The sequence below is a fragment of the Vigna umbellata genome, chromosome 6, assembly GCF_029865625.1.
Source record: "Vigna umbellata cultivar VRB3 chromosome 6, Vumbellata_1.0, whole genome shotgun sequence".
Lineage (NCBI taxonomy): Eukaryota > Viridiplantae > Streptophyta > Magnoliopsida > Fabales > Fabaceae > Vigna > Vigna umbellata.
The window spans coordinates 31,354,809-31,426,897 of NC_142170.1; the positions used below are offsets into that span (position 1 = coordinate 31,354,809).

At 36.9% G+C, this 72,089-nt stretch overlaps 1 protein-coding gene and 1 pseudogene across 2 annotated transcripts; one reads left to right on the plus strand and one right to left on the minus strand.

The window, feature by feature from the left end:
- Positions 1 to 12,420: 12,420 nt before the first annotated feature.
- LOC148197232 (uncharacterized) lies at positions 12,421 to 40,783 on the minus strand (annotated as a pseudogene). Its single transcript, XR_015780489.1, has 4 exons — positions 40,303 to 40,783; positions 33,449 to 33,944; positions 31,900 to 33,287; positions 12,421 to 12,866 (listed from the first exon to the last, which is right to left on the minus strand). The product of XR_015780489.1 is annotated as an uncharacterized LOC148197232 (transcript).
- Positions 36,051 to 37,792, plus strand: LOC148197233 (uncharacterized). The gene is made up of 3 exons (XM_088092843.1): positions 36,051 to 36,201; positions 36,684 to 37,025; positions 37,108 to 37,792. Exons 1-3 carry the CDS (start codon positions 36,051 to 36,053, stop codon positions 37,440 to 37,442), a joined length of 828 nt encoding a protein of 275 aa, XP_087948969.1. The 3' UTR covers positions 37,443 to 37,792.
- Positions 40,784 to 72,089: the final 31,306 nt, after the last annotated feature.

The following is a 72,089-nucleotide window of genomic DNA, read 5'->3' on the forward strand; positions in this document are numbered from 1 at the left end:
TTGCATTTGGGTGGAGTTAGGACAGTTTAAAAACGAGATTTGCAAAAATCTGCAGGTCACCGCTGAGCGGCATTTACCGCTGAGCGGCACTCTGCCAGATTTGGTTTTTTTCTGGTTTTGCGTGTGGTACTGGTGGCGCTGAGGGGAAATTCTGGCCCTCAGCGGTGGTTTAGCTTCGAAAGGAGTTGTGTTCTGAGTTTTACTAATGATTAACGTCATGTTCCGTGGGTTTGGTTTGTGTTTTGAATGCAGGAATGGCATCCTCTTCTGGAAAGAGATTGAAAACCATGGCAACCAAGAGAAAGGAAAAGGAACCAGAGCAGCCCCATAATGGCAGGTTCCTCTCTAGGAAACATGAGAGGCACTTTAGGGTGGTTCAGGACAGGAGACTTCTGATGGAGAGAAAGGTTGGAATGATACCTAACTTTGCTCCTCAATTTGGAGAGCAAGTGTTAGGGAATGATTGGGGAAAGCTAGCCACTTATCCAGCACCTGCTAACATAGCTGTGGTCAAGAATTCTACACCAATGCAAAGAAGATTGGTGATCATCCAGCTGAGAATTATTTGGGCTATGTCAGAGGCCATGCTATCAGGTTGATCCTGATTCCATCAACAACTTTCCTGGATACTGTGTGGGCTGGTGAGCAATGTCAGTTTGCTCTTAGCATGGAAGAAGGTGCTGACTTTGAGGATGTTGAGAGAGTACTGTGTATACCTGGAGGACACTTCCAAAGGAATAGATCTGCGCAGTGGTTAACATTAGGAGGACAGATTTGACTCCTCTTGCAAAAGTATTGGATGGCATTTTCTCATGCCAACATTCAGCCATGTTCACATGTGTCAGATATTACTCTCAGCAGGGCATTATTCATCTACTGTGCTATCAGAAACTTGAATGTTAATATTGGGCAGGTGATAGCTGATGAGATTAGTGTGTGTGCTAACACCTCAAACAACAAAGCACCACTAGGACATCCGTCTTTGATTACTCACCTTTGCAAGCAAGCTGGGGTGGACACTTCTATTCCACCATTGAGAGGCCAAGAAAAGCTATTGATGAGGCTTATTATAGACAGTACTGTGGAGGTGAGGATGCAGCTCAGCCAGTTCCACCACGCTAGGTTCGTAGAGAGAGAGGGCCAGCACAGAGCCGGACATCTGCTGATGCACATGAAGCAGAACCAGCAGAAAACCATTCCAGATGAGAGACATGTATTAGTCTCTTATAGGTGCTCAGCTGCAGTCCATTCACAGAGGGCAGGTGGCCACTGCTGAGATGATAGTGGGGATGTATGATAATCCTCCAGCCCACAGGTGGACTATGGATGAATTCCATAATGTTGTAGCTTGGCCAGAGAACCAATACATGGAGGAGAAGCTGAAGCAGCTGAAGCAGCTGAAGCTTCAGCGAGAGATATGGAAGAAGATGAAGTTGAGGAGGAGGATGCATTTGATGAAGATGATGATGAAGAGGAAGAGGAAGATACAGAGGACAGCTCCGACTGATGAGGAGCTGAGATAGCATTTACTGATGAATGCTATCATATGATTATGCTTTGTGGTTTAAGTTTTCTGAACTTATTTGTTTTTGTTTTTAGATTAGGGTTTGATGTACTCTGTTGGAAACCTGGTTTGTGTGATGGTTTGCTATTAACTGTGATTGTGTGATAAGTACTGCTTGATGATGCTTATTGATTGATTGATGTTGAGATGATGTGCACATTAAATGCTTATACAGGTGATTCACAAGCTTTGTGAACAATGCATGATATCATGATTGTGTTGTGAAATTAAGCAGGATGTGTGTGTCAAATGTGAATAAGCTTATATGTGAGGTTTTGAGCTCCAGAATGTTATTGTTGAATGCTATTACTTTGAAAGCATGAATGATTTTGCCCAGGTTTCTATGATTGAATTAATTGCTTGTTTTGCATCATATGATCAAGGCCGTTTGTTTTGAAACCCTTTTTATTGGCCAAATTCATAAGTTAGCCTATCAAAAGAGAACATGTTGTGTTCTATCCTTTGAACCTTTAGCCTTGAACATACACTGAAAACCCTGATTGAAAAATCTTTACCTTGAGTTAAGTAGAGATCTTGTATGGTATTGATAAATGTTCAAGTTTGGGGTTGTTGGGAAAATATGAAAAGCGTTGAGCTAAAAGCTAAAAAGTAAGAATATGCAAAAGAAAAGGAAAGAAAAAGAAGTAAAGCTCAATGCAAAAGCAAAGGCAAAGAAAGTTGGGAATAAATAAGAAAAATTGTGTTGTGATGATTCTCTTAACTCAAGGATTTGTGATCCAGAAAAACCAATTTCTTGTTAGCCCAGCCACATTATAGCCATGAAAAGTCCTTTTGATGATGCATGCTTGTGATTGTTTTGATTGTGGTAAAATGAAAGGCAAAGTTGATTTATGTGACATTGTGATAGTGGAGTGAATGAGTGAAATACTTTACCTCTTATACACTTATGTGATGAGTGAAACACTCTATCTAGTGAGGAAATATTCCATAAGCACATGAACATCCATGCTTAATTGATTGATCATTCATGAAAAATAGCATTTGTTGGAAATTAAATGACTTTGTGAACACTAAAGCATGTGCACATCTTGATTGAATCTTGGTCATAAGTTTGAGTGAAGTTGTTACTTATCTTGAGAAAGGATTTTGAATGAGTGAACCATCATATGAATTGGTTGGAGATGGAGTTACATTTGTTTGCTTGAGGACAAGCAAAGTTTTAAGTTTGGGGTTGTGATAACAGTTGAAAAACTGTTATTTTCATGCTTAAAATTGATATTAAAAGCAACCTTTAGACTTAGAAACTAGCTTGAAATCAATGCTTTTATCTATATTTTCAGAAATAAGAGAGCTGGACAGGTTTATGCTTGATTTGAGTGTTTTTGTGCAGGTTTTGAGGTGAATTTGGTGAAAGAAGTGAAGAAGGAGAGAGATGACACTAGAAAAGACAAGAAAGAGTGCAAAAAGAGAAGACGAAGGCACCGCTCAGCGGTATTTACCGCTGAGCGGCACTCAAGGGGTCACGTTGGAACCGCTGAGGGGCAAAATGGCCGCTGAGGGGAAGAAAGAAGACGCGCAACCACGCTGAGCGGTAAATAGCGCTGAGCGGCACTTTTTGGGCTTGGGCTTTTGTAATCTTTTGTAACTCTAAATTAGTATATAAGGACTTGCACGTCCTAGGGTTTAGTATCTTTGGCAGAAACGAAGCAAACACTCTCTCTTCCACCCCTTTGAAGGAGGATCTTGGATGCTCAGGCTACCTCTTCACCTTTCTAGGGTTTATTCTTTCATTCTTTCATTATTGTTCATCTAGGTTCACCATGAATATGGTGAACTAAACCTTGTATGTTTGTTGGGGAATCAATGTAATCTCTTGAAACTCTCATATATGGAATTTATGCTTGCATCTTAATTTAAGACTTATGCTTTCTTTCATCAGTAGTTAGGGTTTTTCCTCTTTGCTTAATGCTTGCATTGTTTAACTCATTCTATTGCATGATTATTGGTTTTGTCGATACAGACACGTACGGGGAAGTCTAGATCCGGGGAATTTCTCCCAATATTATACTGACAATATTATATTGGTTGTCGTTAAGCTCCTGCACTTATGAACTAATCATTAGGAATGCTAGGAATTGTATGAACTATTTGATTAGGGAGAAGCCATCTAGAATGGTACTTTAGAGAGTGGCATTAACAATGATGATTTGAATGTTGAATTCCTAAAATGTATGAGAGTGGATGAGATGAAATTGAACCCCAACAACATATTCATTCATATAATTCATTGAAAGTGTTTATCTTTTGTCTTTGCCATTGATCAACCTCATGCATACATGTTTATTTTTCGTCTTGCATAATATAATCCAATTATTTCGTCCTTAAGTCTTAGCTAATCAACAAATCACATAACTAAACTAGGCCGTGAGTCCTTTGGGAAGAACGATACTTGGTCTTACCAAGTTTATTACTTGAACGATTCGGTCATACTTGCCGATTGTGAAACAAGTTTGTGACATCATATTTTGGTGCTTACAAATTTGTCCATCAGGTACGAATCGCTGGAACAACAAGTCCTTGAAATGTTTCCATGAGCTCGCGTGTGAGCCCCTAGTGATCCTAATTAGCCATTGCATGGCGTACCCCTTTAAAGCTAATGTAGCTAACTTTACATGAAAATGTCCATCTACACTATACAAACTAAAAATCTTATCTACTTTAGCTATCCAATTAAAATACAGTAGGCGCGACTTCTCCTTTGAAGGTAGGCAAATTCATCTTTGGTAGTGCAAGGCTTTGGTCCATAGCATTATCTTCTTGCTTCTTCTTGTGAGAACCATTATCACGACCATGAGTTTGCTTTCCTTTTGCTTTTGCCTCCGTGTCCAGCCGTTTACTAATGGAGTCAAGTTGTTGTTGCATTTGTTGAAAGGCCTTCATCAAATCAAATTTGCTAGAGGTACTTCCATGATGACTACTCCCATTAGATGAAGATTGTCTTGACCCTGCAAACATTTTGAGAAACAAGCAACAACACACTAACAAAGCAAACACGTTAGAACAACAGCTACACGCCAAACAACAGCAAAAAATAGAGGAAAACAACAATAAGGTTCACTCATGACAGCACCAAAAAGTTAGGCTCAATACTCACGGTTTTATGGTGAAAGAAAAAACAAGATCACTCCACTCACATGCACTCTTCTTTCAAAATAGTAATATATCTCTCAAGTCACAATTTTAGAGTACCAATTCAAGGCTAAAGCAAGTGGAAAAATGAACAATCCAATCCTCAGCACCAAAAAGGAGACCAAACCAAGACAACATACACTTTAGAAGCCAAAAAAATGGATGAATACAACAAGACAATTGGTGAAAATAGAACCTAGAAAACCAGAAACTTAGCACAAAACAAGGTGGCAGTAATCTAAAGATTTAGAAGAGACAAAACAAGAAATTGGAGTCAAAGCAGTGGCACAAATTAAGCAAGACAGCAGCAAACAAATTGACACAATTAAGAGGCAAAGCACATGAACATACTATGCATATTGAAGAGTAAGATCTAGTAATGATGGAGATAATTTTGGCAAATTTCAAGCCTATATATTCTGTATGTTTTGATGATAAAAGAGGCTTGAAATGAATGATCAACACACTAGAAACACCCAGCAAAGCTCGGCCAGACTCATACAATTGCAAACAGTATTGAAATTGCTTGAAAATTTTTTTTACAGCAAGCAACAGTGGAAATTGTATCTCGGCCAAGCACATTCAAAATGGAAAGTGTGTTTGATTAAAATGAAATTTGGAATTGTTGAAAGCCTCTATTGATGCAGAACATATAAGCAAAGTCCACACACTTAAATCCTATGGTGATCAAACTCAATTCAACATACAAGCATGGAGATGCAAACATTTACTCTTAGCTATGCAATTTCAGAAATGTTGTGCTAGAAAACTCCTAAAGAGGAACAAACATATGACTCAAAGCAAAGATAACAAGAAATAAAATACATATACAATCCAACCAAGACAAGAATAAAAGCTGGAACAAGCACACAAAAGGGAATAAGGACACCTACTTGTTGAAGACCTCCAATAGCATTGTTGCTGTTTGAAGAAAAGTACTTGCACAAGCCTCTAGACAGCCACGGTTTATCACCTCCAAGCCTTGATATGAAGCTTTGATTCCCTTTTTTAAGAGTGTATGGATGTTATCTCAGGGTCTAGGAATGAATTCCAGCCAGCCAAATACATCAAACAACTAGCAACAATGCAAACAATTTTAGAAATCTATCAACAGTAGAATACTGGATGAACACAGTGGAGAAACAAATTTATTGCGAATAGTACAGAGTGAATTGAAACAAAGTAAAAGCTATACATTGAAGTAGACATGAAACGAAACTTCTAAAAAAAATTGCATGCGAAACGGATAAGAATTGAAAACAAACAAGTTGGACAACCATGCAACGTGCGCTGGACGCGAGCCAGAATTCAAAAATGCTTTTCTACTCTACTCTAACATGCAATTCCTAATAAGGATCAAGCTCATGGCTCTAGATACCACATGATGGGGAAGTGCATGCCTAGAGAGAAGTATACTAATGACATTTAAAAGAATGAACGGAAAATAAAAGCGGAAAAAAGAAAGGAGGAGGAAACTTATGACTCATAGACATGCCACTTGAGAGAGGACTCCAAGATAAGTATCAAGGAAGGACCGCCACTTGATTTGCTCAAGATAAGGTTTGCGAAAATGGACTAAGAGACAGAAAACTATCTCTAAGAGGAATGCAAGATTGCAATTCAACTCGCAATTTCATCGATTTCAAAGGTGTGTACAAGGAGAACCCCTAGGTTTACTTACATAACTTTTGGAAGGAGTTTGGTGAAGAGTTTCAAGCAATGTTGGACTTGGAAGGCTCCAAGAGCTAGCCAGTAGGTGGAGCAACGCCCCTAGGTGCTTGGAGTCCCACATTGCCTAATTCTCTCATTCGAAAAGGGTTTATAAGCCACCTAGCTCTCCTAAAGTTCAAAAAATGAAAGCTAGCTATGGTTCCTTGCGCTACAAGCTAAGATGCCTACTTACTATTCTTTTCTTTTAAGACTAAGCAATGGGAAGTCCCACATTGTTTGTGCTAAAAGGAAAAGAAGGGTTTATAAGTGTTTATTCAACTAGAACTAACAAAAAGAAAACAAAGAGGCAAATACAAGCCTATGACACCTATTCTACTCTTTTTGTGCTTTTGTCATTTGAAACTCTTCATTGTTGCCCCGTTTATGATCATATCACTATATATAGGTATAAATGTTTAAGGCACCTAAGAAACCCTAAAAGAAATATTTGCCACAAAGATGTAAATCTTTGAGAAGAAAAATACAATTTATTTTATTTCCTATACAAATTATTATTCAGGAGATAGTTCTCTATCCTACCTTTGGCTCGCGTTAGCCCATCCCTACCTTTGGCTCAGGCCGACTTGTTTCAACCTTCGACTTATGTTAGTTTGTCTAGACCTTTACTCTTAATCTCCGAACATTCATTTTGGGTCAACCAGTCTCCACTGTCAAACTTAACCTGCCTTAATCTGTCTGACTATTATTCTCCATACACGCTATCTCTTCTCGATCTTTGACTTGGTGTGATGCATCTTTGTTGTTAACTTGTCTAAATATATTTTTTTCTAACTGAGCTATCTCAATTTTTGTCCACGATATTCTATCTTAACCTTTAGTTTATCAATCAACTTAATTTTTTTCTCAAACTTAAAGTATTATAATTTAAAAATCAATCAAAGTCTTTTAGTATAATCATACCTATCTTTAGCCTAAAACATTCATTTCAAATTTCTTTTAATAATATAATAATATTTATTATGATTTTAATTATTGTGATCTATAACTAAAACTCAATTCTCATAAAATATTATTATTATTATTTTCCATATGAAATTAAATTAATACTTTAAAGAAACAAAATTTTATTCTCTTTAAATTTCACCGAAAATCGTTCTCATATTTTATAATATGTAAATATTACAAGATAAATTTACACAAATTTATAATATAAAAATACCAAAAATATTGTAAATCTTATCTTAAAATATAAAGGTAATGGTTGGTTTTGGGAGGTTTATAAAGGAAAAAAGAACAGAAAACGGCGGGAGGCTTGCATTTCTAATGGGAGGTTATCTTAAAATGTAAATCTTATATTAAAATATAATGGTAACGGGAGGTTATGAGAGGTTTTATAATGGAAAAAAGAAAAATAGAAGGGCGCAAGGATGAAGAATAAAACATCGAATATCCGTGGAATTCGATGTATCCTTTATCTTTTTTCAAACTCTCTTCTCTTCTGGGGACAATTAGTACGCCGATGCCCACTATAATTCGACGTCTCCTTTGTATTTTTTATGTTGAGAAGTTGAGAAGTTATTAAGAAGTCTAGATTTTGAAAGACGTTCCTAGATTTCTATTCAAAAATTGCTTCTCCATTGTCATCATCAAGAAGAAAAGAGAAGGTTGCTCGGGTTACAAGAAACGCAAACCCATCTGGATGGATAAGTGATCTAGAGATTCGAGAAAAGTTTATATACTGGACACATTTAAAAAATGTAGTTCCTCACAAGTATCTGGACCTGCAATTGTTCAAGAGAGAAGAGTTCATTTTTCAAGAATGGATTGCATATCAAGGGCTTACTGATTTTGGGTAGATGAAAGGAGATTGCTATCCACATTTGGTTGAGGTTTTCTACACAAACTTGAGGGTTGTAAATGGGGTCATTCACTCAAGGGTAAAAGGTGTTAACATTACTATTGACGATAATGTTTGGTCAGATATTACTAGACTGAAAGCTGAAGGTTTGGATTCTCATATCCGTGATTCTGAGTCAAACAGATGGCTAACAAAGATAGCTATATATATAAATTGCTTAAGATATCCACGAAGGTACAGGGTGGATAAGTAGTACGTACATGATGGCTTAAACAAGGAGGAGAAAATGATTGCTTATGTCCTGACTTGGCTACTGTTGCCTGGAAGATTGAACGAGGACAGAATGTCAACAGAAGATGTATTTCTGTTGAATGTTATCCAGACTAGAATCCCAACCAATTAGGTTACGGTACTAAAACACCACATGATCGCTGCAGGAGATGATTATGCACACAAATTGTCATATGGATTATTTATCAACAAGGTGCTAGAACTCCAAGGAGTAGATGTATCTGAAGAAGAACGAATTGTGTGCGAAAGGTCACAAGAAATTGGTATACCAAGTCTAACATCTATTGAGATGAAAAGGACTATGAATGGATGGTTCTTCACAGATGAGAAAACTGTTGGAAGTCCACCTACTCCTGCTGCAGATCATACTGCCTTCATTCCACAAACTGATTTTGAGAAATATGTTGTTGATCAATTTAGGAAGAAGTCTGAAAGGGATGAGAGAGTTGAAGATACTCTTGTTAGATGGGAGAAGAAGGGAAACAAGAATGGCATTGGCTTTGAAACTGAAGATTCTGATGATGGGTCAACTGATGAAGATTGAATTGAATCTTCTTCATAAGAATAGGGACTACATTTCTATGTGGATTTTTTTTATATTTTGTAATCATGGCTAACTTGAATTGATTAAGGACGATGTAAAAATAAAAATTCATGTCTGATTTTAAAGAAAAAAGAATCATAAGACGCCACATTTTGCTATTAGCGGAAGAAAAAAACGTTGAAGCCCATCGAATACGACGTTCTATTAAGCACAAAATTAAGCTCCCAAGTACTTCAATTCCCTTCACGTCCCAGCCCGACAGCCTTCGAAGTTCTATGGGAGGGGAGAAAAGAAAAAGGATCTGAAAGTACGATACGTTTTGACGGAAGAAGAAAACGTCGAATTCCAACAGAATTCGATGTTCTATTAATGCTCTCGTGTTTTAAAGAAAAAACTAAAAAGAATTAAAAATGTAGAAACTTTTGGCTTCCAATGCTACGTCCAAACCCTTCAAATTTGACGTAACCTTTGCAATTTACAAGAAAAAATTAATAAAAAAAGGTGCGCTATTTGTTGATGGATTGGCAAGTGTACCAAATCGTAAAAGTAATATAAAATGGTAAGACCAAGTATCGTATCCCACAAGACTCTCGGCACTAGACAATTGTGTGATAACTCGATTAATTAAGATTTAAAGAAAATGAGATCATTGGTTTCAAATACAAAATAGAAAATTAAATATGAATATAGATTGATTAATAGCAAAGAGCACAATGATGAATGGATGTTGTTTAAAATGAGATGAATATGTTGTTGGGGTTAGATTTAACCAAGTTCTCTCTCATGTATGTAAGAATTCTTCTTTATGCATTAATGTTAACGTCACTCACTAAATCACTTAAACCCGATCCCTCGGCGAAATAAGTCTGTCCTTAATCACCAGTTCATGCAATTCCTAACATTCCTAGTAATTAAATGTGAAGATCAAGAGCTTTAAGACGACCAACTCATACCCTCATCCCTGAGAAATATTACTCTTGGGAGTAATTCAACAAGAACCTGAATTGTAAGGAACCTCCCAGCACTAATGCAATTCATACATCACACTATGAATGAGTTAAACAAAGCATGTATAAGCACAGATGAATTATCTAACAATTAATTAAAAAGCATATGTTATTGAGAATCAATTCAAATACATGAGAGTTCACAAGGTTACATCATCCCCTAATAACAAATAGAGTTTAGTTCATCATAGACATGGTGAAACTAGATGAATAATGGAAAACCATGAGATAGCAAAACCCTAAAAGTAGAGGATGGAAGCTCCGCATCTAAATCCACCTTCAGAGAGTGGAAGAGTGTGTTGTTGCGCTGCTCTAGCCAGTGATACCAAACCTAGGACGCCTGGGTCCTTTAAATAGAGCGAAGACAAGACAAAACAAAGCCCAAACCCGTGTCACTGCATTCAAGCGCCTCACTTAGGCGCCCGGGCAGTGAGCGACACTCTTCTGCGCTCAAGCCTTGAAAAGGGCGCCCAAGCTTCGAGCATTCCTCCCTTCTGGTGCTTTTCCAGGCCTTTCTGAGTTCCATCTCCTTAGCACTTCATCCTGCTTTCCATATTATCTCATTTTCCACAAAACAAGGAGAATTATTAATAAAACCATCAAATTCAACCTCAACTCTCTTATTCACACAACTTAAGAGAAAAGCATGATTCCAAGCAAGTTTCTAAGCAAGAAAAGGGTGCATTTAGTATCAAAATCACATCCCAAATAATAGTATTTTCAACTGTTATCATTGTTTTAAGAGAAAACTTCGAATGGTTTAAAAGTTCGAATGGTTTGGGACTTCGACGTTGTTTTTAAACATAACGTCAAATTTTGATTGTATTCGACGTGAAATTTATTTATTGAATGTAAAAACATAACACAGTCTCAATGTTTGTTCGCGGTTCCATTTCTGCTTGAACTTTCTTCTTGGTGGACGACTACGATAAAGAAATAAGTTTATTTTTAAGTCGTTTTTGTCTTTGTAATGTCATTTGGTAACTTTCTTTGACCGATTGTTTTTTGTTTATCTTTAGGCTGTTTTTCGTACGTGGTCAGCGAACTTCATCATCTTCTCTAGTGACACCATTTGAAGTATGTTTTTTTTTCTCTTAAAATACTCTTACGTATGATGTATGTGCTCGTGTTTATGTTGTGTTTGTCGATTTGGACGTATGATTTCTATATGTATAACGATACTATGATAGTTTTGTTTTCCTTCAACATATGATATTTTTGTTCGTTCGTGGTCAGTGAACTTCGTCATCTTCTCCAGTGACATCATTTCAAGTTTGTTTTTTTTTTCCTTCAATATCTCTTACGTATGATATATGTGTTCGTGTTTGTGTTGTGTTTGTCGATTTGGAAGTATGATATATGTATAACGATAGATATTTGTGTTCGTGTACGTATACTATGATAGTTTATTTTTTTCCTTCAATGTATGATAGGTATTTATTTTTGGTTCTCTACATAAGTTAGTTTTTTTTTTGGATTCTTTGCTTTTAGTGTAGTAGTATGGATCAAAGCTGGATTCATCAGTGTCGTATTAGTGAAGAGTACAACGTCGTATTATTGAAATGGAGTCCTCTCTTCACCTATAAAAGAAAGGCTTTCCCCTTTGTAATTTCCAACTTGAAAGATATATTGAAGTGTTGTTGAGATTGCCCTAGACCTCTACACTTCGATTACACCCTATTGTGCTTAATTCAACACCTTCTCCTTCAGTTTCCTTCCCTCTTGTAAGGCTTTTTGAGCTTGCGAGGCTTCAACATACACCAAACACTCATTGAACCATTTCACAAACACCTAGTGTGAACCTCCGCTTTCACTCATCCAATCAATCCGTTACGTCATTCTTGTTCGTGTGGTTGCTCTAGCATGGAGCTTGGAGCTGCTTCCGCCATAATTTCTTTACAATCGATCTAATAGTTATATGTTAGATTGATTTTATAACCAATTTAGTATGTCTAAGACATTACTTCGAAATATATTAGTTCAATTCTTGAATCGATTTAATATGCACTCCATAACCAATTTACTATACCTCTTTTGCATTAGTGATAATTGCCTCTAACAAAAGAATTTACTCAGGTTGTTAAATGAATATTTAATGACAAAAAAATATGTACAACAAAATAATCTCTTTATATTATGAAACTAGAACACATTTATATTACAAATTTCACTTTAGAACTTGTAGTTCTATAATATCATCCCTTGTATTATTTATTTAGTAAAAATAATTAAAAGAAAAAAAAATAACCATTTGATACCACAAACAGAAAATAAACATGGCTCTACATCTTCTAGTCTTGAGCAAGAAAAAAGAAACAAGTTATACTGAAGTTATTCATTTAGCTACTTTTGGCCTCATTTTTTTTTCTCCTCATTCTTCACATATGACCAATTTGTCCTTCCACGGTTCTTGATTTGAAACTGCTTGGCTAGGCCTAAATGAGTCATCAATAGCCAAACAATGGAAAGGAATTCTCCACCATTACTAAGTTGTTGGACATGAGTGATTGGTATGCAATTTGCTGCTGCATATGATAATAATTCCACCCATACTTGTGCTATTAGTTTCCATTTCTTCCTCTCTTCTAAACCATTTATAATAGCCTTTAATCTACACGCTTGGAATAACAAAGATTTGCTCCAATCTCCCTTCACATCAGAGGGTTCATACTCAACAGACACACTACATAGTGCATTGCATGCATCCTTCTTCATTTTATCATGTTCATCTTCTTCCTTTGTTGGGAAAAGATCTCGACCACAACAAGTGTAACTTAACCCCTAGTCAGAAAAAAGTATAAATATAATGAATGATTTAACATGACTGAAAATATTAAAACATAAATAGTGCTAAAATTTTTTGAACTATATATGTTTGTGTTTATATTAAAGTGTAATCCAAATTCTAGAAGAATATAGAAAATCCTAAGACAAAATTATTGGAATTAATGCAATACAAATTTAGAATATTGTAGAAAAGCCTAATATACAGTAAAAAATCAAGAACATTCTACATAGGTAAAAACATATAACATTCTAGATAAGTTGTGTCTAGAATTTGGTAGAATAATCTTTGGGTCTATAAATACCCATGTACTCCACCATTTGATATAAGACAACATCTATGACAACTAAAACAATTACAAAATAAATGTTTTCCAACTACTACTTTTACATTCTACTATCTGCACATTTTCTCTACCCAAAAACTATTTCTTTCACAACCTCAAAATACTAACAGTATTACCAGAACTTCGTTTGGTCATCTACTGGGTGTAGATAAATTTTTTCAACTACTTTAAAAATATATATAACTCGATTCCATACTACTTCAAAAATATTTTTTCAACCCATGGCTACTACCAATCAAACATTATCAATTCCAATACCTATTTTCACATGAGAAAATTATGATTTTTAGAGTGTCAAAATGACAACATTCTTTCGCTCTGAAAATTTATAGAAGAGGGATTTACTATTCCAAAAGACACCTCATTCTTACTACGAACAGAAAGATTCCATGACTTTATTTTCCCTTCAACAAGAAGTTGATGACACAATTTTTCCAAAAATAATAGGTGTTACAAGTGCAAAGCAAGCTTGAAACACAATACAAAAGGAGTTTCAAGGAAGTGATGAGATACACAATGTTAAACTTCATTTTCTAATATGATATAATAAGAATGAAAGAATCTGAGACCATTATAGACTACTATTCTAGAATAACAGAAATAGTTAGTCAAATGAGACCCAATCTATATTCTTGAAAAGAAATCATGAAAAAAAATTTAATTTCTATTTTAAAAAATATGACGCAATCACAACCATGATTAAACAAACAAAATATTTGGTTACATTGTCAATAACACAATTAATGGCCTTTCATAAAGCTTATGAACAAAGATTGAAAAAGTCTTGAAGAATACTAAGTTGAAAATGCCTTTCAATCAAAACTAAAATTAAGGTCTTAGAATAAAGAATATAAAGGAAATAAAAGTAGATGAGAAATTTCTAGAAATAAAAAAAATTCTAGAAGTTTCTCTATACCTTATCAAGAAATATCTTCCATGTGTTATCTGTAAAAAGACAAGTCATTTGAAAAAATATTGTTTCAACAATGGAAAACCTCAATGTCAGTACGATAATAAATTTTGTCATGTAGAGAAGTGTTGCGTACTAAAAATAAGGATCAAGCAAACTTTGCAGAAGAACATAATCATGAGCAATCACATGGTGAAAGATCAAAGCATCTTCAAAGACATTGATAAATCTATCAATGTCAAAGTTCGGCTGGGAAATGACACTATAGTGGAGTCCAGAGGTAAAGGAATTTTCATGGTGGAGACAAAGAAAGGTACAAAACTCATCAAGGATGTTTTACTAGTTCCAAATTTAAAGAAATTCTTTTAAGTGTTGGCCAAATGATGGAGAATGAATATGCTCTCCACTTTGAGAAAGATACATACAAAATTTATGATAGTAGAAGGATAAAAATTGGCCAAGTAAAAATGGAGAAGACAAATAGATACTTTCCTATAAGTTTCAAACTTGGAACTAATATTGTCATAAAGGCAGGAGTTAATGACTCATAACTTTGGCATACGAGATTTGGCCACTTCAACACACATGCCTTAATGCTTCTATATCACAAAAACATGACAAGAGATGTTCCATGCTTGAAGGAAAATAATGAATCATGCAAAGGATGTCTCCTCGACAAACAACATCGATTATCATTCTTGACGGACTAAGCAAGGAGAGCAAAAGACTTACTAGAGTTAATCCATACTGAAGTTTGTGGATCAATGAGGATGCCTTCACATAACAACAATAGGTAGTTCATCCTCTTCACTGATGACTTGATGGAAATAAAGGAGCTAAGCTAGGAAGAAAATGGAGTGAATTCTGGATTTGGAAGCATTGCTTCCGGATTGGACTTGTGCAGGTTGGCTTTCGGATTGTGAGCCACGCCTAGCCCAAACCCTGCGTAGCCCAACGCTTGCGAGATAAGATTTTCCATGTGACTTGGCTGACTTCGAATAAAGCGTGGATCATGCTTGTTTGAAGAGAGGGCGTTTCCTACACAAAATAATTTGAATTTGGGAGGGAATTTGGGTTAGAAACATGGCTCACCTTTACCTATAAAGAAAAAAAGTCGTGCCTATGTAATTCTTCACTTTTGAGCTTAGTAAAATGCTGTTGAATTCATTTTCCAGCCATATTGCTCTTGATTCAACCTTTTATTTCAATTTCCCTACCTTTCCTTTAGCTTCCTTCCTTAGTAGGAAGGCCTTGTGAGCTGTGACACTTCATCCACATACCTCTCTTCACCTTAAATTCATCAAACACATCAATTAACTTCATTATTCCCATGCAGCCATGTCCATTATTGTGCTACTCTAGTTTGAAGCTATTGCTTGCATGATTCTAGCTGGGAGTGGCTTACATCTTAAAGACAAAGTCATAAGTCTTTGGAATATTCAAGAAATTCAAGGCCCTTATCAAGAAGAAAAGTGGAAAACAATGTACTTAAAAGTGATTGTGGCAATGAGTACACATCTTGCGAGTTTGTCAAATTCTACGAAGATGAAGGCATAGATTGATCACTTACATTCATACAGAAGGAGAGGATTAAGCTTGCGTACGTCTGCATGGAAGAGGGCACGAGTTACATGTTTAGGTTCTAGAAAAAGAAAACCCCGAACCCTTCTTAGGAAGCTCTAATGGAGGCATTGATGAGGAGGTTTCGAGGAAGGAATAAAGGATCGATCTTTGAGAAATTGGCAGCCTTGAGATAGAGGGGAATCGTGGAGGAGTATGTTCAAGAGTATGAGATGTTTGTGGCTCAAGCTACTAAAGTAACTGTTGGGTTATTTTTTTGCGGTTCTATAATGAGAGACATCAAGAACCAAATTCGACCCCACAATCTGAGGCGGGGAATAACCCAAGAACAAGTGAAGGAATGACTAACAAGAACAATCAGCCATGGGGAAGGTATTAGGGGGTTCCAGAATGGGTAGGAGACTACTAGTAAAGACTTCAAGGAACGATAAACACTATAATTCCAAGTCGAGGAGTAATACAATTGGGGAAATGAAAAACAGAGGGGTGAGAAATCTACCCTACCCAGAATATGTAAATAGACGGGAGGAAGGAAGGTGCTTCCATTGTGGGGGGCATATAGCCCATGGTATAGGTGTCCAAAAAGAGAAGCATGCAGGTTATGATAATGGCGAAAGATGATGAAGGAGGGGACAACAAGGAAGAAGAAGAGATGGAGTAGAAACGTATGGAGTTGTCTATTTTCTCAACAAGGGGCCTGACCCATAAACAACACAATGAAGTTGTAGGGCTGGGTGCAAGGGAAGTATGTTGGCAAAAATCAACTATGAAGTTTTGATGATGAACAGAGTTGCACAAGTCAAGACAAATTGAAGATTTATGTATTTTTAAAGCTTTTGTAATAATCAAAGTTGATGAAGTAGTACTCACAAATGTATTAGGACCGATTATTGTAATTTACATTTAAATGCTGTTGAGTTTCGTCCTCATTCTGTTTTAATCGATTAAACCTAGTTTTAATCGATTAAAACCGAGGCTGGCCCTGAAAACCCAAGTGCCACTGGAATAATCGATTAAAGTGTATAATAATCGATTAGCTAATCGATTAATCCTGAGAATAATCGATTAACACTGACCGTTGGGGATTTCAGATTTGAAAAACTAGCCGTTGTACTCATTTTAATCGATTAATACTTATGTTAATCGATTAAATGCGTTAGATGGCCCGTTTTCCAAGAATGGAAGGGTATTAGGCTAAGTCTATAAATTGGCTCACTTTTTCTCTCATAAACAACTCTTCCCTTGTGCTAAAGATCTCTGAATTCTTTGAGAACTCTGTGAATTTGCTGAAGCTAAGGAAACTCTTGTCTGCAAAGTCCTGAAGTGGTACTGTGGTGACAGAGGAATAGCTGGTTCATCCTTGGTGTGTCTAAGGAAGTGTCTGGAAGAGTTTCATCCTTCGTGAAGCATTCGAAGGAGGTGGTCATCCTTTGTGAAGATTCAAAGGAGGTGTAAGTTCATCTCTTGTGGTTTCAAGAGAGGTGGTAATTTCTAAACTGTTACAAATTGTTTTTCTGTGTGACTAATATTTGTAACTGTTTTGTGATAGTGAAAAAGGTTTATCTTGTTTGAGATAAGCGACTGGACGTAGGATCCTAGTGATCTGAACCAGGATAAAATCACCTGTGCAATTTTTCTCTTTCCCTTACTCTGTTATTTACATTCAATTATCTGCTTAGTAAGAAAGAATTAAGAGAAAAATATTAAAAAGGCATAATAAAAGGATATAACCAATTCACCCCCCCTCTTGGTTTGTTACCACGCTAATAATTCCGCTGCAGCAATTCTAACAATTGGCATCAGAGCTTGCTTTGATAGTCATTCAAATGGCAGGATCACATCAAACCTTTGCAGAGGGTGCATCAATCAATAGACCCCCACTATTCATAGGTGAGAACTATGCATTCTGGAAGGTAAGGATGCAAATATTTATTGAATCTATTGATTGTGAAATTTGGGATGTTATTGCATCTGGTTCTTCTGTTCCTACTAACAATATACAGGAACCAAAGCCCCGTGGTCAATGGACCATTGAAGAAAAGAAAAGATTTCAGAATGACGTTAAAGCTCGGAATATTATTGCATCAGCATTGACTGTTGATGAGTTCTACAGGGTTTCTGTCTGAAAAACTGCTCAAGAAATGTGGGACGTGCTCAGAGTAACACATGAAGGAACAGATGACGTAAAGAGGGCAAGAAAGAACTCCCTAATTCAAGAATATGAAATGTTCCGGATGAAGCAAGGAGAAACAATTTCTGACGTTCAAAAACGCTTCACCAACATTGTCAATCATCTCATTGGACTAGGTAAGTCATTTGATACTGATGAACTAAACATTAAAATCTTAAAGTCTTTAGACAGATCGTGGCAACCTAAGGTGACTGCAATCTCGGAGTCACAAAACCTCAACACCATGACTATGGCGGCACTATTTGGAAAGTTGAGGGAACATGAATTAGATCTTGGAAGACTTGATGAAGAAGAAGCAAAAGCCAAAACCAACAAGAAGAGTTTGGCATTAAAATCATAGGTTGATAGAAGCAAAGGTAAATCGGAAGATGAAGACTCAGACGAAGAGGAAAACTTAAGCCTCGTGATCAAAAGATTAAACAAATTCATGAAGTCTAAAGGTAAAGGAAGGTTTAGGTACGAGAAGAAAGATAATCAAGCATCTTCCTCAAATTATCGATGCTACAGCTGTGGAGAAAAGGGACATCTAAAGGCAGACTGCCCAAATCAGAAGAAAGGTGAAGACAAAAAGGAGAAAAGATTCTTCAAGAAAAAGAAAGCATACATTGCATGGGAAGACGATAATGAGTCCATTTCAGATTCAAGCGATTCAGATGAAGAAGCTAACATCTGTTTAATGGCAGATGATGATAATGTCAGCCAAGTATTACAAAAATCAAGAAAAGTCATGTGGTGTCTCGATAGTGGTTGCTCAAAACACATGACAGGAGACATAACAAAATTTACAAATTTTAAAGAAAAGGAACAAGGCTTTGTTACCTATGGTGACAACAACAAAGGAAGAATTCTTGGAAAAGGGGATATAGGAAGCAAAGACACCTTGATGATCAAAGACGTGCTATATGTAGAAGGACTGAGGCATAACTTAATTAGCATCAGTCAACTGTGCGACAAAGGATTCAAGGTAACTTTTGAGAAGAATTCTTGCACTATTTTTAAGAGTGATTCTTCTGAAATTGCTTTAAAAGGAGTTAGACATAATAATATTTATCTAATTGATTTAGAAAACGTATTAAATAAAAATATTTCATGTTTAGTTGTTAAAGAGGAAAACCCATGGTTGTGGCACAGGCGTGCTGCTCATATACATATGCAACAACTTAACAAACTAGTATCTAGAGAACTAGTAATTGGTTTACCGAAATTAAAGTTTGTAAAAGATAAATTATGTGATGCATGTCAAAAGGCGAAACAAGTTAAAAATTCCTTTCATTCAAAAAATATTGTTTCTACTTTAAAACCTTTAGAACTTTTACATTTGGATTTATTTGGTCCTTCAAGGATAAAAAGTTTTGGTGGAAACTATTATGCTTTAGTTATTGTTGATGATTTTTCAAGATATACTTGGACCCTGTTTCTCACTCTTAAGAGTGAAGCTTTTAAAGAATTTAAGAAGTTTGCTATTTTAATTCAAAATGAAAAGGATTTAAGAATAAAAGCTATTAGAAGTGACCATGGTGGTGAATTTCAAAATGAATTATTTGAAAATTTTTGTGAAGAACATGGTATTTCTCATAACTTTTCTTCGCCTAGAACTCCCCAACAGAATGGAGTAGTAGAAAGAAAGAATAGATCATTAGAGGAACTTGCTCGTACTATGTTAAATGAAAATAATGTTCCTAAACAATTTTGGGCTGATGCTGTAAGTACTGCTTGCTATGTTTTAAACAGAATGTTAATTCGACCTATTTTAAAACGTACTCCTTATGAACTTTTCAAAAATAGAAAACCAAATGTTTCCCATTTAAAAATCTTTGGATGCAAATGCTATGTTTTAAACAATGGAAAACAGAATTTGGGAAAATTTGATTCAAAAGCTGACGAAGGAATTTTTCTTGGATATTCTTTAACTAGCAAAGCATATAGAGTCTTTAATAGAAATCTGCTTACAATAGAAGAATCCATACATGTTACTTTTGATGAAATTGTGGACCTTGAGGCAAAACCTCTTGAGTCAGAAGAATTTGATGCAGGAACAAGTGAAAATTCATCAAAGGAGACAAACGAAGAAAAGAATAATGATGATCCTCAAGATGAAGACTTAAATAAAATATGGCAACAACCTAGAGGATTATCTTTGGACAACATAATTGGCGATATCACACAAGGGGTAAACACAAGAAGTAATACTGCAAATTATTGTATGAATGTCGCTTTTGTGTCACAGATTGAACCAAAGAACATTGAAGAAGCCCTTCAAGATGAAAAATGGTGTATCGCAATGCAAGAAGAACTCAACCAGTTTGAAAGAAATCAAGTATGGGAATTAATTCCCAGAAAAGACACTCATCAAGTAATTGGAACTAAATGGGTGTTCAGAAACAAACTGGATGAAGAAGGAAACATAACCAAGAATAAAGCTAGGCTTGTCGCAAAAGGATATAGTCAAGAAGAAGGTATAGATTATGATGAGACATACGCTCCAGTTGCCAGGTTAGAGGCAATACGCCTACTTCTTGCTTATGCATCTATGATGAAATTTAAATTATTTCAAATGGATGTTAAAAGTGCTTTTCTAAACGGTTATATCAAAGAAGATGTATTTGTTGAACAACCACCTGGTTTTGAAGATTTTAAAAACCCAAATCACATCTACAAATTAAAGAAAGCACTATATGGCTTAAAACAGGCACCTAGATCTTGGTATGAACGTCTGAGCAATTTTCTGGTAGGAAATGATTTCAACAGAGGAAAAATTGATTCAACCTTATTCATTAAAAAGAATGGAAAACATTTTCTACTTGTTCAAGTATATGTAGATGACATTATTTTTGGTTCATCTAACGCAACTCTCTGCGAGAATTTTGCTAAGTCCATGCAGGGAGAATTTGAGATGTCAATGATGGGAGAACTTACTTTCTTCCTCGGACTTCAAATCAAACAAATGGAGGAAGGAACCTTTATATCTCAAACCAAGTATTGCAGGGAAATTCTTAAAAAGTTTGCGATGGACAATGCCAAAGAAGCATCAACCCCCATGGGGATATCCTGCTACTTAGACAAAGATGAGACAGGTAAAGAGGTAATCCAGACCAAATACAGAGGTATGATTGGCTCTTTATTATATCTCACTGCTAGTAGACCTGACATCATGCAAAGTGTATGTGTGTGTGCTAGGTTTCAGTCAAGCCCTAGGGAGTCTCATCTCACTGCTGTAAAACGTATTTTTAAATATCTTAAGGGGACAACATCCTTTGGGTTATGGTATCCTTCAGGCACTGCACCTAGTCTTGTAGGATTTTCTGATGCTGATTATGGAGGCTGTAAAATAGATAGAAAAAGCACCAGTGGAACCTGTCACTTTTTCGGTAGCTCCTTAGTCTCTTGGCACTCTAAGAAACAAGCCTGTGTAGCCTTGTCAACCACTGAAGCTGAATATATTGCTGCGGGTAGTTGTTGTGCACAGATCTTATGGATGAAACAGCAATTAGAAGACTACGGTATTCATTTGGATCATATTCCGCTTAAGTGTGATAACACCAGTGCCATAAAACTCACCAAAAATCCCATCATGCATTCTAGAACCAAGCATATAGAAATTAGGCATCATTTTATTAGAGACCATGTCCAAAAAGGTGATTGTGAAATGGAGTTTATAGATTCTAAGCATCAATTAGCGGACATTTTCACCAAAGCTTTGCCCAAGGATAGGTTTTTTGAGCTTAGGAGAGATCTTGGAATATTAGAAATAGTAAAATAGGCATATTTGGAATTAATCTGGCATTTTTCGCTGTTTAACGCATTTAATCTGCTTGCAAATCGATTAAAAACGCTACCTATAGATTTACGACTGGATTAATCGATTAATCCAAGTATTAATCGATTACATAATCGATTAAAACTTCCTTTAATCGATTAAATACGCTCCAGGAAATTTTTTTTTTTTTTTGTTTTCGAAATCTAGCCGTTGCCAACGGCCATAAACGGTCATATTCTCCAAATCCAACCGTTGGGGCACGGTTTTAAGCCTATATATACACCCTTTGGTCCCCATTTTCATTACTTGAACAAACTTTAAGCCTATTTCTTCTACTTTCTCTCTTCTTTCACCCAAACCCTTGCCTTTCCTTTATTTCAATGGCTGAATCATCAAGAAGGAGGAGAAGAAGAACCAGTGCTGTGTCAGAGAATCCAGTTCCAGCACGCGATGCTACCTTAGAAGGGTGGCTCTCCGATGAAGCAGATCAATTATCTTTCTCACGATTCTGGAAGGAAAGGAAGCTAATCAAGCAAAAATTCATTGATCTATCCTGGTATATATCTTACAACTTTTCCTTCCCAAATCTAATCATTGAACAAGGGGTCCAACACCTTATGGAACTCCGTGGAAGGTATTATCCGGATCTCGTTCGCACTTTCTATTACAATTTAAAGATTCGGGATGGGGTGTTCCAAACAAGAGTAAAAGGTGTAGACATTGTCTTGGACAATGACATTTGGACTAATGTTGCAAAAGTCCCTGTCGTAGAGCATTCTCAAACTATCCCAGATGACTTTGCACAATTCAACAAGATAGCGGTCTACCAGTCCTTTCTCCGCAATCCTCGTCAGCACAATGCGCGTCTTTTCCTTGCAGGTGGACTCAAGATGGAAGAACGTCTCCTGCACTACCTCATTGTCTGGATTTTGTGCCCTAGAGGATCCAACCATGCCCAATGCTCTGAAACTGATCTCATCATCATGTACGGTATTCTTCAGAGCATTCCTCTCAATTGGCCTCATCTGATCAAGACAATTATGTACAAGGCCAAAAGGTTAGATGTAGCCCCTCTTCCATATCCTCTCCTTGTTTCCCAAATCTGTGAGTACAAAGGAGTGGATATCACCAATGAAAACCATGAGACTGTCCTCCCTGGTCATAAGGTTGGAGATAATTCCCTAAGACAAATGGGTTTTATCAAACAGGGACAATCTTACATACATCCTGAGGATGCTATTGAGGGCAATGAAGATGAAGCTGAAGATATTCCAATGCCTGATCCCACAAATGTTGCTGGCCCATCTCAAGTCCATGAGGAATACAGTCTAGAAAGTCTCTCTAGACAAATGACTGAGATGACTCGCCTTCAAACTGAGATGATGAACATCCAAAACGTTCGCCATGAAGAAATTTGTACTCATCTAAGAAATTTAGACACTAGGGTTTCAGGTTTAGAGCAACATCTTCTTAGTGATGAAAGTGATGAATTCTAGGACTTATTTGCTTGTCTTGTTTGTTTGGTTTTATGATTATAAGCATCCTTAATAAAAAGTGTTGTTTATGTCATTTTTCAATATGCATTATTTCTTTTTATTTAGGGGGAGCACGTTTTTTTTCTTCTGATCAAAAAGGGGGAGAAGAAAGTTTATAATTATTATTTTCTATTAATCTCTCTTTTTATGAGCTGTGACTATTTCAGATTATTAAAAAGCTTTAAACTCAGAGGAATTTTTTATCATCATCAAAAAGGGGGAGAATGTTAGCAAAAATCAAAGATGAAGTTTTGATGATGAACAGAGTTGCACAAGTCAAGACAAGTTAAAGATTTATGTATTTTTATAAAGCTTTTGTAATAATCAAAGTTGATGAAGTAGTACTCACAAATGTATTAGGACCGATTATTGTAATTTACATTTAAATGCTGTTGAGTTTCGTCCTCATTCTGTTTTAATCGATTAAACCTAGTTTTAATCGATTACAACCGAGGCTGGCCCTGAAAACCCAAGTGCCACTGGAATAATCGATTAAAGTGTATAATAATCGATTAGCTAATCGATTAATCCTGAGAATAATCGATTAACACTGACCGTTGGGGATTTCAGATTTGAAAAACTAGCCGTTGTACTCATTTTAATCGATTAATACTTATGTTAATCGATTAAATGCGTTAGATGGCCCGTTTTCGAAGAATGGAAGGGTATTAGGCTGAGTCTATAAATTGGCTCACTATTTCTCTCACAAACAACTCTTCCCTTGTGCTAAAGATCTCTGAATTCTTTAAGAACTCTGTGAATTTGCTGAAGCTAAGGAAACTCTTGTCTGCAAAGTCCTGAAGTGGTACTGTGGTGACAGAGGAATAGCTGGTTCATCCTTGGTGTGTCTAAGGAAGTGTCTGGAAGAGTTTCATCCTTCGTGAAGCATTCGAAGGAGGTGGTCATCCTTTGTGAAGATTCAAAGGAGGTGTAAGTTCATCTCTTGTGGTTTCAAGAGAGGTGGTAATTTCTAAACTGTTACAAATTGTTTTTCTGTGTGACTAATATTTGTAACTGTTTTGTGATAGTGGAAAAGGTTTATCTTGTTTGAGATAAGCGACTGGACGTAGGATCCTAGTGATCTGAACCAGGATAAAATCACCTGTGCAATTTTTCTCTTTCCCTTACTCTGTTATTTACATTCAATTATCTGCTTAGTAAGAAAGAATTAAGAGAAAAATATTAAAAAGGCATAATAAAAGTATATAACCAATTCACCCCCCCCTCTTGGTTTGTTACCACGCTAATAATTCCGCTGCAGCGATTCTAACAAAGCAGATTTTAGTCTTGATAGATAGTGGGGCAAGCCATAATTTCTTTTCGACAAGGCTGATGGAGGAATTTGGGGTTGAAGGTGGAAGAAACACCTCCCTATAAGGTGTGTCTAAGTGATAGGTAGAAGAAGACCACCCAGGGGTGTTGTGATGACATTTTGTTGAACTTAGAAGCAGTAGAGGTCAGGGAGAAATTATACCTATTCTAACTAGGAGGGGTAGATACCATATTAGGGGTGGCTTGGCTAAAATCGTTAGGAGAAGTGAAAATAAAGTAGGGAAATCTGACAATGAGATTTGGCCAAAAGAAGGAAGAGGTTTTGATCGGAGGGACCCTACCTTAACCCGAAAGGTGGTATCCGTAGAGGTTCTCTTAAAGGAAACAAAGATAGAAACAATGACCCTGGTATGGGGTTTGGGTCAAACTAAATTAGAAGGTGGAGGTGAGGGAATGAAGCAACTAACTCACGACCAGATTGAAGAATTAGAGCAGATCCAAGGCGAGTTTGAGGGGATTTTCAGGGAACCCCAGGGACTCCCTCTTGTCAGACTCTTAGACCATAAAATCCCCATAAAAGAGGGGATAAATCCGGTTAATGTGAGACCTTATAGATATCCACATTTGATGAAGACGGAGATAGAAAAACAGGTGGCAGGTATGTTAGAAATGGGCATCATCAGGCCCAACAACAACCCTTACTCGAGCCTTGTCATTTTTGTGAAGAAAAGGGATGTAAGATGAAGATTTTGTATTGATTACAAAGCTCTCAACAGGGCCATCATACCTCGACAAGTTTCCAATACTTGCGATTAAAGACTTACTCGATGAGTTATAGGGTTTTGCTTACTTTTCGAAGGTAGATTTGAGAGCTGGATACCATCAAATTCGTATGAGGGAGTGTGACGCATTCGGTAGACATCCAAAAAACGACCTTCAGGACTCACCAGGGTTACTACGAGCTGGATACCACAACTCCTATGTTGGCCTTACCAGATTTCACACAACCGTTTCATGTGGAGTGTGACGCATTCGGTAGAGGGGTGGGAGCATTCTTGTGACAAAATAAAAAGCCAATTTCTTATTTTAGCAAAGCTTTATCTGAAACCTCACTCTCTATGTAAATCTATGAAAAAGAATTAATGACCTTAGTCCTTACCACCCAACATTGGCAACCTTATCTATTGAGCCAAAAATTTATGGTTTATACAAATCAACAGAGCCTCAAGTACTAGTTGGAACAAAGAATTATAACTCAAAACCAACAAAATTCATTGGCCAAGCTGTTGGGATATGAGTTTGATGTAGTCTATAGAATAGGAGCTTCAATAAAGTGGCTGATGGACTGTCCAAGAAGGGGAAGAAGATGGAGGAAGTCGATAAGGAGTTTAGAGTGGTTATCAGACCCTACTGACAAGAATTTAGGGAACTGTTGAAGGAAGTAGAGGAAGATCGGTCCAAAAAAAAATCATAGAAGAAGTAAGACAGACCCCAATTCTTACCCAGCTTATACATTAGAGCACAACTATCTCCATTACAAGGGTTGCTTAGTGTTCTTTGCCCAATCGCCCTAGATTCCACATTTGTTGGCCGCGTTTGACGCCACCCCAACTGGAGGACATTCAGGGGTGTACTAGACCTATAGAAAGGTAGCCCAGTTGATGAGTTAATATTTTCTTCACTTCTAAAGAGTGCGGGAATGCCTTTAAGAAAACCTGATCATCCTGAACATTTGGAGGTTTCATAAAAGAGCAAATTCGATAAAACCTCTCCAAATGTTCATGTGGGCATTCACCTGCAAAACCATGAAACTGAGGTAGCAAATTTATCAGTCCAGTGGTGAGAAATAAATGATCACCATCCTCAGTAGGTGGAACCGGCTCCCAAAGAGAGCTCTCAGAAGTTGGAGGATGAGCCATATTGTTCTCAGCATAAAAATCAGCAGAATTATAATAAGAGTACCATGCAGAAGAAGAATCATAATTAGAGGCACTCGTAGAATAAGCACTATTCACAAAATTAAAATAGGTAGACATGGAAAAAGAAAAATACTAAACATTACGAAACAAATAAAACACAACACATTTATACATGCAACACGCACATGCAAAACAGAACATCACATCACAACACAAGACAACACACAACAAAACACATATACTCAAAATTAGAATGCAAAACATATATTTATAAAAACATAAAAGACAATACATATGTTTTGCATTGTATTTTTGTTATGTATTATCTTTTATGTTTTTGTAAATATATGTTTTGCATTCTATTTTTGAGTATATGTGTTTTGTTGTGTGTTGTCTTGTGTTGTGCTGTGATGTTCTATTTTGCATGTGCGTGTTACATGTATAAATGTGTTGTGTTTTATTTGTTTCGTAATTTTTAGTATTTTTCTTTTTCCATGTCTACCTATTTTAATTTTGTGAATAGTGCTTATTCTACGAGTGCCTCTAATTATGATTCTCCTTCTGCATGGTACTCTGATTATAATTCTGGTGATTTTTATGCTGAGAATAATATGGCTCATCCTCCAACTTCTGAGAGCTCTCTTTGGGAGTCGGTTCCACCTACTGAGCTTGGTGATCATTTATTTCTCACCACTGGACTGATAAATTTGCTGCCTCAGTTTCATGGTTTTGCAGATGAATGCCCACATGAACATTTGGAGAGGTTTTATCGAATTTGCTCTTTTATGAAACCTCCAAATGTCCAGGATGATCAGGTTTTCTTAAAGACATTCCCACACTCTTTAGAAGGAGCAGCAAAGGATTGGAAAGACTCTCTTCCTCCAGGATCCGTTACCAATTGGGGATATCTTGAGCATCACTTTCTGAGAAAATTCTCCCCTGAGCAACATGGATACATCAACGATTCTGGGTGTAATGATTTTAACATGGGATGGTATGGTACTTCACAACAATATCAATATCAGGAAGCACCATCTCAGAATGCTTTTATGTCTCCACCAATCCAACAATACGAGAGTCAGCAGTATGATGCTCCTGCCCAAATAGCTCCTCAATCTTCTACTTCTGAGCCTACATTGGAGGAGTTACTGAGGTAGATGACCGTGCAGAACATGCAGTTCATGCAAGAGACCAGAGCATCTGTTCAGAGTTTGACTGATCAGATAGGGCAAATGTCCACTCAATTTACTGAGGAACAATCTCAAATTTCAGAGGAATCACCGTTTAAGATTGTTTAGATGCTTGATAATGACAGTGCCATCACGGCCATCCCCGGCAACGGCGCCAAAATCTAAGGGGTATGATACAATGTTAGTTGTGGTGGACCAATTGAGCAAATATAGGCATTTCATACCCATCAAGCATCGTTACACAGCCAAGTCCATAGCAGAGGTCTCTATAAAGGAAATCATTAGGCTTCATGGGGTACCAACGTTGATTGTGAGTGACTGGAATCCTACCTTCTTAAGTCTCTTTTGGAAGGAACTATTTAGACTATAGGGTACCCAACTACTCATGAGCACAACCTATCCTCCTGAGACGTATGAGTAGACTGAAGTGGTCAACCAGATACTAGAGGCCTATCTATGCTATTTTAGCTGTGAACATCCCAAGACTTGGAGCTTGATTTTACCTTAGGCAGAATATTGGTACAATTCCAGTTATTAAGGGGCAGCCAAGTGTACTTCCTTTGAGACAATTTATGGGAGACCTCCACCCACTCTAACAAGGTTTGTGCTAAGGGAAAAAACGGTGAAGGAAGTGACGTAAGAGTTACAGACTAGAGATGAGGCATTGAAACAATTTAGGTACAATTTGGGAAGGGCGCGTAACCAGATTGCAAAGTATGCAAACAAAAAAAGGTGGTCAGTGACTATAAAGGAGGGAGACTGGGTTTATCTAAAGATCAGACCCCTTAAGCAAGCGTTCACGCCCACTAGGCTACATCCAAAGCTTTCAACCCGATATTTTGGACTGTTTTTGGTGATCAAACAGAGTGGACCGATGGCTTTCGGACTTCAGCTTCCTGAAACAGCTCGAATACAACCCTGTTTAATGTCTCATAGTTGAAACCGGCAATTGGAACACAACAGGTAGAAAGGGACCTACCAGAAGAGTTACAGGTAGGACAAACACTAGGTTTTCCATTGAGGGTGCTAAATAGAAGGACGAACTACCACAAGGAGGATCTAGTGCCACAAGTTTTGATTGAGTGGCAAGAAGGGGGAAAAAAGGAGCAACGTGGGAGGATGAGATGACCATGAAGGAGTAGTTCCCGGACTTCAACAATGAGGACAAAGTTGATCTTAAGGCGGTGGGTAATGATAGAGTGTTAAGGGTTTATGAGAGAAGGAAGAGAAATTAAAATTGTGGTCAGGGGGAGTGTTTAAACTGTTAGAAATTTAGTTAACAGTTGGTTAAGATGGGGGAACCTTATAAAAAGGTTGAGAGCTATTGTAAAGGATTAACTTTTGATATTCTTTGTATAGACAGGAGGTTGTTCCTATGGAGGGAGTGCTCCCTTGAGAGTTGGGTGTTGTTCTTGTACTTTCTTTGAATATAAAAGGAATATACAGTTTTGTTCCCTATTGCCTTTTCCTGTTAGTGTTGAGTACGTGATAGATAGATTCCTGTCCTAAAGAAATCTATCAAAGAAGGGATTAAAATGATTGAGAGGAATAACACCTAGGAGCTCATACACTGCCCTTACGGAAAAGACATCATTAAAGTGAAATGGATATATAAAACAAAGGTCAATCCCAATGAAACTATACAAAAGCACAAGGCAAGATTGGTTACTAAAAGCTACTCACAAAAACCAGAAATCGACTACAATGAGTGAGTCAACACTATACATTAAGGCACAAGTTCAATATCATGTCATTGTCTCCTTATATATATCGATGACCTTATCTATATAGGAAACAATATGGAGATGTGATGAAAGAATTTAAAGAAGACATGATGAAGACATTTGAGATGACCAACCTTGGCTTGATGAACTATTTCCTCAGTATAGAGGTGAAACAACAAAAAGAAGGTATATTTATCGATCAACAGAAATATATTGAAGTTTTATTAAAGAAGTTGAAGATGTATGATTGTAAACCTATCGCTACTCCATTGGTGGTAAACGAGAAGCTACAAAAAGATGATGGAGCACAAGAGACAGATGCATAACGCTACAAGAGTTTGATTGGAAGTCTCCTATATCTCACACCCATACGATAAAACATTATGTATGCTACAACTCTTCTTTCAAGATTCATGCAAAAACTAAGTCAAATTTATTATGGATTAGGAAAAAAGGAATTTTATGACATCTAGAAGGTGAAAACGAGCTTGGTATATGGTATAAAACCATTACTAACTCAATGATAATTGGCTACACAGATAGTGATTGAGCATGTTCAATGGACGACATGGAGAGTATGACAGAATATGCTTTCTCACTAGGATCAAGTATTTTATCTTAGGCATTAAAGAAGCAAGCTATCATGCCACAATCAACAACAAACACAAGGTATGTAGTAGTTTCTAAAACAACGAGTCAAGCAATATGGCTATGAAGAATGCTAAAGAAATGGGTGAACCACAAGATGGGCCAACTATTATCTATTGCTACAACAAATTCACTAGTAAAAAATAGAGTTTTTAAATCGCGTATTATCCCTCGGTTTTTGAAAACCCGAGACGTATAAAAACACGGTGGCAGAAATGTAATTTTGGAGACACTATATGCCTCGGTCCTTTTAAACCCGCTTTTTAAAAGAGTTAACTGCACTGGTTGGAAATTAAACGAAGTTGTAACACATTTATGCTGCGGTTTTATTGTAACCGATGCCTATATTTGCCTCGATGGATGGGTTTGAGGGTTAAAGTTCAAAACTTTATTCACTTTCACTATTCTTCTTCCCGCAAAACCTCTCTGCCCCTCGCCATTCACCACTGCTTTTTGCTTCGGCGCCACGCCACTGCACCACCGCCCCCGTCGTCTCAGTTCCCCATGCCAGGTGCCCCACTACCGTCGCTGGCTCAACCTCTAGGCGTCGTGGTTTCACCTGTTCTTCATCGTCGCCACTGGTCCTTGCCTCCCCGCCGTCGCTACTACCAAGTCCACCACTTCCGCCGTCGCCATTGGTCCTTACCTTCATTGTCCACCACTGCCGCCTGTTCTTCTCATCAACCACCGCCGCCTATTCTTCTCATCGACCACCGCCAACCCCTCTTCCACTCCTCCTCCATCAACACCCTCCTTTGTTTCTGATTGATGCATGTGGTGGGGTTTGGCTGGACTCTGAATCGATAAAAGTTCGAAGCTTTGGAGAGGGGAAGTATTTTTGGTGTTAGGTTTTTTTGTTTGATCTTGAACTTTTGTTTTTTGCTGCAACTCTTGGTTGGTCTTGGGTGATTTTCGGTGAGGAAGGGATTGAACACACGGTAAAGCTTGGGCTGTTTTTTGGTGTTTTTCGGTGATGAAGGGATTGAAGGGAGATTGAAGGGAGATTGAAGGGATTGAAGGGGCAGCATCTGGGTTGTTCGATGAACACACGGTAAAGCTCACTTTTTTTTTATTTTCGATGAACAATATCTGGGTTGTTCGCTGATATTGCTGCCAATCTCATTGGATATTGGGTTGAAATATTGCAAGAAATTGTTTGCCAAGTTATTGCTGCCAGGAAATTGGGTTGAGATATTGCTGCCAAGTTGAGCCAAGAGTTTCCTAGAGATGAATTGTTTGTTGTCTTCAAAGCTTGTGTAACCACTCTCTGGACGCACTTCTGCTTCCCCGTGCTCCACAAGGTGTGGCAAAAAAAAAACCACTTTACTGCCTCGGTTCAGGTTTCAACTGAGACAGTATAAGACAAGATACTAACTCGGTTTACAACCGAGGCATAAGAGGAAGACTTTTTACCTCGTCCGTATATATCTCGGTTTCTCAACCGAGGCCTATGACCAAAAACAACCGAGGCCATTTCCTTCTACTGTACTAGTGATTGACAATAGCAATAGCAAAATATCTAATCCATCATCAAAGAACAAAACACACCCATTAAATATCACTTGATTTGAGATCAAGAGACAACTAAACAATTCAACTTAAGTATTGTCCAACAGTAGGCCAAATTGCATATATTCTTACAAAGGCGTTACCAAGACCAAGATTTGAACTATTGTGTGTTATACTTGGAGTATTAAATGTAATGCAAATTTAATGTAAGACAACATTTATCACAACTAAGATAATCATAAAATACATTTTTTCCAACTACTACTTTCAGTTCAATTATCTCCATATTTTCTCTATCAATTAATTAATCATTTCAGAACCTCAAAATACTAACCCTTTATTATGAAATCTAGGAAGAGTGATATCTTAGACTTTTTTTATATTATAAGTGGTGTTAAATTAATGTGTATGAATGCATGTATAATTTGAGAGGGGATTATATATTACCCTTTTGATGAACTTAATGAATTCTCCAAGCTTGTCCCTTGCCTGATGATAGAGAAGCCAATTCGATGTGTTCATCATAGTGTTCTTTTTTTGAAGCTGCTTGTTTCTTTCTTCCTCTCTCATTTTCTTTTCTTCAGCAGCAATACTTTCCCTCTCGTTAAAGAAGTTAGTGGCCTCTTCACACGTGTCTAGGAATCTTTTCTGCCCAATTCCCCTAACAGCAGACATCATGGTAGGTTGCATGATCAAGAGGTACAACATGTAATCCGACAAAAGCTTACTAAAATGCCGCAGTTCAATATCACCATATTCATTATCATCATGATTTCCTTGCTCGGGATCATATTCTACCTCCTTATGTTCATAGAACAAGAGGTCAGTGGCAATGTGCCACAGAATTAGGCACTCATCAAAGGTGACTTTTTTGCGTTCCACATAAGGCATCAACTTGTTCAGATCATTTCGTGATAAATCACCTTCCTGGATAACCCACTCACCTCTAGAGGAACATATTCTTTGAATACTTTCAACATCATCTGCATCCCCAGATTTTCTTTTCAACTCGTTAAATATAAAAATCCAAAGTTTCTTAAGCAATGGCCTCTTCCTCTCATGCATCCATTTTTGCACAAACTCTTCGACTCCAATTTTTCTAATCACCCAATCCAACCATTTTTGCTTCTTGTCTAAGCAACGTGATATCACGTTGAATGCCGATATGGTTTCAGACCATCTACGAAACAGTACGAATCTTTTCAAAACTTCGTATTCCTGTTCTTTTAACCATTTTGGCTTGTTATCCTTGTGTTTTGTCCATTTGGGTTTCTTAAGCTTCAGGACCCAACTGAAAGTGGGGGCTAGTTTGGTTGCTACCGTGCCAACTCTAGTGCCACTATCAGAATCACTGATTTTCTCAGAGCCGCTATAGCACAATATTGCCAATGAGTAGTCAGAGAAAATGAACATGAAAATGGACACGACTTCCAAGGATACAGCACCATACAACAATATGTAGGTGACTGTAACATCAAAGGGTTCGCAACCCCTCTTTTCGTCAAAAATGAAAACAACCAAAGCTGCTACGACTGAAGCAATGGACATAAATCGAAAGGAAAGCCCTACCCAGCTCTCTATGATGGTTGTCTTGGTGTAGAAAGCTTGGTAGAAGAAGTTGAGTTCAACCTCTATCACTCTCAAAGCATCCACTGCTGTTTGTTTGAGCAAATAATTGCGACTCTCATTGCGTTCCTCGAAGCTGAAGATCTTGTCAACCACGAGCCCTTTGAATTTGTTGAAGTAGACATAAGCACCCTTCATTACTTGCAAATCCAATAGCTTTTCGTCACCATACCTCTGAGTTGAAGAATCTCCCACTTCACGAGGGAGACCTAAATCAAAGTTTGAAAGTGGTTATTTTCAAAATAAATTTTGGAAAAACGAAAAGCAACTCAGTCCAAATTTCGTGGAGTGAAAACATAATTAATCTAAATATTATAACAATGAATACTATTGTGTTGATGTTGCTGAGCTTAAGCTTTAGATGGCTTACTCTTGGGAGTGTCTGAGTCGGCACTAATGGGTGTTTCTTTTTCTTGAGATTGTTTGTAAGGGTTATTGCCATCAATTTGCTCATCATTTTCCTCTGTAGAAGGTATCTTGGAATGTTGATCATCTGACTCATCAAATTCTTCTGGTTTGTAAGGGTTATTGCCATCAATTTGCTCATCAATTTGCTCATCATTTTCCTCTGTAGAAGGTATCTTGGAATGTTGATCATCTGACCCATCAAATTCTTCTGGCAATGTTACCATTCGTGCTGGAAGTCCTGCTTGGTGTAATGGTTTCAGCCAACCCACGAGCTTTGCATAATTGGGACCTGGATCAGGCTTAGTCATAGATTGTCGGAAGTTGTCAGCACTTGCAACTTGAAGAGAACGAGTTTTTTCTGCATATTTGATGACCCCTGCCATGAAAACTAGGGCTGTAGGGATCGATAACGTGTTTTCAGGAAGTGACAACAGGAACACGTAACCCGTTAGACATACCTGTGAATATAAAAGGTCAGATATTTATATATATATATATATATATATATATATATATATATATATCCTCGAAATAAATTAATGTCTCTTTTCACATTTTCATCTCATATATATGACTGATTTCAAAACGTTTTTATTTTTATTAATTTTATAATAATTAATGTGATTATCGTGAAATCGAATTCAGAATTAATATAACTTTTTAGTTAAAATCTGTGGAAAATCAGAGACAAAATTTGTAACAATATGTACTGCAGAGAAAATTATAATTAGGCCGATTAGTATCGTTAAAAATAAAATTTAGATGAATATGTAAAATGTCAAACTCAACTTGAATTATATAAGGATAATTATATTTTTACAATATTTTTTTATAATATTTTAACATCATGTGATTGATCCAAAATTTTAGAAAGTGAAATTTAAATTCATGTTCGAGGCACATGAAATGTAAACTTTTAAAGTCTAACTATCAAAATTAGCTTGAGCGTTGGATTGTCATATGATAATACATAAAAGGTTTATATAAATACTAAATATTTAAGTGATGAATTTTAAACTTAACAATAACAAATGAACTTTAATCTTAAACATAAAAGAAAAAATAGATAAAAATAAAATATTATTTTTTGTCATATTAATAAAATATTTCAAACACGCTACTCTTTTAAGGAAAATGATATTTCAACAATATGTTTTGACAACATTTAGATACGGGACATGTGTCTAAATTTCATTGGTGCACGTGGAAAATGATTTTATAATAATAGAATGATGTGGCAATGAGGGGGTTGATTCAAAATTGAGGTTCATTTCGAAAATTTCAGATTTGCAACATTTGAGAGAGAGAAAAAGTCGAGAACATTTAAGAGAAAGTCGACCTCCTTCCAACCAGCCACAACACTCGTCGGAGTGCCGCCATGCCGTCGTTGTATTCTCTCCTCCCAGCCAGCGTGTCGCCGCACTCCGGCGAGTGTTATGGCTAGTTGGAAGGAGATCGACTTTCTTTGAAATGTTCTCGACCTTCTTTCTCTCTCAAATGTTGTAAATCTAAAATTTTCGATATGAACCTCAATTTTGAATCTGTCCCCAATTCTCTCATTGTCACGTCATTCTATTATTATAAAATCATTTTCCACGTGCACCAATAAAATTTAGACACATATCCAGTGTCTAAATGTTGTCAAAACATATTCTTGAAATATCATTTTCCCTCTTTTAATGACAAATTAAAGGAAGAGGGAGAGAGGCTACACTTTATTCTTCGAAAGCCAGACACTTCTTTTACTATGATTTTCACATCTTCCAAATTTGGACTCATCTTTCTAAATTAACAGTGAAAGCACCTGGTATTATGTTGTTTGTTTTACTTAGTGTTGATGTTCCTTTGTTTCGTTTTTAAGCATTATTGTTATTGGGACGGTTATATCATGCGTTAATCAGACTTTTTTTTTAATTATTTTTCTTCTTTTCTTTTCTTTATATTTGTTTATTATTGGGACGGTTATATCATGATAATTATGGGTGTTCCATATAAACTTAAATGGACTAGTAATCCATTTATATCATGAATCACATAGAAGAGGCTAGCTTACCCCCGGTCACAACCAGGTCTCTTCTAACTCGATTACGAGGTATTCTTTAACTTAGTACAGTTTACATCAATCCAGTATAAATGAGTTAGTAACCTACTTAAATCTTACTTAAAGTGAAAACTCATGAAGTCATAACTATCTTATGAATGATATATTTATCAAGACACATAGATATCCACAAAAAACGAGTATGGAGAAAAAGACGGAAGAAAAACAAAAAATAATTTAAGAAGTTTGACAAGCTCATCTTCACCGGATATACTGCCTCCACAAGGCGTCCATTGTGGGATCTGAAAAATATTTTGTAAAGAAGAAGGAGATGACACCGCGAGTGAGGAAGGCCAGTGAGCTAGCCACTAGACTCTACAAAAAAAAACACAGAGAGACCATCGGGTGAATCGCCGAAAAGAAAAAGAAGTTGTAAAAAGAAAAGATTGGCGGCGAACCAAAGCCACCGTATCTCCCCTGAAAACCCAAATCGTGAAACTCCATCACTTATCACCAAAGATTAATGGCCAACCCCAAATCGGGAACCATCTGCATTGCACAACCAAAAGAATCAGTCGCGAAACCAGGCGAAAGCAACTACAGCAGAACCACGGCGAAAGCCACTACAGCAAAACCACGGCGTTGCCAGTATCGCACCATCGATGCCCTAAATCGTGCCACCACTTCTTGGAATCATTCAAATCACTCTCTTCTCTCTTCTCTCTGGTTTTGCGTGATGTTTTATTTTCTTTTTATTTGTGCTGTTCTTGATATTGTTCTTTATATTGTATCCTATTCTCTTCCGTTTTGGGTTTTGGTTTTCTTCTCCTAACATGATGATGGATCTTTGAGTTCTCCTGCAACCCTCAATGCACGATCAAGCTATCCTCTTCAAGAACAATTTAACCGTAGCCTTTCTGTTCGCCAGAATTAGGGTAATGTTGGTGCCTCGCCACAAATTTGGAGATTGAAGGATAACGCAGACCACTGCCGCCGCTGCAATACCCATTCTGGCCGCCTCGGCGCTCAGCGGCGTCATCAGAAGGGTTGGTATCTTTCTCTCCAACACAAAAACTACCGCGTGCCCATCGCCGTTACCCCACTCGAAGCTACTTGATGACGCCGCTGCCACTACCGTTAAGGTTTTGATTCGGAGTAAACGCCGTAGGTGACAACGCTGCCGTCGTGCGGAGCAAATCGCGTGTTCCTCCCCTTCGATACCGATCAGAACTACCATTAGCGGTAGAAACCCCCGCCAAAACCACCGTGAACGAAACCGCCTCTTACATAGAAGGAGCAGTGCGACCTCCAACCTACAGTAAAACAGAACCAGCGCCCAAGGAGACCAAATCTAGAGGATCACCATATACAGAAAACAGATCTGGCGCAAGGAGATCTGCTTCGTCGCATGGCCCTTGTTTATCACAGATTCGCGAGCCTCACCTGAGAAGAAGATCACAAAAACGAAATTGCTTGAAGACAGCAGAGATTTTTTATGGTTGGGATTCCAGGGCTGGCCCAGGTTCTATCTTTCGATACTGATATTTTTTTTTATCAATTTTTGATTCTTTTGATTCCAGGGTTGGCCCAGGAGGAGACGTCAACAAAGCAAATTAAGCTGGGCTTTATCAGTGGACTTGTTTCAAGGGAAAAATCAGTTCCTTTCGAAAGAATTGTATTTCGTGCTACGAGGGGAAACGTGTTTCTCGAACAACCTTCAGAAGGTTGGTGTCCTGTTTTTGCGACAAGCAAGATTCATAAAGTGTTGCAGCAGTCAGCTGTGGAATGCAGTTCTCAAGTTGAGGCCATACTTCAGGTCATAGAGATAAAGGAATCACCGCCTACCTACTTCTGCACAAACAAATTCACTTCTGCTTTTCAAGAAATTGTAGATGCCTATGGAGTTTCCAAGTAGCAGGAAGCAAATCCCAGTGTGTACACAATTATCACGTTACCATTCCTTTTTGCTGTAATGTTTGGTGACTGGGGGCATGGCATATGCCTATTACTTGCGGCTTTGTATCTCGTAATCAGAGAGAAAAAATTTCAAGTCAGAAACTTGGAGACAATGAAAATGGCTTCCGGGGGACGCTATATTATTATGATGATGACACTCTTTTTAATCTTTGAATCTATAACGGGTTGATATATAATGAGTTCTTCTGTTACATTTGAATTATTTGGTCCATCAGCCTATGGATGTCGTGATTCTTCATGCGGGTCGTTATCAGTACTACTTTTCTCTTATACTAATTGGTTACATTATTTGTGTGTGCAATATTTATTTATTCCATTTTTTAGGGATGCTTCTACAACAGGTTTAATAAAAGTGCGTGACACTTATCCATTTGTTGTGGATCCTAAATGGCACGGTACAGGCAAAATAACTTCTATTTGCAGACAGGGCATAAGCAATAAAATCATGTAGTCCATTTTGACGAGATGGTCGTAACTCGTGATACTTTCCTTCCAAATACTCGATCATTTCCTTTCAAATTTTTCTTGCAAAAGCATTGATGAGGCCAGGTTCTCCAAATCAGAGTTTATGTTTTCTATCACGTCCAAACCCCTAAGAGAGTTAGCATATGGAAATGAAGCTTTCTCCCTAGTAAAAGTATCCATGTCGTATAGCAACACTGATGCATCACACCCGTTGCCTTAAAATCATGAGAGTCTGAGATTCCACTGTATAACACTGCCTCTCTGGTCTCTACACTATTCGGCTTCTTTAGCCTCAAGGATAACAAAGTTAGCTACTACCAATCAAGGTCGAACCTTTCATGCAATTTCTTATGGGTTACCTTGTCGATGTGGTTGAACCTTTCGTGACATTCCATGTGCTGCCTACCAGGCCCATCTTGATGAGGTACCTCCCAACATTCAAACCTCTTCATCGTTGTATCCTTGAGGCTAGGGGTTACTATACATGTAAGGCTACTATTAAATACAAATTTTCTTTGCATTTGTTATACTGTACAACCTACTATTCTTGGTATCATATTTCATAAAGTCAGTAGACGGTCAACTATAACTATTTCATTGAGTTTTCTGATGCTACCTACACAATCTGATGCTACTCGGCCTTGACCTCTACTCGTCCTGTCACAAGTCGGCTTCTTCTAACTCGGTCATAAGTCGATCTCTACCGGCTCGACCACAAACTAACCTCTTCTAACTTGATCACAAGCTGCTAGCCTTTAACTTAACATGATTTACAGGCCACGACTTATGAGATAAATAGGCTAGTGGTCAATTTAGACCCATATAAGGAAAGGACCCTTATCGAGAGACACAGAAGATAATGAAAAACGAGTATGAAGGAAAAGACAAAAGAAAATAAGAGAACATTGAAGAAGTCCGAAAACCCCATCTTCACAACGTCTGGCTCCGCAAGAACAATTATACTTATACTTTTTACTTAATAGATATGTAAGAAAAATGTAATAGTATAGATTCACATTGACTTAATTTCCACTCCTTCCTTGTACCTGGGAGTTGTTTATTAGTTTCTTATTACAGTACCTCAAGTCCTCTCCTATAGAATAAATTTATATAAGATTATGAAATTTGCACAATGTAGGAAATTGGGATTGTCAAACATAATTGAATATATAAATTTGGCTCCTTGAAACATTAAAATACATTAGAATAGTAAAAGAAAAATATAATTATACAAGGTGTAGAATATGTTTTCCTTTTTATTAAACCAACAATGTCAAAGTGATATTGGATTGGAATATCTTAAAGCATATTATATTTGAGTATTATTATTGGAAAATATATGTTTGTCAGATAAAACACGAGACTTTTTTTTTCGGCATAATATATATATTAAAGATATATACAAGAGACACGTTTCAATTCTTTTTACAAAAGCAATCCGATAGATTAACAATTTTTTTAATAATTTTTTATAATAAATTACATGTTTCTTTTTCATAACAGAGTGTCATTATTTTATTAGTTTGTTTTTCTGTTTAAATTTATTAAACCAATCATAAGCTACTAGATAGATGTTATAAAAAAGTAAAAAAAAAATGGTTAAAACATATTTTCCTTTAAATAAACGGTTGATGACATGGATATTACAATTAAACCGGACATTTTGATTCTATATAGCAAAAGATCGTGCCATATCTCTCAATTATCCATCCAAACACTAGTTCATCAAGAATCCCGACTATTTGTTCTTTTCAAATAGAACCCCAATATATTTTAGATTTAACAAATGTAATAAATAAGTCTTGAAGTCATATTTCAACATATATTAGTTTAGTGATAAGCATTTGTTATTCTGACACTACACATATGTTATTGAGTAGTACACCTGGACAACAATATGAAAAGATTTGTGATACAATACACATATTAATTATTAATGAATTAATGTTACACACCAATGTCACAAATGGTTAGTAGGAATTGCAGTTTTCACACATATCTTCAGAGTTAAAATTTAGATAAACTTTCTCATTCAGGTGTGAAATATCTCAACAATAGTGACTTTTACTTGTATATTGATTATTATTATTTCAAAACAAGTTTATTTGAAAAAAGAGTTATAAAATGATTCAGTGCTAAAATTAAAAGAGATGGTTGAAAAAATTATGAGTTCAGCTCCTTCTACTAACACTTTAAAATTATGAGATTAGTTTGATAAATTAAAAATAAAAATAAAAAAGACCATGGGTTCAACTCCTCAAAATATTTTCACTTACTTGGTCAATGTTGACTCAGACTTATATTCTTAAGAAATACAAATAAATTAGGTTTACCTGCACCGTGAGTCCAAGCATATGCCTGAGCCAAAGTTCATTGTCCTCGAGAGAAAAAGCAGTAATTGTGTCAGGGCCACCCAAGTGCAGCAGCAGAAAGGGTGCCCAGAATGCTCGCAAGTAGTCATCGATGGTGGAAACTGCCGTGTCTTTATCACCATATTTGCTGGAGATGAGGCCAACACAGAAGTCCGCAGTGGCATCTGCAACAAGGTACGTGAACCAAAGCAACGAAACCAACAATTTATTTCTCGAGCGTTTTCTGAAAGGAGCTATGAAGATGAGAACTACTTGCATGGTCAGACTCAAGATGACAACACCCTGAATGTTCCATTTGCCCCAAATGTTCCTGGCAAAGTTTGGGATAGGGTTTACCATTTCCCCTTACCTTCTTTCTTCTTCTCTCTCCGACCAGATCTCTTTCTTTTCCTGTCGTGTTTCATCGTTTTAAATAGAACAGCTTGCATGCATTGATGATATGACTTTTTTTTATTTTTTCTTCCCTGAAACTAATGCTCACCTTAATAATGAAGAAATTTAAATGAAAAACGAAATAGTATATGATAGAAAAACGTGACCACACAAATAATTTGAAATTCATTGGATTTACTTTCGATTGAATTGACAACTAAATAGACATCGGATCAAGTACAAATAATAAAAACTGACAATATAATATTCAAAAGCAAAATGTACTCAATCTATTTGTATCTTGTATCGATAAAATAAAATAATATTTAAGTTTATCTAACAAAACTTCCCCATTAACTTGAATTTTTCATCCTTTATTTTGGCTTTTCATGTCACTAGTACAAAATATGCTTTTAAACTCGCACAATAGACCTCTCTTTACATCAAACAGCTGCTTATTCAGACACGGTGGTAGTTTCGTAATTAACAAGACCTTATAGGCCTCGGTTTAGACTAGACCGGTGCCAAAAAGAGCTATCACTTCGGTTGTGAAGGCAACCAGTGTCTAATTATCACTGTCTGACGCAGCTTCTGACGCAGTTTAGAGAAACCCGAGGTGAAAGAGTTATACGACATCGGTTGGTAGGAAGGACCGAGGCATAAGCCTCTACTGCCTCAGACACAATAAGGACCCGAGGCATATAAGCCTCTCTTATTTCCCCAAAATTTTCCCCAAGTTGAAGGAAAACCTAGCTCCCTCCTCGCTCTCGCCTCCCCTGGCTCTCCCTCCCTCCCTCCCCTAGCTCTCCCTCCCTCCCTTGGCTCTCGCCTCCCCTCCCCTCACTCTCACCTCTCCTGGCTCTCGCCTCCCTCCCCTCGCTCTCGCCTCCCTCCCCTCGCTCTCGCCTCAAAAATCTCCTTCGAGTGCGTCGCCTCTGGACGGAAGAGCAACCGGTGGTGGTGCGTCAATGATGGCGGCGGTGCTAGGTGGTGATGAACGGAGTGTTTTCTATGTTGGTGTGTCAATGGAGTTTTTTGGTGAAAAAGGTGAGTGCAATTGGGGTTTGATGTTGATGGTGGTGGTGCAAATTAGGGTTTGATGACGGCGGAGAAGGAGGAGAAGCGGCGGAGGAGGAGAAGCGGCAGAGGAGGAGAAGCGGCTCTGTTCGATGGTCGCTGGTGTCTCTGTGGCGGAGAATGTCTCGGTCTGAGAAGGTGAGCTTTAGGTCTGTTCGCTACGTATGGGTTTCTTTGAGAGCTTAGAGCTCGTTGCATCTGTGTTGGGTTTGACCGTGAGGTAGATTGAGGGCACTGGATGGCAGTAGACTCTTGGATTGGGGGCAGATTGAGCTTAGTTGGGTCTGCAATTTTGGATGGCAGTAGACCGTGAACATTTTCTGTGCTTTCTGCTTCAGTGCTTTCTGCAACTTCCTGGAACATTTTCTGGAAAATCGAAAACCACTATACGCCTCGGTTCAGGTCCAAGCGGGACAGTAGAATCCAAGATATTGACTCGGTTCAGCAGAAACCGAGGCAAAATGCTATCATTTTTCGACTCGGTTCACAACCGAGGCAAAAAGAGGTAGATTTTTTACCTCGTCTGTATATGCCTCAGTTACGGAACCGGTGCCTATAACCGAAAATAACCGAGGTCATATCCCTTGAGTGCACTAGTGTGTGCATCATGCCGCATCAAGTTTGCTTCTTTCAATCATATTCGAGGTCTTCTTTTTCCTTCTGGTCTTCTTATCGTTTACCTTGGTTGATCTCTCTAAGGCTTTGACTGACTTTGTTATGCTCGACTTCTTAATAACCTCAACCAACTTGTTTCTAACCTTAGACGATTTCTCAACAATCTTGCTCGACTTCTTCATTGGGTTCTTCTCAACATCTTCATCTTCCTTTTCGTCAAGTTCAAGAACACTAGATGCTTTCTCTTCTTTTTCAAGAGTCACCTTCTTCAACTCCTCAAGCTCAACCCCCTGTTTATTCATAATCTCATTAGTTCCATCTACAAGCCTCTCTACCCGCTGAATTTCTTCATCCATAGCTTTCTTCCATCTTTCATCAGGCACGACTCTTCAAATTTTATATCTTCTGCACCTGTTAACAAACATCTACATTTACCTCATTAGTGGAGTTATTCGAGCTCTTGTTTGTCATATCTTGCTTCAACCACCTTTAATGCAAGATCTTCAGCTACCTTAGCTGTTAGACGACCATGCATATCCTTTGAATATAGTACCTGATCTTTCATAAAAACTAAATTACCTTTCTCAATTATCTGACCCATGCTTAAAATATTGCTCTTTAACTCGGGAACATAGTAAACATCCCTAATCTCTCCAACTCGTTCATCCTTCTACATATGTTGGATTGTTCCTTGACCTTTCACAGCCACCTTAGAGTCATCTCCGAAAGACACAAATCCGACCTCCACCTTGGTGAGTTCATTGAAGAGAGATTCATCTCCACACATGTGATTCGTTGCTCGAGTATCTAAATTCCATACTAAGTTGGTATAAATCTCGTCAGCCTTTGATTTCAAGCATGGTTCAACATCTGAATTCTCAACCTTCAACTTTGAGGTCTTTGATGTCAACAAAATCCTCATCTCTTCTTCATCTTCTTCTTCTGTAAGAAGGTTTCTCTCACTTTTCTTCTTGGCTCGACAAAATTTAGCAATGTGACCGAGCTTACCACAATTGTAGCACTTCATTGATCTACATCATAGTGGCCATGCTTGTCACACTTAAAACACTCAACTCCTGACCGATCTCCTCAGCCTTTCCCTTGTCCTCGGTCATGCCACACTAGTAAAAAAAAGGATTTTAACTCGCGCATTTGACATCGGTTTAGCTGTAATAACCGAAGCAAAAAATGACGCGGTGACATTTTTGAAATTATCAGAAATGTATACGCCTTGGTTAAAAAAGAACTGATGCCTAAAATTGGCGCACTGGCATTTTTGTAATTATCGCAAACGTATATGTCTCGGTTCAAAAAGAACCATGCCTAAAACTGGCGCGGTGGCATTTTTGTAATTATTGCAAAAGTCTATTACCTCGGTTGTTTAAAGAACTGAGGCATAAAATAGCTGAAATTTTTATTTTTTATTTTTTTGAGAGTTTAGGCATCGATTCTTATAGAATCGAGGTCGTGGACTCTTATTGTCTCGGTTAAAAAAATAACTGAGGTAATAACATGTGTTTAGGGTTAAATTTAGCGAACAGAGACAGAAGTTGCGCCGCTCCTCTCTTTTCTCCCATTTTCTTTCGGTGGCGAGAGGGAGACCTCCTTCCTCTTCTCTGTTCCGATGGAGGCGCGATGGAGGGATCAACAATTGCAAGATGGAGGCGCGACGAACACGCGGCGGAGGCGTAAGGGCGTAGTGGTCTCTCGTTCTTCTTCTTCTTCTCTCAATTTTGATTTGCAGCGAAGGAGGAAACTTCCTTCCGTCCCTTTTTCTGATTTCGATTGGGTTGTTTTATGTTTGATTGATTATATGCAGGAGTGGTGGTGTTTGATTGATTCTTTGCAGGTGATGGTGGGAGCGCGTTGTCCTTTGATGATGGTGGTGTGAGATGGAGCGGTGGGTGTTGATGGATTGTGGCCAAGGGCTAACAACTCACCCGGCGAATGGTGAAAACAAAAAAAGAAAAGAAAAAACCCCTCTACCGCCTCAATTGGATTTGAACCGAGGCAAAAGCACACACCTTTTCGTCTCGCCTGTATATGCCTCGGTTGTGGAACCGCTACGTATAAGTGAAACTATATTGGTGCCAATTCTGCTGACCGATATGCTCTTCATTGCCTCGACCACGTCCACCTTGTCCTCTTCCTCGGCCTCCTCATCCTCTGTCTCCAAGACATTCGCTTTGAGTATTCCGAGTTCCGTTCGAGTCAAATTGTGCTTGTAGTGTTTGATTGTTGGACATTCTGAGTTGGTTGGCACTCGAGCTATAAACTCGGCAACTCCCTTCTTTTCATCCATCTCCATATGTTCAAACTCTCTTATGAGGCCTTGAACTTGCACCTGCTTCACGCAGGTATCTCCTTTGTATGCCATCTTCAAAATTTTCCATACTTCTTTTGCTGACTTTGCATTAGCTATTTTCTCGAATCTCGATTCATCCACTGCATTTTACAGAAAGTACAAAGCCGATTTTTCTTTCACCCGTATCTTTTTCAATGCAGCAATTTGGTTCACTGTCTGATGCTCATCATCCGCAGATTCATTGTACCCATCCTCCACTTTGTCCCATGTATCTTGGGATCTAAGAAAAACCTTCTTTTGCAAAGACCAATTGTCTTAATTGATCTTTTTTGACAATTATGGCACACTCATTCCGTTGATTATTTTTGCCCTCTCTCTCACAAAAAAAAACTCAAGCACTCACTTTTCCCCTCACGGTGTTTGACTCTCTCTTCTCCATTTTTTCTCTCTCTCGATACTCAAAGCATAAATCTGATACTACTTTGTTAAAAAAACGTGACCCACACAAATAATTTGACTCTTCAATTCATTGGGGTTATCTTTCATTGAACCTTGACAACCTTTAAATAGGTGCAAATAGGACCCTGAGCCAAGTACAAATAGTAAAAGCTGACAATAGAACATCAACTAACTCAAAAATAAAATATACTCAATCTATCTCTATCATATATCGATAAAATAAAATAATACTCTCCTAAATAAAATAATACTCTCCTAAATAAAAGGAAAATCAAAACTACCTATATCTATTTTATCTCTATTAAAATCAAACTAATATTACTAAACCCAAAACTAATAAAATAAGAATACAATGAATCTCTCATATTTAAGTTTATCTAGCGTGTATATTGTATTTAATTAGCATATTTAACACCGTAGTACTACATGCAAAACGTTCTTCACGCTGTAGCCCTTATTATTCTTAAAAGAACGATTCGTAGACAAAAGAGCTTGTTTCTCTTTAATTTGCTTTTGCTGACAGATTATTCTTTTACCTTTTCTCTTTTGTTATAGTTCAGGTTTGGAGTGGTGGTGATTTAGATCGTCATCATCAATAAGGAAACAAAAGTTGAAGGTTTCAGCTCTTGTCATATACTCTTCCTTTTCATTCTCGATCCTTATATGTAGTTGGCAATTAACTGGGTATGGAAAAACTACATGTGCTGTTCTCGGGTTTGTTTCTTTTGCTTTGCTCATTTTAGTCCTTTTGTTGGGGAAAATGCTTCTCTTTTGCTTTAGCTCGAGACAAGTTACATATCATGAAAGAAAGCACAATAGAGGAACATAACTTTGCGTCTCAATTAGAAACCATGTTATCTTTCAACACACGCACTGGAATTACATTTATTTTTATTTTCGGAAAGTGTAATTGCTTGCTATGAAATGGAATATTATCTATCATATATGGTACAAACTTCAGAAACAAATATCTTCTCGCATGATCTTGTGAATTATGGTGAATTTCGACAAAATTTTAACTTTTTATATAAAGCTATGGAGTGTCTCTATTTGTTATTAAATGTTAGAATAAACTATATATTTTGAGAAATTAATATTTTTAAATTCAGTTTTAATTTGGATGTTCAATTTTTAAATTGATTTAACTGATTCTTTTGATTTCACATTGGCGGACAAATTTTTTTACCAAACCCAAGATTCTTGAAGCGATTGATGCAGATTGCAGACTACTTTTATGAACTTTCTAGTTTTGCTCTTAGCCTCTTTTAATTTAAATTTAGATCGAGGAATCTTCCTTCCTATCAATTAATTGTCTGCGTATGTGAACCTATTATGATATGTGAGGGTTGAAATCCTTAATCCAAAACATTCAAAGTTGTCCGCTCTATCATTCAGTTGCGCTATTCTCCCTCTTCTTTTTGTTCTAGTCGTGGGAAAGGGTGTCTGCAGAAGACATTCAGACGCTCAAGTCAGTGACTTGGCTTAATAATGTTTAATCAACATGAGTACACAAAATTAGTAACCTAAACATTTGTTAAACATATATTTAAAATGAGCTTATCAACTTTCATTATTCCATTAACTGTCGATCAATAACTGTATTATTATTGATTACCCTTTAATTACTTTAACGACTATCTTTATCGATCGATTACTGAGTTGTTAATTGCTTGCTCGCCCGGTCCATTGGCTTGACGGGTATCCATACAATACAAGCCACTCGAGCCCAAGCAACTTCTTTGTATAGAATTGCGTAGGGATTATTGTGAGCTTGAGTATTTTTGATGCGCTTTAAGTTTGCGCTCCTTTCTACATTGAGTTGTGGACTCTAGGAGTTCACTTAGAACGTTCCCTAGGTCGAAGAGACTCGAGTGAGAGTTCACGAAGAACGTTCCTCACCGACCGACAGATTGTAGGAGTTCACTTAGAACGTTCCCTAGGTCGAAGAAATTGAGGTGAGAGTTCAAGTATCTCTCTAGCAGTGTCAGAAGTGTAGAAGCCCGATGATCTTATACGGGATAACTTTCACTTCTCGTGCCGAGATGGTGGTGAAGGAGGAGGAGGAGGGTCACCATCCTCAAAAAGTGTAAGTCTACTATCTGACTTCTGCTTCATTATTTTTTCCTCAAGCTTCTTGTATCCACCACGAGACAATATGTGTGGATTTTTATTCTAAGCACTTATATCCTGTGCTTTTGACCTTGTTTGTTGTGACAAAATGAAAAAATTGTTATGATATAAAATTATGAATGATTTTTACCTACACTTACCTGCCACGTCTCGGATGAACGAAGTTGTACAAACTGACGCCATGTTTCTTCGTCAATTGTAGAATATTTTGGAACATGGAGTTTCATTACTTTTTGGTCCAAATATATATCTAGACATCAATTTTGTCTTAAACCCCCAAAATCTTTCTCCAATTGCAGATAAACACCTACTCCTTAGGTTGGCGACATTTGTGATTTCAAATGTTATCTACAATAAAGAAAGTAATAACCTTATATCAATACAAATTTATCAATATAATTAAACTAGAATTTGGAGCAATATTGATTAACCTTGTTTATTAAGAAAGTAGGAAAACATATCTTGATTATTCAAGTATACGTAGATGATATTATTTTTGGGTCTACAAATGATTCATTGTGTGAGGGATTTGCACAAATAATGCAAGGTGAATTGGAGATGTCTATGATGGGTGAGCTTAACTTCTTCTTAGGACTACAAATAAAGCAAATAGATGGGGGAACTTTTGTCTCCCAAACTAAATATTGTAGAGAAATGCTTAAGAAGTTTGGAATGAATACTTGTAAAGAAGCCAACACACCGATGGCAACGTCTTGTTATTTAGATAAGGATGAATCTGGTGAAGGAGTAAATGAAACCATGTTTAGAGGATCCTTACTGTATCTAACTGCTAGTAGACCAGACATTATGCAAAGTGTATGCGTATGTGCTAGGTACCAAGCTAATCCTAAGGAATCTCATCTAATTGCTGTTAAAAGGATTTTGAAATACCTTAAAGGAACCACATCTTTTGGACTTTTGAATCCCTCTGATGCTTCACCTAGTTTGATAGGTTATTCTGCTACAGATTATGGGGGTTGTAAAATTGATAGGAAAAGTACTAGTGGAAGTTGTCATTTTCTAGGCTGTTCTTTAGTGTCTTGGCACTCAAAGAAATAAGCTTGTGTAGCCTTGTCTACAACTGAAGCTGAATACATTGCTGCTGGCAGTTGTTGTGCCCAAATTTTATGGATGAAACAATAATTGGAGGACTTTGATATCTTCCTTGATCACATTCCTCTTAAATGTGATAACACTAGTGCTATAAACCTAACCAAGAACCCCATAATGCACTCAAGAACAAAGCATATTGAGATTAAACATCATTTCTTGAGAGATCATGTTCCAAAGGGAGATTGCCAAATTGAATACATTGACACTTTACATCAATTAGCTGATATATTTACAAAAGCACTACCTAAAGATAGATTCTACGAACTTAGATGAGATTTAGGAGTATTAGATATGTCTCACAATTAAGAATTCTAAAAATTTAGCATTTTTCGAAAACTTAGCGCTTTTAATCGATTATCCTAAGCTCAGAATCGATTATTCTTGGCTTTTGAGAAAGTCTCTAATCGCAGACAATCGATAATCTCATGTCATAATCGATTATCCTTACTCAAACCCAAAACTGGGTACTCAAGAAACAATAATCGATTATCTTCATCAGTAATCGATTATCATTAAATTTCTCGAAAGCGACTTTTGAGCAGATAATTGATTATCACTTACAATAATTGATTATCACGCGACCAATTTCAAAAAAAGAAAATAGTCGTTGCAGTGAATCATAATGGCTGGAAACGGATAAAAACGGCTAGTTTCTTGATTTTTCTTATAAATAGATTAAAGGTCACTCCTTTCCACCCAGAACTCTGTTCAAATCTAATCTGGGCCAACTTTCATCCTTTCTCTCCAGTTTCTCCCAAGTTTACCTTTGTCCACTTCTTTCATGATTGAATCCAGTCGAAACTATAGGAGAACCGCGAGAGCATCTTCTTCTTCCAGACCATGTCCTGCAACCATTGATGGGTGGATTTCGGATCAAGACAAACATGCAGATTATGTTCATTTCTGGCAAGAACGACGAATCATGGCAGTAAAGTTCATATGCCTTGATTTTTATCGATTTTATTGTTTTCAATTTCCAGATCTATTTCGAGCACAAGGAATCACTCATCTCGTGGAGTAAAAGGGGTGCATCTACCCTGATCTCATCCGTGTCTTCTACTTCAATATGCGTTATCGTGACGACATCATAACAACAAAAGTGAAAGGTGTCCCCATAATTCTGGATGATGACGTATGGACGAATGTCACACAACTAACACTATGGGATGATGCTGTCAAAGTCTATCTTGGCATCCCGGACTTCAATCGTCTGCTCGCATTTTAATCCTTTTTGCGTCATCCTGAACAACAAATCAACCGTCGACAACTACTTGTTGGTGGATTCAAGGTTGAAGAAAGGATGATCTACTACTTAATTGTGTGGATTCTATGTCCTCGTGCCATTAACCATGCTCAATGTTCGGAGAAAGATCTTCTACTCTTATATGGACTTTTAAATCACATCCACATTGATTGGCCAGCTCTCATCTCCGACACCATGGTAAAGGCCAAGAAATATAATTCTTATCATTTTCCATATGCACTTCTCATCTCTCAAATTTTAGAATACAAAGGTGTAAGTGTGGAAGGCGAACTCACTCACGCCATTCAAGCAATTAGCACTGAAATTGGTGAGACAACATTTCGCCAAATGGGTTTTGTTGCTCGTGGCCGCGTGATCATTCACAAGGATGATGATCACCTCGAAGATGGCAATGACGATATGGACGCCCATATGGCTGATCCAATCCAAGCTGCTGCCTCTACTCATGCTGGACCTTCACAAATGCGTTCCTCTTCATCACTAACTATGGAGGAGCATTTTGCAAACCTGTCTAAACAACTGGAGGATACGCGTCTCTTTCAACAGACTCACTTTGAGCATATATATGAGTGGCAACAAAATCATGAAGAATTTGTGATCGACCAGTTCAATGACCTTGATACTCATCTTGGAAACATTGAAAATCACTTTAATCTCCAACCTCCAGAAAGACCACCAAGTCCTGAATTTTAGATTTAGGATTTTATGTTAGTTTGCTTTAATGTTTGTTTTTTTTGAATTCCTAGGATGTTTTATCATGTTCTTGTCTTGCTTTATGTTCACTTGTAATGTTTGGTGTTTTCTTGAATAAAATGATCTCTTGTTTTAGTGCATACATTGTTTACTTGAGGGGGAGATCATATTCAGGGGGAGAATTTTCATTGATCTTTCTGCTTGTGATAAAAAAAGGGGGAGAAATAGTACAGTTACTGTTAATTCTCTTGTTGTCTACTAGCTTGCGTTTTTTGCAGACTAATCAAAGTTGCCTTTAAACAAGTATTTTTTTATCATCATAAAAAAGGAGGAGATTGTTACCAATGAGGAAGCATTGGTAAATTGAAGAAATGATTTTGATGATGTTGCAAGAAGATAAACTTGAAGAAGTTAGTTATAATTGTTGTAAAAGCACTTTGTAGAATATAAATGTATTAGGAAAGTCTTTGAATATGTAAAACTTAGAAAATCTCGTACCTTTTGTTAAGTTACGCATTTAATCGATTATGAAAAGCTATAATCGATTATCCTGAGCACTCTTGAAAAAACATTTCGCTCTGGAATAATCGATTATTCCTGCAAATAATCGATTATCAACTGGTCCTCTTGAGAACGGCCAAAGTCTCTAGAATAATCGATTGATCCTCAAGACTCAAATAATCGATTATCACTAACAATAATCGATTATCCGTGGTAGTGATAATGTATCTCTACGAACTCAGACCAGTTGGCTATATAAGGATGTTACCAAACTCTTAGAAGCAAATACTGAGTTTTTTGAGAATACAGTTTGTCTGAGGAAGTTCCAAAAAGCTAGTTCATTGCATTGCCTGGTCTCGTGAATAGGAGAAGCTCGCGCTTTGTGGATCAAAGGTCAGAGCAGTTCTCTTTGAGTTGGTAAAGCCGATGTTCTTCTAGTTCGTTGGTCGAAGGAAGACTATTTTTGCACTGTTCTGGTTCGTTGGTCGAAGGAAAGTACAGATTGATTGCTAGCGGTTCGTTGGTCAAAGGAAGCATCCTTCGGGTTCGTTCGTCGAAGGAAGGTTTTATCTTACTATTCATTTACTATATTGTAAATCGGTGAAACTGTTTTTAGTGAAAACGTAAATCACTTTTCATAGTGATTAACAATTGGATGTAGATTCTTTTGAATCGAACCAGGATAAAAATTCTGTGTTGAATTTTTCTTGCTCTCTATACTCTTTACATTTTGTGCATATCAACTGTTTGATAAATTTTCTCTAAGAAAATTGATTATCTAAAACTGACCATCTTAAAACAAGTTTGACCGAACACACTTTCCGCTTTCTAAATTATTCCGCTGCGCGACTCTATAACGGTACCAATTGTTCCGACATATGTATTTGGTGTCCCTATATATAGGTATAAATGTTTAAGGCACCTAAGAAACCTAAAAGAAATATTTGTCACAAAGATGTTAATCTTTGATAAGAAAAATACAATTTATTTTATTTCCTATACTAATTATTATTTAGGAGATAGTCCTCTATCCTACCTTTGGCTCGGGTCAGCCCATCCCTACCTTTGGCTCAGGCTGACCCGTTTCGACCTTCAACTTATGTTAGTTTGTCTAGACCTTTAGTCTTAATCTCCAAACATTCATAGATGGGGCAACAATGAAGAGTTTTCAAAATGACAACAAGCATAAAAAAGAGTAGAATAGGTTTCATTGGCTTGTATTTGCCTTTTTTTGTTCTTTCGTTATTTTGTAGTTGTAGAGAAGCTTATAAACTCTTCTTTTCTTTATAGTATGTGTGACACTCGGGCACTAACGAGGGTGGGGAGTGATCGCTGGTGCAAGAGGCACGAAGTGCAGGGGCCACAAACAAAGAGCGACTCCTGGCAGGCTTCCAGTGGAAGGGACACATGGATGAATCGAACATACACCGGAATGAGAGGGATCTAGAGACTGTATAGGTATGGGACTATACAGTTGAAGGATAGCTTAAAGGAATTGAATTGGGTACTCATATAACCAAAATGCATTTGCTTTTTGGTAGCCTAACCCATAAGAACTCCAGGGTTAAGCGTGCTTAGCCTGGAGTAATTTAGGGATGGGTGACCTTCTGGGAAGTTTCCCTAGAAAGTGTGCGAGTGAGGACAAAGCACATTGGAAAGCCTTGTGTTGATGTGTGGGGGCAGTCAATATTCCCTATAAGTTGCCGGGGCATTACAGTATGGGAGGCTTTCTCCTTTGTTGCATTTTAAAGAAAAAAGAATCATAATAGCACTACCTTTTGCTATTGGCGGAAAAACAAAATGTATCCAAATGTACTGTGAAATGTACTTTATCAAAATGTACTTTTTGATCCCAATGTATGTGATGGCAACCCCTTTAGGGACTTCCCATCCTAAGAAGTATCAACTTGAAACTAAGAAAGGGAAGTTGAATAACAAAAGTTCTTTTCTTTCTAAGTCTTAGAATATTTACTTTACTAAATACATCTACATTGTTTTGTAGGAAAATAATAAAGACTTGGAAACCTATGCTGCTGCTGCCATCATCATTTCGCCAAGTTAAAAACACATTTTACATGTGCAAAACGTGGGAAACAAGCAAACGTGTGGTTCATTAATTCAACACCTGTTCCATGAGGAACATATGGAGCACATGGACTGGAAACAGCTGCTGCACTTGGATTCTGCACGTTTTTTCATTTGTATGCTGATATAGCTTTCATAGCACACTTCCAAAGCTCATCTTTGCCTATAGAAAGAGAGCTCATCAATTGTAAACTCAAGTTGATTTGAAGTAAGGAAATGCTGCCAATTTTCAGCTTTTACTCTCAAGTTCAACCTTGTGCATTGTTATCTTGCACCTCCTCTAGCTTCTTTCCCCTTTGGAAAGCTTTCTAAGCTAGAACTCTACCAAAAACAGCCATTCAACACCTCCAGCATATTCACAAACACCTTACGTGCACTCCGTAACTCCACTTATTCATTCAATCCGCTGCCAGTTCTTTGCATTGTGGAGCATCTTCTGCGCATCCTGGAGTAGCTTCCATCAGTACGTCAATTCCCCGCCGCATTCGACGTTAAAACATCATTCAGTGAAAAAGTAATAAATATATTTAGATTCTGATATGAAATAAAATACGTCAAAATTTATTGGGATTCGACGTACATTAAATCATGAAACATCCTGTAAATTAAAGCATTGTCACTGAAGAAATAAGTTAACAGATTTGGATTTCATTTCAAGTTGTACCATTTGAAATCCTATGAGAACCTACCTTACATAACTTCCTTAACAAAATTCATGTTAACTTTTACCTTTGGTTTTCCATTTATTCCTCCACTAAATAAAGACATTTATTTGTTAACTATGACGAAAACCAGGGGAAAATGTTTACACTTATGAATTTGAAGTAGTACCCTTCGAAAACCTATAGTAAACAACTTCTGTAACCAAATTCATGTTAACTTTTTCTTATTTTTTTTTAGTTACTTCCCGCGGTTTGTTCTAATGTATTGGGATTCATTTTAGATGTTGTGTTTTAAGGGGGTATAGGACGTTGGTTATCACAGAAAATCGATGTGAACAATGAATAAACTCCAGGTCTTTGCATCAAGGGTACTCAACATTCGACGTCAACTGTCTAAATAGATTCTAAATTTAAATTGTCTTTAAGTTGTTTCCTCCCTTAGAAAAAAGATAGCTCTAAAATCTAAAGGAGGAGTTCAACTTAAGGAAAATTTAAAAAAGAATCATACATTGTTAAATGATGAAGTTGAACAACTTTTGTTGATAATTACTTTAGAGCTTAAAATTGTTTCAACACTAATTAAACATATTGTGAACCATATTTATTTTTCCTAAGCACTTTCCTTTCAATAAGATATCTTAACCATTTCTGTACTATAAAAAACATTTTTTTGACTTGAACATCAAAGGGCACCTTCATATGAAATGACGATGAATGAGCCACTTTCAAAGAAATGCTTGGAAATCTAAGGAAAAGAAAATGCAAACGAAAAAAAAAATGAATGGAAACAGGAGGAAAGGGATTATGTGAAATGCATAGTAACTGCCACACTCCACCGTCTTGTATGAACGTCGAAGCCCAACCGAATTCGACGTTTAAACATCATTCAAAGTAATAAATCTCGTTTTATTCAGATAAGAACAAATTGACTTCTCGCAACCCAAAAATGTCTACTTTTCAATCACCCGCAAAGAAGGTGAGATTTGGAGGGCTTGAAGTTAAAAAGTTTGATGTTCCCCTCTATATTCATATAATTCCACTCTCAATTTTGCTAAGTTAATATAATTGATTCTAAGTAATAAAGAATCAATTCAAAGCGTTATAAATTAAGAAATGAAAATGAGATTTTAATGATTATTTATGGTCATATTAATGACAACGTGGTAGGATATTGATCACACATTTGTTAAAATACTAAAAAGCGAAGAAAAAATGCATGAGAGGGGTCAAATTTGTTTTTCTAATAATGTTAATCATAGTATTTATTGATATCATAATCATTTATACTAATAACTAATTATAATTATTAAATTATTCAAAATAATTTATTTCAATGTGGCCAATAAAAGTTGTTCTAAGAGTTGGTTTGATCTTTGATCGTCATCGACTTTTTAAATTCGAGTTTTTTATAAACGCTTATGTGGTAGTCGTGATCGGTCCGTTTCAAATACACAGACCAATCTCTTTCATGACTTGGCCCGTCCGTCTCGACTTTTTTAAATTTTTTCTTGAGGTTCATAAGACAAAGATGGAAACGCCACAATACAGGTATAAATGTTTAAGGCACCTAAGAAACCCTGAAAGAAATATTTGCCACAAAGATGTTAATCTTTGATAAGAATCAGAGTTGTAAACCAAGAGCCAAAAGAATCCTCTCTCAACATTGCAAATGCATATTTATGACTTCCAAAGTGTCTACATATGTATTTGGTGTCCCTATATATAGGTATAAATGTTTAAGGCACCTAAGAAACCCTAAAAGAAATATTTGTCACAAAGTTGTTAATCTTTGATAAGAAAAATACAATTTATTTTATTTCCTATACTAATTATTATTCAGGAGATAGTCCTCTATGCTATCTTTGGCTCGCGTCAGCCTATCCCTACCTTTGCTCAGGCCGACCCGTTTCGACCTTCAACTTATATCAGTTTGTCTGGACCTTTAGTCTTAATATCTGAACATTCATTTTTGGGTCAACCAGTCTCCATCATTAAACTTAACCTGCCTTAATCTTCGACCCAACCCATTCTGTCTTAATTTTTTGTCTATATCTGTCTGACTATTCTCCATACACGTTGTCTCTTCTCAATCTTTGACTTGGTGTGATACATCTATGTTGTTAACTTGTCTAAATATTTTTTTCTAACTGAGCTATCTCAAATTTTGTCCATGATATTGATGTAATCCTGTCCGACGTAGTCCTTCTTTTGTATTTTTACCTTCCATAGGTTATCTTGTAAGGAGCATGGGTTACTATAAATACCCAACTTTTTCATTGTAATGGGACTTTTGAGATTAATGAAAATTGAGTTTTCTGAATCAGAAACTATTCTCTCTTGAAAGTCATAGGCTAGAGAGTCCAAAGACTCCCTCTAGCCACCTTCCAAGCACCTCTCTCCCTTTAATTTTCCAAATTTCACAGTGCTTCTCTCCTCCACGCTACATCCTTCACTGCCACCTCGTTAGCGCATGCGTCAGCTCCTCCATTCTACTTCATTTCGCATTTCACCTCTCGCACATCAGACACGCACATCCACATTCTCTCTCTCGTTTCTCCATCTCGCAGAAACCACATCTTTCATTCTCACTCTCGAGCTCCTCACTGTAAGTCATATTTCTCCTCACAGATTCATATTTCTTCCTTCTACTTTAGCTTTGCTTAGCCCCTAACAACATCATCCGCTAGGGTTTCCATCTTCTCTCATCATTTCCTTCATTTTCACCGTTTGTTTTCATTCTCCACCGATTGTTTTCCCTTTTCTACCGTTTAATCCACTTTCCACTGAGCAATCTAACTTTTCCACCGTTCAATCTTGAGTTTGAATCGATTAATCGGTTCATTTTGAGTTTTCCCTCTTTTCTAGGGTTCGTTCATGATTTTAGGGTTTTCTGCAATCGATTTCGATTCTCTCAGTTTCCTTCGAGTCAGCTCTCAATCTAGAGCTTCGTTTACATATCCGCTGCGTCTTATCTCGTCGAGGAAGGCTCGAGGAGTTCGAATCATGCTCTCACAGCTTTTATCGTCATCACCTCGGGCGTTCGTCCATCAGCTGGCACCAGAGCTTAGGTTTCGTTCACGCTTCACGCGTCAAAGGTAAGTATCTCTGTTTCGATTCTTGTTCAGTTTGATTCGCGTCTCTGTCTTTGTTCTAGTTTTGTGTTTTGATTCTGTCTTGATCCTGAGTTTGTTCTTCCATTCCGCTGCTTGATTCATGTTCTGGTTTACTGTCTTGTGTTTAACTTTTGTTTGTGCATCTTCATTCAGTGAAATTTGTTTTCATGTGTTTAGGTTTCCAAATTCTGATAAGGTTTCTTGATCTGCGCTTTTTATGCTTTGAGTATTATTTTTCATCATTTTATTCGATCCAATTGTCTTGTTTGAGTCATTTTTGTTTAAGCATATTTTCCTGTATTGTTCTGTCATGTGAATTTGCTTCTACTGTTTTCAAATCTGGTTTAAACTAGTTTATCACTGCATCTGTGTAAACTGAATGTGTGAGCACTATCTACACATTATATTGAGCTATGACAAATTCAATGAGAGCTCAAGTGCATGAGTGGTGACACCAATTTCAATTTCAGATTCTTGACCAGTAGTTTAAATTTTGTTGTGTTCATTTGCAAGCAACTGGTGATTTGAATCTTTGATTTAATGTCTAAGAAGAGCTAGTCCTTGATGCATACCATATAAGCAATGAAATGCTTCTGCAAAAAGCTTGGTAGCATCATTGAAAGACTCTCGTTGCACCAATTCTGCAGTTGACCGATCTGCACAATTCCTTGCTTGAGTCCTTTTCTGATTTTAAATCTGTTTGGCATTTAGATCATGGATGAACATCTTCCATCCATTTCATAGTGTTTTGCTCAACTTTTGTTTGCTGTTTTTTAGTTCTGTGACTTGTTCACATGTTGTTTCAACATTTGAGTCAAATTTTGGTTGGTTGAGTTGCTTATTTTGAGTGAGTTGGTAGCTGAACAATTGCAATTTTTGAAAGACTTTATTTCTGCATCTTTAAATTGTTTAAACCAGTTTTAATTCATGCTCTAAAATTGTTGATGCAAAAGTATTATGAGTTCTAGCTGCCATACATATTTACACTCTTGAGACCACCAAGTTTTGACCATTTTCCTTCACAAGTTGCTGCATAATTTTTGTGTGCTAAATTCTGATTTCTGGAATCTTGTATCTAGACTGTAGCAACAGGTTTGACCATAAAAAAAAATTGAGAACAATCAATAAAAATAGTCATTGAACAGTTTTAAAAACCAATTAGGTCAGTGCAGTCTAGTGTGTGTAATTTTTTTGAAATACCAAAATCAGAAATTGTTGTTAGAAACTGGATTTCTCTTAAACATTTCAGCAGCTACTTGTTTGGTTTTTATTTGCTTTTAAAATCTTTTCTAGAGCTATTGTTAGGTTTAGTTTGAGTGCTCACTTTGATCAAAAGCTTTGTTTCTTGATTGTCATTGTTGGTTGTCTTAGTTTTGTCTACATTACATGTAAAATCTGTTCAGCTGTTCTAATTTGAGCTTTGTTGGCTTTATTCATCTGATCTAGAGTTGTCTTAAGCAATAGATCTACTATGGTGTCATTGTTTTGTGGCTGTCCTGCTCTGTTCTGCATATCACTTTGCCTTGCCTAGCCTTTGCCCGTTTGAGAAGTTGGTACATTTTGGTTTCTTGAATTTGAAAGAAGGTTTGTGTGCTTGGTAGCATCTTAGGTGGTGGTGGTCTGAAAGACTCTCCAACTTTGTACTGCTAAGGGAGAATCTCCCTTCCAAACCTTTTAATTTTAGTGCTTTAAGCTTCCAGAGAGAAACCTGAGTTTGTGAGCTTTGTGTGGCTACATCTAAAGCCAAATATCCTTGTTCAGAGCGTGTTCTTACCTCAGTTCTGAATCTGAATTGTGCTCACCATTAGATTTTTGCAGTTTTTGTTTTGATTTCCATTTTTAGGTGGTGTTGTATGAAGAGTGAATTACAAAAAGCTGCAACAGTGAAGAAGTTGAACAAGGAGTCTCATGAACCTTGAACTGAATGGGCTTTGGGAGTGCAGACCAGAACCTTCACTGATACAGTTGTAGAATTTCAACAGAGTCTAGCTTAATCAACCAGAAGCAGAAACAATTCACATGAGAGTGTTGAATTAAAGGGAGTCTTTCACCTTAAATTGCTTTTATTTTGGTTGAACTATTCTTGTTATAGCTTGTCTTTGATTAGCATAATTTCAAGTGTTGAATCTGGTATGACAGTTTTTGTACACTAGGATTAGCCAATCTGAATTCTGAATTGGAATTGTTCTTCATTGCATTGGATTAATCTGATTTTGATTAGATTGGGTGGTTGTTTAATCAGTTTGGTTTCAGCTTAGAATTACATCCCTTGGAATCTGGTATAATGACCATTTGCATGTGTCTAATGGAATCTGGTTTGATTTTGATGTGTGTAGAGCTAATACTTGAGAGTTTAGTTTGAGCAGAAATTTACTTAGAAAACAACAACCTAAGCACTTAATGTTGAAGCTTTGAACTAAAGGGAGTTATCTAGTTTAATTGCTTCTGACTATTTAAACTGTTTTGGATTTAAATTATTCATTGTTGGATTTCATGATCTGCTGAATTGGTGTGAATTATTTGTGCAGAGTTGCTTTCATTGGAATTCAATTTGTGTACGAGTTTAATTGAGCAGCAGCAGAATTTCACTAGAAAGCTTGGAAAGCTTGTGCAGCCAAGAGAAAGGGAAGTTCTTACTACCTTATATCTTTTTGTGCAATCTGCTTAGCTAAGGGTTTTTAAGTGACAGAAACTTTGTGCAATTGATTGTAGGATGAGACGACAAGGAGATTCAAGAGAATTGATTCCAACAATAATAAAGTTGAGCAACAAGGCTGAATGAAGTGGACCAGAACCGTAGCAGCCTAGCATAGTTGTTTTCTTTTGTAATGTTTTCTTCAATTTGTTTGTAATAGGCTTGTGTTAGCCTACTGTTAGCTTTAGCTTGTTTTGTAAAAAGGCCTTTTATAAAGTCCAAGTGCTTTGCAAGAGTCCTTGGTGCTCTTTCAAACTCTTGGCAACTTTACTTGCTTTAATTTTAGCATAGCTAGACAGGTGAGTGTGTCTTGTTAGCCAAAGCAACAAGCCTCACCATAGGAGTAGACTTTAATATTGATTTGCTTTGTGTTTTACGTAGGCGTTTATTAGAGTCACTGGTCTCTTAATTGTTTTGATTGTTTGAATTTTTGATATGTTCACGTTTTAGGGATGGATAGGCTAAAAGAGATTAAACTCTAAGCCTTACCACATTAGAGTCCGTAATAAGGAGTCTAGTCTTTGAATGTGTTTGTTTTTTTGAGTCGTGTCCTTTGATTTTAAAGGTGATTTTAGTTTAAGGGGTAATTAGTTAGTAGCCTAAGACATTTCTGGCAAGGCAAGACTTGGTACTTAAGCAGCTCTTTAGCTCACCTCTCTTACTTGGGACTTGTGTAAGTGAAAGTTTTTAACCCTTTAAATTAAGAAAACTCTTAAAAACAAAGATGTCTTCTTATAGTTCATATAGGTTAGATAATGTTGATGAAATGTTTAAACAAGCTAGGAATCTTCCATCCTTTGGTAAAGACATAGGTGCATTAACATACCTAGCTTGGGAAAAAGAAATTGATAAAATAAATCCTTGGTTTTATGAAGAGAGTGAATATTATGTTCTTAGCATATATCTCTCTAAGTTAGAAGAGCATGCAAGTGAGTGGTGGGATGAAAGACAATATCATGTTAGGAAAGGTATAAAGTCTCCCATTCGTAATTAGCATGATTTAAAAGCTTGTATGAGAAGAAAGTTTGTGCCTTCAAGCATTAAAAAGAAACGTAGAATTAATTAGAGATTGCATTGATTATGGAAAATTATTTCTTGAGAGTTTAAATGATCATGGGTTTCTTCGTAGAGAACTAGAATTTGGGGCAAGACTTAAAGAGATCAAGGATAAGAAAAGAGAAAGAGAGATTGAGAGAAAAGAAAAGAAAGAAAGGAAAGAAGAAGAGAAGAGAGAGAGAAGAAATAGAGAAAAGAGAAAGAGAGATTGAGAGAAAAGAAGAGGAAGAAAGGAAAGAAGAGAAGAGAGAGAAAAGAAAACGAGAAAAGAGAAGAGAGAAGAAGAGAGGAACTAAGAAGAGAAGAAGAGAGAAGAAGAAGAGAAGAAGAGAAAAGAAAAGAAGAAGAAAGAAAAGAAAAAGAGAGAAAAGAAGAAAAGAGAGAAAGGCAAGAAAGAGAGAAGAAAGAAAAGGAGAAATTGTTGTTGATGACAAATTCTATTCTTTCCAAGACTATGGAACCTAAAAGGGAAGGTTTCCAAATCTTTACTTCTTTTCCAATCATGGTTTATTCTTCAAATATGGACTTCTCTTTGAAACCAATTGTCATTATATATTCTATGAAAACATTCTCAAAATATGATAATTCAAATCTTGAGTTATTGTTATCTTCAAGAAAACAATTAGACAAAATTGAATTTAGACTTCTAAAATTTTTAAAGATTACAAATCAAAGTATTAGAAGTTATTGTTCTCTTGTTTTTAAAGAAAAATTATTTCCTGGATTGATATTAACCGAAGATATATTTGATGTGTATTGCAGATTCGTGTTTGATCCAGGAGGAAGAAAAATATATCTAAAGGAATAAGGCCACTTCATGGCTTTGCTCCCAAGATTGTGTGGAGCTTCTTCATAAGGCGATGCCAGATTTGAGGATAAATCTTTTTTTAAGAGGGAGGGTATGATATAATCCTGTCCAACGTAGTCCTTCTTTTGTATTTTTACCTTCCATAGGTTAGCTTGTAAGGAGCATGGGTTACTATAAATACCCAACTTTTTCATTGTAATGGGACTTTTAAGATTAATGAGAATTGAGTTTTCTGAATCAGAAACTATTCTCTCTTGAAAGTCATAGGCTAGAGAGTCCAAAGACTCCCTCTAGCCACCTTCCAAGCACCTCTCTCCCTTTCATTTTCCAAATTTCACGGTGCTTCTCTCCTCCACGCTACATCCTTCACTACCACCTCGTTAGCGCATGCGTCAACTCCTCCATTCCACGTCATTGGCTTTTCCTCTCACGCACAGAAATGCCACTTCATTTCGCATTTCACCTCTCGCGCATCAGACACGCACATCCACATTCTCTCTCTCATTTCTCCATCTCGCATTGTATTCAGGAACTCATCATTCTTTTCATTAATTTTAATGCCACTTTCTAAATTACTTTAAACCCGATTCCTCAATGAAGAAAGCCTAATCATAATTACTAGTTTACAATGTCTTCTCTCCCTAGTAATTAATCATGCATTATAGTGAACAGAAGCTTAAAGGAAACCAACTATCATACTCCTAAGTCTAGGTTTGTAATATACTGTTGGGAGAGATTCCCCAGATGTAGATTTCCCCGTACATTTTCATATCGACAAAACCAATAATCATGACATCAAATGAATTAAACAATGCATGCTTTGAGTAAAGAGGAAAAACCCCAACTATTAATGAAAGAAAGCATGTATCATATAGATGATTTTTAATAACAAGTTCCACACAAGAGAGTTTATAAGGATTTACATTGATTCCCCAACAACAAAATAAGTTTAGTTCACCATATTCATGGTCAAACTAGATGAAATACAATGGAAAAGTGAAGGATAGAACCCTAGAAAGTTGGGAAAGGAGCTTTAGCATCCAAAATCCTCCTCCAAAATCGTCCCAGCCAAAGATACAAACCCTAGAACGTCCTAAAGCTTATATAATATTCTAAAAAATACATAAAAGTAAGCCCAAGCCCAGAAAAGTGTTGCTCAGCGGTAGTAGCATGTGACACTTCTTCCCCTCAGCGGCTTTTCTCCCCTCAGCGGTGCCAACAGGCCTTTAAGAGTGCCGCTCAACGGTAATTGGCGCTGAGCGGTACTTGCGTTTTCTCCTCTTTTGCACTTTTTGGCTCCTTTTCTAATTCCATCTCTATCCCCTTTCACTTCTTTCATCAATTTCATCTAAAAACCTGTAAAAACAAGGAAATCAAGCATAAAACCTGTCCAACACTGTTATTTCTAATAATTGAACAAAATCATGAGTTCAAGCTAATTTCTATGTCATAAAGGTTGTAATTGAAGTCAATTTTAAGTATAAAAATAGCAGTTTTTCAACTGTTATCAGAGAAAATGTTAAGATGTGGTTGAACTCTTTTCCAGAAAATAGCTTTATTGAGTGGGAAGCTGTGGTGGCCAATTTTCAGCTTTATTTATGCTTTCAGCTTTTGAATCCATCTGATTTCATTTTCTAATTTGCATTTGAGTTTCATTTATGCATTCTGCACGTTTACTGTTGTTACATTCTGTATAGACTATTCGTTCTCTGCTTGTGCCCTTCTGTTGAATTTACTAGTTTCCAGTCTTGTTTCTTGTCAGGACCGTTTGGTTTTAAATTAATATCGCTCGGCTTATGGTTCTGTTGCATTTACACTGTTCGGTTTTATTATTTTACACCGTTCGGTCTTTAGACGGAATGACTTGTTCATTTTTCTGATGTCAACACTATTCGGTTTTAGTTTCCCTTTTGTTTTAACTTTGCAATCTTTTCTGTAATTCTGCATTTTCATACCGTTCGTTCTGTCAGGTCACTATAAAACCGTTCGGTCACTGTAAAACCGTTCAGTCACTGTAAAACCGTTTGGCCTGTTCATTTTTCTTTTACCGTGCGGTTTCCAAATTTCCTGCATTTTCATTTCCTTTCTTTAGAGACTATTCAGTCTTCGCTTTAGAACCGATCGATCGTCTTAGGATCGTTCGGTCTTCATGTTTCATCTGACACCCCATTTATCTTTACTGTATTGCAGATTTCATTAAAGGTTGTGAGATGCTCATAAGGGCTTTCATGTGATAGCCCATTAAACTGATTACTCTTAACCAGCTGGATCAACTCCGATTTCACCTCCATGTTAGCTACATTAACCCTCGGTCTTGCTATGCTGTTAAAATGTTGAGGGTCAACCACATTGTTATAATCTGCAAGAGTCCGTCTACCATTATTATCCTCTACCATCTCCTTAGTGCTAAGGTAAGAACCTTGTGGTGAAGGTTGTACAAGATCTTCTGGAGGAGGGAAAAGTTCTCTAGATGTACGGATTATTCTCCTCTGTGTACTCTCGTCGAAGCCTTCAAGAAGAGGTTCCGAGGTTTGCTTGCTTCTAGTACGAATTACTTCTTGCATACACAAGAAAACAAGTTCCTAGAAAAATTTGTTAGCACAAAAGGATAGAGAAGATATATAAAAAATAAAAGATAAAGAGAAAAAAGATAGAAGAAAAATTAAAACCAGAAATTCAAATTTCAAAATTCAAAAATTAAAAAATTTAAAATTCAAATCAAAGATAATCAATAATCACACAAATAAACTAGTTAAACCACGAGTCCCCGGCAACGGCACCAAAAACTTGATGACAATATTTTTGGACACCGAAAACGGCACCAAAAACTTGTTAAACCTCGGCAAGTGTGACCGAATCGTATCAAGTAATAACTTGGTAAGACCAAGTGTCGTTCTCCCAAAGGACTCATGGCCTAGTTAGTTATATAATATCTTGATTATTTAAGACTTGTAAAAACAAAACAACTTCTTGAGATTTTAAATGCAAAATACAAAAAGTAAACATGTATGCATGAATTTGATCAATGGAAAAGAAGAACAAAACACTTGGAACAAATTATATGGATGAGGATGTTGCTGGGGTTTATCAATTTCATCTTATCCACTCTCATATATTTAGGAATTCATCATTCTTTTCATCAATGTCAGTTCCACTCTCTAAATTACCTTAAACCCGATGTCTCGGCGAAGAAAGCCTAATCATAATCACTAGTTTACATTATCTTGTCTCCCTAGCAATTACTCATGCATTATAACGAACAGAAGCTTAAAGGCAACCAACCATCATACTCCTATGTCTAGGTTTATACTACTGTTGGGAGAGTTTCCCCGGATCTAGATTTCCCCGTATGTGTCCATATCGACAAAACCAATAATCATGACATCGAATGTGTTAAACAATGCATGTTTTGAGCAAAGAGGAAAAACCCTAACTATTGATGAAAGAAAGCACGTATCTCAAATAAGATGTTTAAACACAAATTCCATATATGAGAGCTTCAAAAGATTACATTGATTCCCCAGCAACAATACAAAGTTTAGTTCACCATATTCATGGTGAAACTAGATGAACAATAATGAAAGAGTGAAGGATAGAACCCTAGAAAGTTGAGTAGGCAGCCTTAGCATCCAAAATCTTCCTCCAAGGGGTGGAGAGGTGTGAGTTTGCTTCATTCTCTGCCAAAGATACAAACCCTAGGACGTCCTAAAGCTTATATACTATTCTAAAAAATACAGAAAATTAGGCCCAAGCCCATCAGAATGGCGCTTAGCGGTAAATACAACTCAGCGGCACCAACGCGTACTCAATTCTTCCCCTCAGCTGCATTTTTACCCCTCAGTGGTGCCAACGGGTCTTCAGAAGTGCCGCTCAGCGGTAAATTGCGCTGAGCGGTATTCGCTACTTCTCTTCTTTTGCACTTTTTGAGTTCTTTTCTGATTCCATCTTTGTCCTACTTCACTTTTTTCATCAAAATCATCCTAAAACCTACATAAAACAAGGAAATCAAGCATAAACCTGTCCAACTCTCTTATTTCCAAAAATATAAGAAAAAGCATGATTCCAAGCTAGTTTCTAAGTCTTAAAGGTTGCTTTTGGTATTAATTTTAAGCATAAAAATAACAATTTTTCAACTGTTATCAGTATTGCATTTATATAGCTTTAATTGCATATTTTCATTGCATTCTTCCTTTCCCCCCTTCTTTCACCATGTCTACCTATTTTGGTTATACGAATAGTGCTTCTTCTGCTTGTACCTATAATTATGATTCTCCTTCTACATGTTACTCTGATTATGGTTCTCATGTTGATTATGGTTCTCATGTTACTTTGAATATAGTACCTGATCTTTCATAAAAACTAAATTACATTTCTCAATTATCTGACCCATGCTTAAAATATTGCTCTTTAACTCGGGAACATAGTAAACATCCCTAATCTCTCCAACTCGTTCATCCTTCTACATATGTTGGATTGTTCCTTGACCTTTCACAGCCACCTTAGAGTCATCTCCGAAAGACACAAATCCAACCTCCACCTTGGTGAGTTCATTGAAGAGAGATTCATCTCCACACATGTGATTCGTTGCTCGAGTATCTAAATTCCATACTAAGTTGGTATAAATCTCGTCAGCCTTTGATTTCAAGCATGGTTCAACATCTGAATTCTCAACCTTCACTCTGAGGTCTTTGATGTCAACAAAATCCTCATCCCTTCTTCATCTTCTTCTTCTGTAAGAAGGTTTCTCTCACTTTTCTTCTTGGCTCGACAAAATTTAGCAATGCGACCGAGCTTACCACAATTGTAGCACTTCATTGATCTACATCATAGTGGCCATGCTTGTCACACTTAAAACACTCAACTCCTGACCGATCTCCTCAGCCTTTCCCTTGTCCTCGGTCATGCCACACTAGTAAAAAAAAGGATTTTAACTCGCGCATTTGACATCGGTTTAGCTGTAATAACCGAAGCAAAAAATGACGCGGTGACATTTTTTAAATTATCAGAAATGTATACGCCTTGGTTAAAAAAGAACTGATGCCTAAAACTGGCGCACTGGCATTTTTGTAATTATCGCAAACGTATATGTCTCGGTTCAAAAAGAACCATGCCTAAAACTGGCGCGGTGGCATTTTTGTAATTATTGCAAAAGTCTATTACCTCGGTTGTTTAAAGAACTGAGGCATAAAATAGCTGAAATTTTTATTTTTTATTTTTTTGAGAGTTTAGGCATCGATTCTTATAGAATCGAGGTCGTGGACTCTTATTGTCTCGGTTAAAAAAATAACTGAGGTAATAACATGTGTTTAGGGTTAAATTTAGCGAACAGAGGTAGAAGTTGCGCCGCTCCTCTCTTTTCTCCCATTTTCTTTCGGTGGCGAGAGGGAGACCTCCTTCCTCTTCTCTGTTCCGATGGAGGCGCGATGGAGGGATCAACAATTGCAAGATGGAGGCGCGACGAACACGCGGCGTTGGCGTAAGGGCGCAGTGGTCTCTCGTTCTTCTTCTTCTTCTCTCAATTTTGATTTGAAGCGAAGGAGGAAACTTCCTTCCGTCCCTTTTTCTGATTTCGATTGGGTTGTTTTATGTTTGATTGATTATATGCAGGAGTGGTGGTGTTTGATTGATTCTTTGCAGGTGATGGTGGGAGCGCGTTGTCCTTTGATGATGGTGGTGTGAGATGGAGCGGTGGGTGTTGATGGATTGTGGCCAAGGGCTAACAACTCACCCGGCGAATGGTGAAAACAAAAAAAGAAAAGATTGTGGAACCGAGGCAAAAGCACACACCTTTTCGTCTCGCCTGTATATGCCTCGGTTGTGGAACCGCTACGTATAAGCGAAACTATATTGGTGCCAATTCTGCTGACCGATATGCTCTTCATTGCCTCTACCACGTCCACCTTGTCCTTTTCCTCGGCCTCCTCATCCTCTGTCTCCAAGACATTCGCTTTGAGTATTCCGAGTTCCGTTCGAGTCAAATTGTGCTTGTAGTGTTTGATTGTTGGACATTCTGAGTTGGTTGGCACTCGAGCTATAAACTCGGCAACTCCCTTCTTTTCATCCATCTCCATATGTTCAAACTCTCTTATGAGGCCTTGAACTTGCACCTGCTTCACGCAGGTATCTCCTTTGTATGCCATCTTCAAAATTTTCCATACTTCTTTTGCTGACTTTGCATTAGCTATTTTCTCGAATCTCGATTCATCCACTGCATTTTACAGAAAGTACAAAGCCGATTTTTCTTTCACCCGTATCTTTTTCAATGCAGCAATTTGGTTCACTGTCTGATGCTCATCATCCGCAGATTCATTGTACCCATCCTCCACTTTGTCCCATATATCTTGGGATCTAAGAAAAACCTTCTTTTGCAAAGACCAATTGTCTTAATTGATCTTTTTTGACAATTATGGCACACTCATTCCGTTGATTATTTTTGCCCTCTCTCTCACAAAAAAAAAACTCAAGCACTCACTTTTCCCCTCACGGTGTTTGACTCTCTCTTCTCCATTTTTTTTCTCTCTCGATACTCAAAGCATAAATCTGATACTACTTTGTTAAAAAAAAGTGACCCACACAAATAATTTGACTCTTCAATTCATTGGGGTTATCTTTCATTGAACCTTGACAACCTTTAAATAGGTGCAAATAGGACCCTGAGCCAAGTACAAATAGTAAAAGCTGACAATAGAACATCAACTAACTCAAAAATAAAATATACTCAATCTATCTCTATCATATATCGATAAAATAAAATAATACTCTCCTAAATAAAATAATACTCTCCTAAATAAAAGGAAAATCAAAACTACCTATATCTATTTTATCTCTATTAAAATCAAACTAATATTACTAAACCCAAAACTAATAAAATAAGATTACAATGAATCTCTCATATTTAAGTTTATCTAGCGTGTATATTGTATTTAATTAGCATATTTAACACCGTAGTACTACATGCAAAACGTTCTTCACGCTGTAGCCCTTGTTATTCTTAAAAGAACGATTCGTAGACAAAAGAGCTTGTTTCTCTTTAATTTGCTTTTGCTGACAGATTATTCTTTTACCTTTTCTCTTTTGTTATAGTTCAGGTTTGGAGTGGTGGTGATTTAGATCGTCATCATCAATAAGGAAACAAAAGTTGAAGGTTTCAGCTCTTGTCATATACTCTTCCTTTTCATTCTCGATCCTTATATGTAGTTGGCAATTAACTGGGTATGGAAAAACTACATGTGCTGTTCTCGGGTTTGTTTCTTTTGCTTTGCTCATTTTAGTCCTTTTGTTGGGGAAAATGCTTCTCTTTTGCTTTAGCTCGAGACAAGTTACATATCATGAAAGAAAGCACAATAGAGGAACATAACTTTGCGTCTCAATTAGAAACCATGTTATCTTTCAACACACGCACTGGAATTACATTTATTTTTATTTTCGGAAAGTGTAATTGCTTGCTATGAAATGGAATATTATCTATCATATATGGTACAAACTTCAGAAACAAATATCTTCTCGCATGATCTTGTGAATTATGGTGAATTTCGACAAAATTTTAACTTTTTATATAAAGCTATGGAGTGTCTCTATTTGTTATTAAATGTTAGAATAAACTATATATTTTGAGAAATTAATATTTTTAAATTCAGTTTTAATTTGGATGTTCAATTTTTAAATTGATTTAACTGATTCTTTTGATTTCACATTGGCGGACAAATTTTTTTACCAAACCCAAGATTCTTGAAGCGATTGATGCAGATTGCAGACTACTTTTATGAACTTTCTAGTTTTGCTCTTAGCCTCTTTTAATTTAAATTTAGATTGAGGAATCTTCCTTCCTATCAATTAATTGTCTGCGTATGTGAACCTATTATGATATGTGAGGGTTGAAATCCTTAATCCAAAACATTCGAAGTTGTCCGCTCTATCATTCAGTTGCGCTATTCTCCCTCTTCTTTTTGTTCTAGTCGTGGGAAAGGGTGTCTGCAGAAGACATTCAGACGCTCAAGTTAGTGACTTGGCTTAATAATGTTTAATCAACATGAGTACACAAAATTAGTAACCTAAACATTTGTTAAACATATATTTAAAATGAGCTTATCAACTTTCATTATTCCATTAACTGTCGATCAATAACTGTATTATTATTGATTACCCTTTAATTACTTTAACGACTATCTTTATCGATCGATTACTGAGTTGTTAATTGCTTGCTCGCCCGGTCCATTGGCTTGACGGGTATCCATACAATACAAGCCACTCGAGCCCAAGCAACTTCTTTGTATAGAATTGCGTAGGGATTATTGTGAGCTTGAGTATTTTTGATGCGCTTTAAGTTTGCGCTCCTTTCTACATTGAGTTGTGGACTCTAGGAGTTCACTTAGAACGTTCCCTAGGTCGAAGAGACTCGAGTGAGAGTTCACGAAGAACGTTCCTCACCGACCGACAGATTGTAGGAGTTCACTTAGAACGTTCCCTAGGTCGAAGAAATTGAGGTGAGAGTTCAAGTATCTCTCTAGCAGTGTCAGAAGTGTAGAAGCCCGATGATCTTATACGGGATAACTTTCACTTCTCGTGCCGAGATGGTGGTGAAGGAGGAGGAGGAGGGTCACCATCCTCAGAAAGTGTAAGTCTACTATCTGACTTCTGCTTCATTATTTTTTCCTCAAGCTTCTTGTATCCACCACGAGACAATATGTGTGGATTTTTATTCTAAGCACTTATATCCTGTGCTTTTGACCTTGTTTGTTGTGACAAAATGAAAAAATTGTTATGATATAAAATTATGAATGATTTTTACCTACACTTACCTGCCACGTCTCGGATGAACGAAGTTGTACAAACTGACGCCATGTTTCTTCGTCAATTGTAGAATATTTGGAACATGGAGTTTCATTACTTTTTGGTCCAAATATATATCTAGACATCAATTTTGTCTTAAACCCCCAAAATCTTTCTCCAATTGCAGATAAACACCTACTCCTTAGGTTGGCGACATTTGTGATTTCAAATGTTATCTACAATAAAGAAAGTAATAACCTTATATCAATACAAATTTATCAATATAATTAAACTAGAATTTGGAGCAATATTGATTAACCTTGTTTATTAAGAAAGTAGGAAAACATATCTTGATTATTCAAGTATACGTAGATGATATTATTTTTGGGTCTACAAATGATTCATTGTGTGAGGGATTTGCACAAATAATGCAAGGTGAATTGGAGATGTCTATGATGGGTGAGCTTAACTTCTTCTTAGGACTACAAATAAAGCAAATAGATGGGGGAACTTTTGTCTCCCAAACTAAATATTGTAGAGAAATGCTTAAGAAGTTTGGAATGAATACTTGTAAAGAAGCCAACACACCGATGGCAACGTCTTGTTATTTAGATAAGGATGAATCTGGTGAAGGAGTAAATGAAACCATGTTTAGAGGATCCTTACTGTATCTAACTGCTAGTAGACCAGACATTATGCAAAGTGTATGCGTATGTGCTAGGTACCAAGCTAATCCTAAGGAATCTCATCTAATTGCTGTTAAAAGGATTTTGAAATACCTTAAAGGAACCACATCTTTTGGACTTTTGAATCCCTCTGATGCTTCACCTAGTTTGATAGGTTATTCTGCTACATATTATGGGGGTTGTAAAATTGATAGGAAAAGTACTAGTGGAAGTTGTCATTTTCTAGGCTGTTCTTTAGTGTCTTGGCACTCAAAGAAATAAGCTTGTGTAGCCTTGTCTACAACTGAAGCTGAATACATTGCTGCTGGCAGTTGTTGTGCCCAAATATTATGGATGAAACAGTAATTGGAGGACTTTGATATCTTCCTTGATCACATTCCTCTTAAATGTGATAACACTAGTGCTATAAACCTAACCAAGAACCCCATAATGCACTCAAGAACAAAGCATATTGAGATTAAACATCATTTCTTGAGAGATCATGTTCCAAAGGGAGATTGCCAAATTGAATACATTGACACTTTACATCAATTAGCTGATATATTTACAAAAGCACTGCCTAAAGATAGATTCTACGAACTTAGATGAGATTTAGGAGTATTAGATATGTCTCACAATTAAGAATTCTAAAAATTTAGCATTTTTCGAAAACTTAGCGCTTTTAATCGATTATCCTAAGCTCAGAATCGATTATTCTTGGCTTTTGAGAAAGTCTCTAATCGCAGACAATCGATAATCTCATGTCATAATCGATTATCCTTACTCAAACCCGAAACTGGGTACTCAAGAAACAATAATCGATTATCTTCATCAGTAATCGATTATCATTAAATTTCTCGAAAGCAACTTTTGAGCAGATAATTGATTATCACTTACAATAATTGATTATCACGCGACCAATTTCAAAAAAAGAAAATAGTCGTTGCAGTGAATCATAATGGCTGGAAACGGATAAAAACGGCTAGTTTCTTGATTTTTCTTATAAATAGTCCCCTATAATCGATTAAAGGTCACTCCTTTCCACCCAGAACTCTGTTCAAATCTAATCTGGGCCAACTTTCGTCCTTTCTCTCCAGTTTCTCCCAAGTTTACCTTTGTCCACTTCTTTCATGATTGAATCCAGACGAAACTATAGGAGAACCGCGAGAGCATCTTCTTCTTCCAGACCATGTCCTGCAACCATTGATGGGTGGATTTCGGATCAAGACAAACATGCAGATTATGTTCATTTCTGGCAAGAACGACGAATCATGGCAGTAAAGTTCATATGCCTTGATTTTTATCGATTTTATTGTTTTCAATTTCCAGATCTATTTCGAGCACAAGGAATCACTCATCTCGTGGA

Excerpts from the sequence above, each read along its gene's own strand:
- LOC148197233 (XM_088092843.1), top strand. The coding sequence starts at position 36,051 with ATGGCCAACCCCAAATCGGGAACCATCTGCATTGCACAACCAAAAGAA. Across the intron at positions 36,202-36,683 it reads CACCATCGATGCCCTAAATC|TAAACGCCGTAGGTGACAAC; the intron begins GTGCCACCACTT and ends TTTGATTCGGAG. Across the intron at positions 37,026-37,107 it reads GACAGCAGAGATTTTTTATG|GGTTGGCCCAGGAGGAGACG; the intron begins GTTGGGATTCCA and ends TTTTGATTCCAG.